This window comes from Durio zibethinus, chromosome 25, assembly GCF_047325235.1.
Source record: "Durio zibethinus cultivar Kanyao isolate XHJ-2024 chromosome 25, ASM4732523v1, whole genome shotgun sequence".
Lineage (NCBI taxonomy): Eukaryota > Viridiplantae > Streptophyta > Magnoliopsida > Malvales > Malvaceae > Durio > Durio zibethinus.
Genome location: NC_143186.1, coordinates 6,584,123 through 6,656,211, shown reverse-complemented (window position 1 = coordinate 6,656,211; position 72,089 = coordinate 6,584,123). Strand labels below are relative to the sequence as shown.

General features: G+C 29.8%; 1 long non-coding RNA gene and 2 pseudogenes across 1 annotated transcript; 2 read left to right on the top strand and 1 right to left on the bottom strand.

Annotated features, from left to right (window-relative positions):
- Positions 1–31,644: 31,644 nt before the first annotated feature.
- Positions 31,645–32,425, bottom strand: LOC149511563 (uncharacterized). The gene is made up of 3 exons (XR_016333793.1): positions 32,270–32,425; positions 31,962–32,180; positions 31,645–31,844 (listed from the first exon to the last, which is right to left on the bottom strand). It is a non-coding gene; the product is annotated as an uncharacterized LOC149511563 (long non-coding RNA).
- Positions 32,426–45,757: 13,332 nt separating this feature from the next.
- LOC149511562 (adenosylhomocysteinase 1 pseudogene) lies at positions 45,758–50,660 on the top strand (annotated as a pseudogene).
- Positions 50,661–54,878: 4,218 nt separating this feature from the next.
- Positions 54,879–57,998, top strand: LOC149511561 (adenosylhomocysteinase 1-like; annotated as a pseudogene).
- The last annotated feature ends 14,091 nt before the right edge of the window (positions 57,999–72,089 follow it).

Sequence of the window (72,089 nt, the reverse complement as noted above, 5' to 3'; positions counted from 1 at the left end):
CAGAGTGACTTTATTAATAGATGGTCTAGAGCTCACCTTCCTAGGCTTCGTCTATGCCTTGATTATGCCATCAATTTTTTGAAATGTTTTATGTTGTCCGTGTAATCAATCAAATTGGTTGAGCCTGTATGTCATTAGAATGAACTGTTCAGCTCCATATTATCTTTTTACCATCAACGATGCATAAGCTATTGACCCCTATAAGCCTAAGAGCAGAACCTCTATCTCATTTCTACATTGATATAGCATAATTTCCCAGTTCATCCATAAAGCTAACCATTTCACTTGACAAACTGTGAGCTTCTGTAGCAAACATTCCTATTCCTTCCAGGTTTTTGCTTCTAGCCATTCACTTTCATAAAATTCCTTAACTGGATTTTAATTGCGAAAATAAAGTTTGGAGAAAACGCTCTTCTTGCATTTTAAATGACTCTTTATCCATAGATACAATAGTGGTATGCAGCCTAGAAAATGTGCTTTATTTGTCATAATGATTTTTTGTCTGAGAGAACTTGATCGTTAGACTTGGTGAAAATTTTCAAAGTCACCACTAATATTTTTTAGGGTGTGATTAGTCACCCAAAAATATAATCTTTTAATAAAAATCTTAAAATTAATTAGGATTTACTAAAAAAAATTTAAGTCTGAGAGTATGGTTACGAGTGAGGAATGATTAGCACCTTTACATTGTCCGTTCGAGGAATAGTACCAATTAAACATGTGTAATATTTTAATTTTAATGATGTGTCTTTTTATTTTTAAATTTAATTTCCTAAAACTTATTTAAAAAAATTCCCTGTTGTGAATTAATATTATTATAATTGTTTCATATTCTATAAATTCTCCAACGCTTTGGTGAAATTTATAGAAAACCATTATTTAAAAAAAATTTTGAGAAAATTGACCATTCACAAAATTCTTGAAATCTCATCATAAGATATTTTATTTATTTAATAAAATGATTTTAAGGATATCTCAACTTTTTAGTGAGGTCCCAAAATTTATTAAATAAATTTTAATATTATCATGACTTTTTGACGAAATCCTAAAAACTTTTAACAAGTTTTGGGATTATCTCAACTTTTTGACGAGATCCTAAATAAAAATAATTTTTTATAATAATTAAGGGATTTAATTAATTAATTAATTCTTATTGTGATTATTTTAAATTATTTATTATTTATTTCTTTTTTTAATTAATTTTATTATATGAAACAATTTAGATTATTTTGATTCATTGGCAAAATTTAAATATTAATCTTTTGCTTGTATTAAAGAAAATCAAACTCTTTCAATTTTCTACATTTTTTAAAAATATTAATTCAAAATATCAATTATTATTTTATTATTTATATTGTTTATATAAACCTTTATTCTAGTAAAAATAATTTTAGATTATTCCAACTCTATGATAAAATCTGAAAAATTATTTTTACTTGCAATAATTAAAGAAAATCAAACTCTTTTAGTTTTCTCTACAAATTACATTTAAAAGATTCATTTAAACAATTTATCATTTCTTTTTTATTTTATTTATTTATTTATTTTTATTTTTTAGCAAAAATTATTTTTTAAATTATCCCAACATTTTGGTGAAATTTAAATAACTTTTTTTTGCTTACAATAAAATTTTATTTTTCTTAAATAGATATTATTATTATTTTTTCCGCTCTCTCTACCCCTAGAGCCTCATTCTCTAAAAATTTATCTACTCATCAGTCGTTGTGGCAACCCAGATTTTAATTGTCATTACCATGCATCGATGGCTAGAATCTTGAACGGTGCCGAGAAATTTAAACCCAACCTAGATTCAGGCCATTTTCCTAAATTTTAGTTGCCAAAAACTTTAAAGGTCATTGAAAAATTCAAAGTCTTACATAATTCAGTGACCCAAAAAAATTTTCCAAAAATTCCTAAAAAATCCTAAATTAATCCTTTTTGTTTTCTAAATACTTTCTAAAAACCAGATTTTTAAAAAAAAATTTCAAACCTCCTAGATCGAGAATTTCATTCTCAAGGGGTCTTTTTTGTTTTTGAATTTCTTTTGGTGTTTGCTAATGGTTCCTCGTTAAGAGGACTGAGGTGTTTTTTTTTAATAGCTTCTATGTTCCTTGTTTCCTTTTTTTTTTTTTTTTTTTTTTGTAGAACACCTAGGCTTCCCCATTTTTCTTTTTGTTCTTCTTCCATTATGCTTGTAAGAATTGGCTCCATTTATAAAACCTTTGGGATTCAAATCCCAAATCTCCTAAGATCTTGTTTGGAAAAATTTGAAGGCTTGTTTGGTCATTTTTGGTTATCGAATTTCAAGCTGCCAAGTTAGGCAGTGTCAGGGGAGAAAAAGAACCACTCTGGCGGTTTAATTTTAACTGCTAGAGTTAAAACCAAACTTTTTTTTGACTTTTTTCTTTTTTTCTTATAGATTAATTAATTAATTAATTAGTAATAATAATAATAATAATAATAATAATAATAATATAAACAAAATTATATTTAAGTTAAAATAGAATCAAAAAAAGTTGGTACCTATAACTGCCCCTCTTTGCTTATTTCTAAGAATCAAGAATAAAGCAAAGATAAAAAAAACACCAATTTTGTTCGAACAAACACATACAAAAGATGAAACATCGAACATAAAATTTTTTTTGAAAGAAAATTTGAAAGGCTCCTCTAAACAGAGGTTATGAAACTTTAAATTCAAAAGGCTCATCTGACCAGAGGTAACGAAACTTTAAATTCAAAAAGCTCTTCTAGCCAAAGGCAATGAAACTTTAAATGATAAAAAGCTTTTTTGATTAGAGGCAAAAACTTTAAATTCAAAAGGCTTTTCTAACCAGAGGCAATGAAATTTTGAATGTTAAAAGACTCCTTTGACCAAAGGCAATGAACTTTAAATTCAAAAGGCTCCTTTAACCAGAGGCAAAAAACTTTTAATTCAAAGGGCTCCTCTAACTAGAGGCAACAAAGCTTTTAATTCAGAGGGCTCCTCTAGCCAGGGGCAATGAAACTTTAAATGTTAAAAGGCTCTTTTGACCAAATGCCATGAACTTTAAATTTAGAGGGCTAACCAGAGGTACAAAAGTTTAAATGTTAAAAGGCTCATCTGACCAGAGGCAATGAAACTTTAAATGTTGAAAAGCCTTTCTGACTAAAGGCAATGAAACTTTAAATTCAAAAGGGCTCTTTTAACTAGAGGCAATAAAACTTTAAATGTTAAAAGGCTTCTATGACTAGAGGTAACGAACTTTAAATTCAAAAGGCTCTTCTAACCAAAGGCAACAAAAGTTTAAATTTAGAAGGCTTCTCTAACTAGAGGCAATGAACTTTAAATGGAAAATTTAAGAAGACTTATAGATTATGCTTTTTTGTCTTACAAATAATGCCTAATTTTGATAGAGTCTTCTGACCATAGGTTCTTAGAATTAAAAAGCTTTTTTGACTAAGGGCAACAAAATTTTAAATGGCTTTTTAACCAAAGGCAAATAAATTTTAAATTAAAATAGCTTCTCTAACTAGAGGCAATGAAACTTTAAATGGCTCCTTTGACTAAAGGCAATGAAACTTTAAATTTAAAAATCTGAAAGGTAAATGGTATTTGAAAGATTATTCTAAATAGAGGGTTCACATATTTTTTTCTTTTGGTTTTTTCTTTTGTTGGTATTGGATTGTCATAAACCCATATATCTATTGTATCAGATGTGTGCATGAATGACATTTTCATGATTTTGCATGTCATGCAATGAATGATGATCATGATGCAAATGCACTTACGATGTAAATGAAGAGACCATCTTCTTTTTTTTTTTTTTGTTTTTGTCATAAAATTTTTCAATGTTTGTTTCCTTTTATCTTCTTTTGATTTCCATGCATTCTAGTAGCTAATTAAGTTTAGATAAAAAGATTTCTTTTCACATTTCCAATATTCAATGTCTACCATTTTTATGACTTATAGGCTTTTATTCTCATTAACTTTTGTTCCCTACTATTTTGCTTATCATTTTAAATCTACTTCAAAATAATGTGTCTTTCATGGTCATAGTTGTTCTTTCATCATCTTTTGAATTTTATGACAATTATAACACGTTGCACATTTCCTTTTTTAATGAGAGGGATAAAGAAAGGATAAACAAAAAGGCATTTTATTTCAATAAAAGGGAGAAATGTTTCATACATTATCCAAAATGATATAAAAAGGAAAACAAATAATCACATAATGAGCATTCATATCATCATGAACTAATTCATAATGGATTCTTTTATGAAAACTCTTGATTGGTGCCCTTGACTTTCTAAAATTGCAATAGACCAATAATATCTTTTGGCACATATTGAGAATTGGCCCACTTCATTCAATACCTTTTTTTTTTTAATCTAAATTGCCCTTTCAAGTTTTCATCTCAGATATTTTTTTAGTTTATTTTTCTTTTTTACCTTTTTTTAAGTATAGTACTTTTTTATTTCATTGGCATTAACTGGGTTTGGTAGATTATCCCCATCCATTCTTGTCAAGATTAGTGCCCCACCAGAAAATGTTTTCTTCACCATATATAGGCCTTTCCAATTAGGAGTCCATTTTCCCTGAGGATCTTGTAGGTTAGATATAATTTTTTTCAATACAATTCTTCCTCTTGAAATTGTTATGGATAAACTTTCTTATCATGAGCTTGCATCATTCTTCTTTGATATAATTGACCATGGCAAAATCTAACTAGTATCTTTTCTTCAATGAGATTCAACTGTTCATATCGAGTGCGAATCCACCTCAACTTCTTTCAGCTCAACTTCTATAAGAATGTACAAAGAAGGAATTTCAACTTCAATGGGCAACAGTACCTCCATCCAGTATACCAACGAAAGTGGTATAGCTCATATAGATGTGGAAATTGAAGTTTGATAAGCATGTAATGTAAATGGTAGCTTTTCATGCCAATTTGTATACATATTTATCATTTTTTCAATAATTCTCTTTATGTTCTTATTGGCTGCTTCAACTGTGCCATTCATTTTTAGACGATAAGGCACTGATTTATGGTGTTTGATTTTGAACTGAGCACAGACCTTGGTCATCATTTTATTATTCAAATTAAGAGTATTACCTAAAATGATCATTTCTAGTAGGCTATATCGACATATGATTTCTTTCTTAATGAACTTGCAAATCACCATTCTTGTCACATTAGCATATAAAGCTGCTTCTACCCACTTTGTGAAGTAGTTAATTACCACTAAAATGAATCGATATCTATTTAAAGCTCTTAGTGTAATGGGTCCCATCACGTCCATTCTCCACATAGAGAAAGGCTAAGGTATTGGCATAACATGTAAGAACGTTAGAGGAACTTGCATCTTGTTTGCATAAAGTTGACACTTGTGGCATTTTTTTAGCATAGTCGATGCAATCTTTTTACATTATCAATTAATAGTATCATGTTTTCATGATCTGCTTTATCATTATGTAACCGTTTGTATGAGTTCCACAAAGACATCTGTGGATTTCTTCTAGCAACTTTTTGGCTTCAATAATATTCATACATCTCAATAGTGTTTGTTCTCGACTTCTCTTATATAAAATTTCTCCATTTAGAAAGAAACCCATTGCCAATCTTCTCAAAGTTCTCTTATCAATCTCTGATATGTACTTTAGGTATTATTGATACTTGACATATTGTAATATGTCAAAATACCATAATTTTTCATCAACTTCTTCCTCAACATTTAAATAGCGAGAAGGTTTCTCGCAAGCTCAACTTGAGGGGTTAGATTTCAGCATTTTCATTTAATTTGAACATTGCTACCAATTTAGCCAAAGCATCAGCCATCTGATTCTCTTTTCGAGGTAAATAATGAAACCAAATATTTTTACATTTTTTTATCAATTTTGATGTGTACTTTTGGTTGAGAACCAACTCTGAATCTCTGATTTTCCATTATCCTCGTAATTGGCATATGACCAAGGTAGAGTCTGCATAAACTTTCAATTTATAAACCTTTCCTTCAAGAGCAGCTTAAAGACCCATAACACATGCTTCATATTCTGCCATATTATTGGTGCAATCAAAGCTTAATTTTGCAGTAATTGAGTAGTAATCTCATTCTAAAGATATCAAAACTACTCCTATACCATGCCCCAAAGCATTTGATGTACCATTAAAATACATTTTCCATGTATCTTTATTAGGCTTTTCTTTATCTATGTGCAATATAGTCATTAGGTCTTTATTTGGGAAATCGAATGTCATAGGCATATGATCTTCATGAGCACGTTCTATAAGAAATTTAGAAATAGCACTTCCTTTGATTACCTTTTAGGACACATACACAATGTCATATTTAAAAAGTAGCACTTGCCATCTTACTATTCTTTTTGACAATGAAGGCTTTTCAAAGATGTATTTGATTGGATCTAATTTCATAATCAGCCAAGTGGTAAGATATAATATATACTATCTGAGCTGACAACCTGTCCAACCTAGTTCATAACACATCTTTTCCAATGGTGAATCCTTGGACTCATAATCAATAAAATTTTTTGCTCATGTAGTAAATGGCATGTTCTTTCCTTTTTTATTTCATCATGTTGACCTAAAACATATCCCATTGACTTTTCATGCATCGTTAAATAGAAGATGAGAGGTTTTCTAAGACATGCAGCATTAATATTGGTGGGTTTGATAAGTATTCTTTATTTTTTTTCAAACGCCATTTGACAATCTTCATCCCATTTTTTCAACCCATGTTTTTTAAGAATCTTGAATATGGGGTCACATTTGGCTGTAAGTTGGAAAATAAAACGAATAATATAATTCAATCTCCTTAAAAATCCTCTTACTTTTTTCGTGTGCATAAAGGTGGCAGTTCTTGGAAGGCACGTATCTTATTTGGATCCACCTCGATTCCTCTTTTACTAGCAATAAATCGTAATAATTTTTTTGAGGTTGCACCAAAAGTGCATTTAGTTTATTTAGCTTGAGTTGAAACTTTCTGAGGTTAGCCATATGATTTTCTTCCTCACGAGATTTGGCTATCATGTTATCTATATACACCTATTTCTTTGTGCATCATATCATGGAATAGAGTTACTATTTTCTTAACCCATGTTTTTAAAGAATCTTGAATATGGGATCACATTTGACTGTAAGTTGGAAAACAAAATGAGCAATATAATTCAATCTCCCTAAAAATCCTTTTACTTTTTTTCACGTGCACAGAAGTGGTAGTTCTTGGATGGCACGTGTCTTATTTGGATCCACCTCAATTCTTCTTTTACTGACAATAAATCCCAATAATTTTTTTGAGGTTGCACCAAAAGGGCATTTAGCTGATTTAGCTTAAGCTGAAACTTTCTAAGCTTAGCCACATGATTTTCTTTCTTACGAGATTTGGCTATCATGTTATCCATATACACCTTTATTTCTTTATGCATCATATCATGGAATAGAGTTATCATTGCTATTTGATAAGTTGCCCCGATATTTTTCAAAATAAAGGGCATGACTTTATGGAAAAATGCTCCCCATAATATCACAAAAATAGTCTTTTCCATATTTTCTTATGCCATATTAATTTGATTGTAGTATGAAAACACATCCATGAATGAAGACAAAGAGTGCCTAGCGATATTGTTCACTAAGGTGTCAATGTGAGGCAATGGAAAATTGTCTTTCAGACTTGCTTTGCTCATATCCCGATAATCAACACACATCCTCACTTTGCCATCTTTCTTGGGTATTGGGACTATATTCGCCACCCATTTAGGATATTTGGCCCCTTTTAAGAATCCCACAACAAATTGCTTTTTTACTTCTTTTTTTATTTTTAACAACATTTCAGGTTTCATCCTTCTCAACTTCTAATTAATTGGTTTGCACTCAGGTTTTAAAGGTAGCTTATGCATTATAATTTTCATATTTAGCCTATACATATCTTGGTAGACCAAGCAAATACATCTACATATTCATGTAGTAACTTTATCAGCTCATGCTTTATTAGTGATAACATCGAAGTACCAATCTTTACCTTTTTTTTATTTTTTTCATCCCATAAATTGTCAACTTCAATAGCTTTTTGATGAGGCATGATTTGCTTTTCTTTTTGTTTTATTATTCTTAATAATTATGGGGATATTGCGTGGTTTTCCATATTCTCTTCATTATTGAGTTCACTAATATAAATAGAATTTTCAAAATCAAATCTCAAAATATTGTCATGATGATCTTCACATTCATTATTTTGATACTTAAAAATAAGTAAAATGGATGAAATGTAGAGGGATGTATAGTAATGCAAGGAATTGAAATGAAAGAGGCAAAAGAAATGGACAAATGTGCTATGATTGTCATTTAGTCAATTGAAAATGAGGAAACAAACACACATTAGACATTTAATGCTTTTAACAAAAGCATTTAAATTAGGTTCAACACATTACTTTAAAGAACATTTTAAAACAACAGGTAGCTCCTCAACATGCCAATTCTTCAGTTCTGTACAAAGAAGAGTAAGATATACCTATGGATAACTTGGATCTTTATTCCTCTTTTCTTCACCTATCATTTGCATTAAAAATTCAGTGAAGATATCTTTTAATGATGGTGTAAGCCTCTTCTCTATATTTTTTGCTACATCTGGATAGTTATAGCCAGTTAAGATGAAAGTCTCATAAAAGAGAGGAAAAAATAGGCCTTTAGTTTCTACCTCTTGCCCCAAAAAACAAGCTAACCTTTTTTTTTTCTTTTTTTCCTCTATAAACTTCATTTTTCTTTTTCAAGTTGGTTTATATTCCAGACCAAACTGATCATCTTTCTTAGGTATCATCCATGGTTGTTGCATCCTTTGTAAGTCAGCCCAACTTATTGTCCTTTTCCTGTCACTTCTCTAAGGGCCATCTTGAAAGTTTTGGATAGACATGAAATAAGCATTTTTTATCTTTCACCCACATAAGTTGCATTAATAAATTCAAAAGATCTAAAAGAATATTCTAGGGCTTTCTTAGCTACTTCAACATATAATGCAGTAAATGGTTTAGTAACCAGCAGATCTTCTTCACCAGTAACAATGACCACTTTTTCATCAATTATAAGCTTTATTTTTTTATGCAAAGTCGAAAGGGACAACTCTTGCAATGTGAATGCATGGTTTTTCTAAAAAGTAACTATAGAAAGGAGTGACATCCATGACCTGGAAGAGTATATCAAAAGTACATGGGTCGATTTGATTTGGCATCTCAATATCACTGATCACTTCATGATGAGTTCATCAAAAGCCCTCATTATCATGTGACTGGTCTTCATGTAAGACATGTCAACTGGTAATCTAGATAGTGTAGTCAAAGGCATGACATTCAAAGAAGATCCATTATCAATAAGCATTTTGGCTAGTGCGTGATCCTTGTATCTTGTGGAGATACCTAAGGCCTTAACATCACCTCTATCACCGAGTGAAATCTTATCATCACTAAACAATATAAAATTTTCCATTATGATGTTTCCCATTATGCGATCAAGTTTCTTCACAGATATATTATGAGCTATATAAGCCTCGTTAAGTGCTTTGAACAAGGTATTTCTGTGAAGCTCAGAATTTAGTAATAATGAAAGCATAAAAATTCAAGCTGGTAAGCGATTTAATTACTCCACCATACTATATTTATTGTGCTTAATAAGTTTTAAGAACTCACAAACCTCTTTTTCTGTAACTGGATTACTATATTCTCGATCTAAGATTGAAGTTGGGTGAGTTTAGTGTTTATGTTCTTTTTCTAAGCTTTTATCCTTTTTTTTTGCTTTTTTTTTTGTACTTTCTCAAGTGCTTTTGGGATATAGCATTACCCACTTCGAGTTATGCCCTTGACACTAGTTATGTTTACGATGCTTATGTCACATGAGCCACATTGAAGGGAATCATTATCCAAACCTTGTGATATGATATCACAATCATATTTTCAAGGGATTGCCTTATCAGTTTTGTATGAAAATGGGTTGGAAACCTCAATTGTCACCTTTGGCATGGTTATACAAACTGGTTTGTCAATTTTAGCACTCATTTTCTTATCATAAAAGATCATGATAGGCTCAAATTTTGTATGAATTGGCTTATCAACCTTAACACTTGGTTTGTCTTCATAAAAGATGATAACAAGACCAAAATTCATTCAATAAGACCTAATTTTGGATGAGTCTCCCATCATAACATTCACTAAACTTTTTTTATATTCCTCATAAAATTTGACCAAGAAAAATTCCATTATTCTTTGTAATTCTTGTCAAAATGCTTCACAATCTTGAAATGAATGACCAATCACCCGATATGGAATTCACAAGTGCGATCAAAATTATATGTGAAATTCCCATTTTTTGTGTTTATAGGTATTAGGCGAATCATATTGACTTTCAATAAAATAGCAAATATTTGGTCCATAAAGGTTCTGATCTCACTTACTTCTTTTTTAATGTTTCGAGTTATCTTGTTACTTAAAGCATTTACTGATCCCCCACCATGATTAGGTAATAGGTTGCTTTCTACATTTGGTCTGGCTTTGGTTATGAAATTTAAAATTTTGTTATCAATCAAGTTTTTCACCCTAAATTTGAAAGCTATATAATTTTGCAAAGAATGGCTATGAATCCCATAATGATAATCACATGAAGCTTCAAGATCATACTATTTCAGATATAGAGGCCTTAAAGGCTTTTATGGGTTATTGGGCTACCAAATGTTTCTAGAATAAATGAGGGAACAATTTCATATAAGTCATAGGTATCAGATTAAATCATTGTTGCTCTTAATTATTTTAAGGTCCCTTTCGATTAAAATCTATGGTGTTTGATTGACAAAAAGGTCGTGGTGAAGGTGCTTGTTTACGAACATTGGTTTGAAAAGTAGGTGTCTGGATTTGCATTGGTTGGTAATGGTATGGGTTTTGGGAAATGATGAAAATATTTGGGTAAGAAGGTTAGCGTACATGATATAAATGGTATAGGGTAAAAAATCTCAATTTTGGTTTTTCAGTGGTGATAGCTTGCACTTCTACTTCTTTCTTCTTAAGTGGTCCTTATTTCTTTGATCTAGAACCATCACCCCTTTTGATTTTTTCATTTTTAATGGTATTTTCCATTATCTCACCATTAATCACCATATTAATAAAGTTTTTTATGGCATGACCAATGAGCCTGTCATAGTACGAAGCTCAAAGGGTATTGATGAATATAATAGCCATTTCTTTCTCGATGAGAGGAGGCTAAACTTGGGCGGTAATATCTCACCATCTTTAGGCATATTCTTTAAAATTTCATTAGCTTTCTTTTTCATGTTTTGAAAGACAGTTTATCTGGAGCCATGTTTGTGACATGCTTGCATTGAGTAATAAATTACTTGGCCAAATTTTTCCATGAATGAATATGACTTCTATCTAATTGAATATACCATCTGACAGTTGATTCGATAAGACTATCCTAAAAATAATGGATAAGCAACTTATCATTGTCTGTATACCTAATCATTTTTTGACAAAACATGGTGATATGTGCCTGGGAGCATTTGGTTCCATCGTATTTTTTAAATTTTGGTACTTTAAACTTTGGTGAGACTACTAGATCTTAAACCAAGTTGAGTTCACTAGCATTAATTGTGCAAAAAATATTTACACTTTCAACAACTCATAGCCTTTCTTCCAAGAGATCTAACTTCTACTGTCTCTTTGTATTTTTAGATTGTTCAAACATGTCTTTATTTAGTCTCTCTTATTCTCTTGGGTCATCTAAATCTAGGACCATAATAGGCTCAACATGACTTGCCCCAATGTTTAGACCAATGTTTCTTTGACTCCGTGGTTAAACCATGAAAAGAGGTAAATTAAGCTAAGTATGTGGTTGTCTTTTAGGTTGTGTTATTTGTGGATGCACTTGACAAAAAGTTTGAGCATAAAGTGGGTTAAAACCCTATGATACAATGGATTTTCTTTGTCACTGGTATTTTCTTAGACTTGAGACTCTTTCTCAGTAGTCACTTCTTCAGCTACCCCCTTTCTCTTAGTCATTTTCCTTATCATGTCCATCATTGCAGTCATTTCTTTTTTAGTCTCTTCTTTGAGATCTAGTCATTTGTTTTATCAACTCTTGTTGAGACCTAATCATTTGTTCTTGCATATCAAATTAAGCTTTTTCCATCCTTTCATTTTAGATGCTTGCTTACTTTCCATGATTCTGACTTGTGAGCAAGTGTTGTAACGATGATGAGTGGTTTGATCTATGTTTTTTGATGGCCTAAATATCCTTACACCTGATTGAGTTAAGAGAAACTCTTTGAGATTTATTATTTTGAGGCCTCTTTCTTTTAGTCATGTTGCATTTTTTAAATGAAACACACATATGATGCATGAATGCAAGAATGCAAAGATATGCTTATTATATATCCAATATTTACAAAAAATTTTAAGTCTAAACTTGAACTACCATATCATAACGTCACATTATTCTTATTGAATATTTTTTTTTGTTACATTATTAAAATTTTCAAAAGAAGTGCCCTACATACTTGTACTACTCATAAGTACTATCTAGAAAATTGGTCAAACATTGGCTGTGCTATCATGGGTAAACTTCTTCCTTTACTTGTCTAGCTTTTTGGGCCATATCTCTTACTTTGAAGCTAACTTTTCTTATTTGTTCTACTAGGTGAGCAGCTTGAGATTCCTTCAGCTAACATTTTTCCTTTTAATACTGTGCTCTATATTCAAATTAATCTTGTTCCTCTCTTAAAACTAGAATGGCTTTACATCAATAGTGCATTTGTTGTTTCAAGTCATCTATGAGACCTTGTAGTATCTTTTTTTCTTCCACAGACTGACTAAGCTCTTCTTCTTTAGACAATAAATTAGATCGAAGCTGTTCTGCATTCTTTTTGGATTTTTCAAGCTATGTGGTTTTAAAGTGACCGACCTATGCTAGTTTTTAGAAATCTTTTTTTATTCTTTTTCAAGCCTTTAGGAATTTGCTTCACTCTTATCAGTCTTATCATTTCACTCATTAATCTCATGCTGAAGCCTCTTTTTTTCAAGCTACTATATATTTTTTTCTTTTTTCAAACTTACGCTTCATAATCTTCATATCCTCAAGGATCTTTTCACAATGGGCATTTTCTTAGTGGCATGGTTTATCTTCTTTGGGACTAAATTTGTTTGTGATGCATTAACTCTTTCATGTCAGATATTCAAGTGTGGTTTTGTCCTTATACCCCCCATGATCTACTTTTCGAGTCTGCTTCCATTCTTTGATAATTTTTTTCATCTTTTTAAGAAATCTTGGCTGCTCGAAAAAGAATTCTAATTTCCAAAGCCCATGAGTCATCGAAACGAATTTCTCTGATGCCAATTGTTAATAAACCATTACTGTAGTATAGCTTATACTTCTCTACAATCCTAAAAGTGGAACCCATGGCTTGTCACCACACTTGTACAACATGGCTTCTTGTGGCATCCATGGAGTTCCCTATATAACCTGAGCACTGATGAGATTTTGTAACATTGATACCCATTCTTCTTTGAACTTTGATTCTGGTCACTTAACATTATAGAATTCTTCAATTTGCCTACTTTTATTATTATAAGTATGATGAAATTTATCCACAGGATGGTGAAGATGACATTTTACCCAAATATAGAGTAATTGTGCACACCTTATAAAGTGTCTTCCTTTTCTTCGATAGTGATTTAATGATCTAAAAGTTTTTGCCAATATAGAAGGAACATGATTGATTTTGTTGTTCACCTACTCAAGGAAGTCAATTATTGATAACTTAATATGTCTCAAGACCTTCAGGAAAATGTTCAAGCCATAAATTGCTAAAGCAATTATTCTCATGCATCGTTCATCCTCTAAGTATTTGATGATGTAATCATGCAAGATTTTCCACGAGATGCAATCACTTTTGCCTTTTGTTTGGATATATGAATTCACATTCTGAGTGGGGTCCTCCATCACAAGCAAGTTTCTTTTAAGATTTAAGTTTTTGACCTTGCCAATAAATTTTGTTTGGATTAGAAAGATGCAACCATAACAATGTAGTATGCTTTTCGATCGTCAGGGTCATATCTATCTTGTTAACATGAAACATTTGTATACAGGGTCCCAAAACTGAGCTAGAGCTCTTATCAACTAATTTTTTGTAGACACCTCAAGGAGTGAAGCAATATAATCGTATTTTTCCTCGAAAGCTATCTTTCTAAGAGTTGTTACACGGTGTTAGACCTCGACCAACTCAAAGATGTCATTTTGTTGAAGCCCCAATTTGATTTCTTTAGGCAAAATTTCCTATTCAGATTCTTCTAGACAGTTTCACTTTTTGCTTTGGGTTTTTAATGATAGAGTTATCACCACATTACTCTCTTCATACACAGTGGGCTTTAAAACTAAGAACATTATGATGGTGTTTTCGTAGCAAGACCAAAAATCTTCTGACTGATATTAGCACAATGACAAGCACATCCCACATGCAAGTGTTTATGATGATGCATAATCATGAAACAAAAGGAAAGCAAAAAAAAATAGGGTTAGTAATCATATTAAAATAAATATTCCCTCATTTGCCCTAACATAGGGTATAATATATAAAAATGATATGGCCCTATCTAAGGTTGGTTTCTTAAAGTTCACTATATGTATGGTTTGGTAATTAACACAAGCTAAAAAGGTTTTCAAATTGATCCTCACTGCAGTCTATTCTAGACTGGTAAGGCCCCTCATCCTCACCTATAATGGGCTACCAATAGAAAGGGTTTAACTTGAGTGAAAGTATTTTGCTAGCTAAAGCGGATGCATTATAACCTCACAAAAGCATAAGTACTCTACTCCCTCCTAAAAAGAGATAGATTTGAGAGCCCAACTATGGATCTCATGCATGAATGCAAATGTGCATATGTGTGAAAGAATGTAACAATTATTAATCAAAATAAAATCAATAATATAGTTAGCAACAATATAAGATAAATAAAATAACATAATAAAACTAGATGAATCCATCAAATTTTTACCTTTTTTTCTTTATTTTTCTTCTAAGATGAGATAAGAAATTAAAATTAAATATAAAAAAGCCCAAAAAATCAAAGTTTGGATGACATTTGTTTAATTTTGGCTTGACTCTCTAGCCTTCCCAACGAAGCCACTAAGCTGTCATAATGATTTTTCGTTCGGGGGAACCCAATTGCTAGACTTGATGAAAATTTTTGGAGAGACCACCAATCTTTTTTAAGGTGTGATTGGTCACCAAAAAATATAATACATTAATAAAAATCTTAAAATTAATTAAGATTTATTAAAATAAGTTTAGGTCTACGAAATCAAGGTTAAGTCCGAGAGTATGATTACAAGTGAGAAATGTATTAACACTCTCACTCACTCGTTCAAAGAACAGTACCAATTAAACATGCGTAATCTTTTAATTTTGATGATGTGATCTTTTTTATATTTAAATTTAATTTCTTAAAACTTATTTAAAAAAATTTCCCTATTGTTAAATTAATATTATTATAATTGTTTCGTATTCTATAAATTCTCCAACACTTTGGCGAAATTTATAAAAAATCATTATTTAGAAAATATTTTGAAAAAATTGGCCATTCATAAAATTCTCGAAATCTCATTATAAGATATTTTATTTATTTAATAAAATGATTTTAGGGACATCAGTGAGATCCCAAAATTTATTTAACAAATTTTAAGATTATCCAACTTTTCGGTGAAATCCTAAAAATTTTGAACAAGTTTTAGGATTATCTCAACTTTTTGATGATATCCTAAATAAAAATTATTTTTTATAATAATTAAGGCATTTAATTAATTAATTAATTAATTAATTCTTATTGTGATTATTTTAAATTTATTATTATTATTTATTTATATTTTAAATTATTTTTATTATATAAAAAATTTAAATTATCTTAACTCATCGGTGAAATCTAAATATTAATCTTTTACTTGTATTAAAGAAAATTAAACTCTTTCAATTTTCTATTTTTTTAAAAAAATATTAATTCAAAACATCAATTATTATTATAATAATAATTATTATTATTATAATATTTTTTATATTTTTTACATAAATCTTTATTCTAGTAAAAATAATTTTGGATTATTTCAACTCTATATAAAATATGAAAAATTATTTTTACTTGTAATAATTAAAGAAAACTGAACTCTTTTAGTTTTCTCTAAAAATTACATTTAAAATATTCATTTAAACAATTTATCATTTTATTTATCTTTCTATTTATTTAGTAAAAATTATTTTTTAAATTATCCTAACACTTTTGAGAAATTTAAATAACCTTTTTTGCTTGCAATAAAATTTTAATTTTCTTAAATAGTTATTATTATTATTAGTTTTTTTTTCTTTCCCTTCTCTTTACCCCTGAAGCCTTTCTGTTTAAAAATTTATCTTTTTTGTCAACCATCGTGACAACCCAATTTCGACCAATTGTTACCATGTACTGGTGGCCAGAATCTTTAATGGCTTCGAGAAATTTAAAGCCAACCTAAATTTCAGCCACTTCTTCAGATTTCGATCACTAAAAATTTCAAAAGTCGTTAGAAAGTTCAAAATTTTCTAAAATCCAACTACCCAAAAAAATTTTTATACTTTCAAAAAAATCCCAAATTGATCCCGTGTTTTCTAAACACTCACTTAAAACTAGATTTTTCAAAAAACAAATTTCAAACCTCTTAGATCAAGAATTTCATTCCCGAGGGGTTTTTTTTGTGTTTGTTGTTGGTTCCTCATTAAAAGAATTGAGGTGTTTTTTTTATAGCTTCTGTGTTCCTTGTTTCCCTTTTTTTTTTTTTAACAGAACACTTAGGCTTCCTTGTTTCTCTTGTTCTCCTTCCATTCTACTTGTAAGAATTTGGCTCCATTTATAGAGCCTTTGGGATTCAAATCCTAGATTTTCTGGGATCTTTCATGAAAAATTTTAAAGGCTTATCCGATGACTTTTGGTCATCGAATTTCAAGCTGTTAAGTTAGGTAGTGTCAGGGGAGAAAAAGAACCACTCTAGCAGCTTGAATTCAACTGCCATAGTTGAAACCAAATCTTTTTTTTTTTACTTTTTTCTTTTTTTTTTCTTAAAGATTAATTAGTTAATTAATTAATAATAATAATAATAATAACATAAACATAATTATATTTAAGTTAAAATAGAATCAGACAAAATTGGTGTCTACATTGTCATTTTGTCTGTAAAAATTCAGAGATCTGATGGTTTTTGCTAATATCACCAGTGAAGGATTGCATCCCCTTTTAATTTATTCAAATAAATCCACTACCTCTATCTCAATATGGCCTAAGACCTTAAGGAAAATGACCATCCCATATGTCATTAAAGCAAACACATTCCTTCTTTAGTTATCATCAAGGTGTTTGACATTGAAATCTTGGAAGAAATTTTTATGGAATACCTTTATGCTCTCCCTTTTCTTGGATATGTGAATCTATGAACTTCTTTTCTATCCTTAGAATGTGAGCCAACTTTTTATGATATCCCAATTTTTGTTTCTTTATATATACTTTGTCTAGATACTGAAGATGCAAACCCACCAAAATCAAATATTCCTCTATTATTGGTAATAAAACGACTTCATTAAAGATGAAACAAAGATATGAAGGATTTTAAAATTGGACTATAGCTTTAATGAGTGAATTTTCAACCTCCACTGACAAAAGATGTGCAACATGCTTAAACTTCTAACAAAAAGCTTGCTACCTTGAAGGAACCATGTTATTCCATATTTCTAATAGGTCTTTCAAATCATTTTGTTTGAAAAGCAGCCAAACTTTCTTAGGTATGGTAGAGACATAACTAGGCAGTAAACAATCTTTTTCTTCTCGTTACCTCTTTTCTAACTGTATCTTCATATCCATAGGTGAATCACATTTGAAGAATACAGACAAGGCATAAACTTGATGTTTCATGGGTTCCATGAAAGCTTTTGTTGAAAATATCTTTAGGGCAAGAATAATATTCAATCTGCATGTATGTTCATAAATATGCATAAGAAGAAAAGATAAAAAAAAAAGACAAGAAAATTGGTTAGTCACTTCAATATAAAATAATGAATAAACACTATAAAGCAAGTAAAATAACAACATGACTCTAAATTTTGGATTAACTACAAAGGGTGGAGGGATATGGCTTTACCAATGGGTTAAGCGCTTAAGGTTAACTATAAATGGCTTGGATTATTTCTAAAGGGTTCCCAAATTGTTCCTTACATCATTGTCTATCACAGACTAGTAAGGCACCTCAATTCTTGCCCATTATAGGCTACAAGCGAAAAATGTTCAATTTGAGTGAAAGTATTTCATTAGCCCATGTAGAGACATAAAATCTCATGAAGGCGTGGTTACTTTACTTTCTCCTAAGGGATAGAACTCGGGTGTAAAGCTCATGTTATGCATATGCAAATGAATGACAAATATATGAAAATGAATAAATAAATAACTAAATAAAATATAAACAAGGAAAAAGAAAGAAAGAAAAAAAGTCTTAAATTTATTAGGTTAGAAGAAATAAAAAAAGTCTTAAATTTATTAGGTTAGGCTTGGATAATAAGAAATCATTTGTTGGCCTAACTCTTAAAATCCTTAGTGGAGTTGTCAAACTGTCACAACGTATAGATCCATAGACCTATTGCTAGACATAAATTAAATGAGTTGCCACCAATCTTTTTTGTTTGACCATTTGATTGAATCTGTCCTATTTAATGAGGAATCCCAAGATTGGTTTAGTTATATTTAAATAATATATTTTAATTCATGAAACCAGATTTTAGATTCAAAAGTGTAATTACATGTAAGAAAGGTTATAACACCCTCACAACGCCTATCCAGAGGATGGTACCAGTTTGATTTCAAATTATCCAAGCCTTACCATATTTGTAATTTACCAAAATATTAACTATTGAAAATTGATCTTAAGATTACTCTAATAGTTTGGTAGCAATTTAAGATAATTTTATTATCTTAGGATTATTAATGAAGACTAGTGTCTTACCCTGAAAAGGCTTGGTATCAGATTTATTAATGTATTTTACTCAAGAAAATAATTAGTAAAGTCCTCCAATAGATTGGTATGATTTACTTTAATGTAGATCTCCTAATAATTTGATGAGATTTTGTTGTAAAATATTTATAAAATTTTACTTTTGAGAAAATTTATTAAATCTTCCAATGGTTTGGTAAGTTTTAACTTAAAATGCAATCCTCTAATAATTTGGTAGAATAAAATACAAAATATTTTATTGATTACCTAATTTATGAAATTCTTTAATAGTTTGGTAGAATCTATAAAATTTAAATTCATGAAAAATCTTCTAATAGTTTGGTAGGATTCATGAATTTATTTGAAAAGAGAAATTTATTTTAGATTGTTTTTCAAAAATAAAATAATAAAAAGGAATTTTACAAAAGTATTTAAAGAGTAATAAATTGTTTAATTTAAAATAGTATAATAATGATGATAATAATAAATAAATAAAGAAAAAAAATAAAGAAAAAATAAAATAAAATAAGAAAAAGCTAAAGAAATGGAAATTACAAAAATAAAAACAGAAAATGAAAATAAAAAAGAAAAAGAAAAACTTGCGATCGGTCAGGTTTGCTCCACCGACGATGTGCAAGTCGAATATGGGTTTACGCGGATCCTGGATTGACTAAAATGGTGTTATTTGGTGCAAGTATGAAGCCAAAATTCTCAACCTTTCTTTAAAAGCCTTTAGTTCTTTCTCTTTTTAACTTTGCTTTTCTCTCGTCTCTTTGTAGAAATCACATAACAAGCCATCAAAAATTGGGTTTGATCACCAATTTTCGAAAAACTAACCAAAATCCGACTGAAAATTTCAAATTCCGTTAGAAACTTCAATTGAAAAAATCAAATATTCAAACCAAACCCATAATTTTTTTAGCTTTCCTAGAAATTCAACTCCAAACCTAAAAATTAAACCAAAACCTATAAATTCAAACCTAAACCCAAAAACTCGAACTCTCAATCCCAAAACTTCAAACCAAAACCCAGAAATTCAAACCACTTTCAATTACCAAAAACCTTTAATCCCAAAATCTTCAAACCCAAATAGGTTTCTCCAAAAATCAACCCTACTCTCTTTTGCGATTTTACACTCAATTTATAGCCAGTTCTTAGTAGAGAATTTAGGGCTCAAACAGAATAATCTAGGCTTGAATCCTGGGATTGGATTCTGTCCAACATGATTTAGGCCTAGGTTTTGCAAGTTTGCCTAATTTGATTTAGTTCTGAATTAGAAATCTTTTGATTATGCATATTGATTTCCTTGTTTCAACATAGATTAAGAAAAAGGAAAGAAAATAATAATAATAATAATAATAATAATAATAATAATAATAATAATAATAATAATAATAATAATAATAATAATAAACACTACTTGACCCGGACATAGATGGATATCTATAACATTGATAGTACATAAAATATAAAATCTTAATTAATCACTTATTTCCCACTAATTATTATAATTAATTTTTCTTTAAAGCTCCTTACTATTGATTCAATGCATGATCAAATAAGATATTTTGAATCCAAAGCTTAATTTAGTTGGTACATATAACCATTTATAAGAGATGATATCCAACAAATTTGAGTTCGAATCCTAATACTTATAATCTTTTATTCTTAAACTGCAGCCAACATCTTATATAAACAAATAGAAAGTATTTTGAATTACATTAAGCATGCATGAAGGGACATTATTCTTAGTCCAATTGTTCCTTTATATAAACAAAAAGTATTTGGAATTGCACAAGTGTGGCTAGCATAAAGAGACATTATTCTTAATCCAAATTTTCTTTTTTCATTAAATTTGGTTTTTTAGTCATCTTTGATAGGGAAAAACTTAGATGAATTTTTTAGATGAAATTTATAAAATTCTCTAAAAGGATAAAAAAATTAAAATTGAAAATAAAAACTTATAAATTGAAAGTTTTTGTTATATAGATCAAGTGCAAATTTTGAAAAATAAATTTAATGAATTTTAATATATTTTTTAAATAGGGATTATTAGTAAAAATTTTGATAGAATTTTTATCGTTAAATAAATAAGTATCAAATTTAAATTATAAATGACATTTTTAATATTTTTTACTCATTATTGATTTTTATATTGAATTTTATCAATTTATCAATTTAAAAATTTTATTGAAGTTTTTATTAAATCACTTAAAAAAAATTCATAAATTTTACTTTAATTAAATATTCAAATTTTAGTGATAGAAAATAATACATGAATGCATGTAGACAATTCATAAAAATAATTATTTGATTAAAATATGATTTGAGATGTTTTCAAAAATTTATTCTAATTATTTTTGTTGTATATACCTTACTATTTTTTTTTTTGGCATTATAATTACAAATATATATATATATATATATATATATATATATAAGATTGAATTGTGAAACCATAATTTTTCTTACCATAGCAGATCTAGATAACTTAGTAATAGATATATTATTTTGTTTTTAACAACAAATTACTTTAGTTACATTATTGAACATAAACTTATTATTTTCTTAAATTATACCAACTTTTGTTTGCTATATTACTTATTCGAACATAATATACATGATATAAATTTATAAATTACAAATAGTTTTTTTATTGCATATCTTGTTTCATTCCAAACTATTAACAAAATACTATAAAGCAATAATATTAAAATCTCACAGCAACATACGGAATGAATGTGGCACTAATTATTTATACTAATACTTTCATAAATGGTTAAACAAGAATTTGTCTTCGCTAACAATACTTTCAAATTGAGTATATTTTATTTAAGCTTAAAAAAAAGAGAGTTATAATTAAGAATGTTAATTTTATTCATACTTAATGAGAAACTTAACCTTTTATTTGGAAACTCAAATTTTTATTTTAATAGGGATAAAGATGGATATTACATTATGAATATGAGGATAATTTTAAATTTTTATTGGTAGAAAAATGAAGACGGGTAATATAATACTCGTCTCATATCTGTACTCTATAAATATATTTATATATATATAGTAAATAGATTTTTTATTAAATAATATAAATTATTATTTTAGATTAAATAGAATTAATATATTTTTATTGAAAAAATATATATTTATAAAAAATTACCTAAATATATAATATAAAAATAAAAAATAGAAAAATAAAATTTTATTTTTATTTTTATTTTTTAAAAATTTATGAGTATAAAAATTATTTATATATATATTAAATATCTAAGAGAATGGGGATGAAAATAAATTTAAAATATTTATTAAATATAAATATAAAACTAAATCTAAAATAAAAATCTAAAGCTAAAAAAAAAAAAAAACTCCTACGTTTCTAGTATTTTACCAAACGACATCTCTAATCATAAGAGGTTAGGCTCGAGGATAAAGGTGTTACTAGGGGTATAAATGATATAGTAATATTTGTAAGCTACTTTGGTTCAATTCAAATAAAATTTGAATTTGACTTAATTATTATCAAGTCGAGCTCGAGAACGAGTAGTTCAACTCATCAATCGAGCCAAGTTTGAACATTTTTATACTAAACTTGAGTAGCTTATGAACCTAATCGAACTTTTATATTTAAATATGTTTTTATTATTTTAATTAATAAAATATCTCGAATTCGAGCTCGAGCTCGAATTCAAGCACAAATAATCGAGCTTTTGTCAAATATAAAAATTAAGTTAATTTTTACATGTTAATCGAGTCTAATCGAATAAGCTCGAGTAACTCGATTTTTATTTTGAGTCGAGTTCGAACTAAAAAAATAAAACTTGATCGACTTTGAGTTAAATTTTGAATCTCAAAATTTGAATCAAGCTCAAGCTCGAACTTAATACTATATCGATCAAACTTAATACTATATCAATTTAAACTTAATCAATTACACCTTTAAATGTTACTAGCCGCGCTAAAAACGTCTTGGCACTTTTAAAGCCTTATTCTGTGTCAAGGCTTACTTACCCAATTAAAGTCAAATAGGTTCAGTTATTATTAAAAAACTAGAATAATGCCTTCGCTATTTGTAAGATTTTTTAAACAATTATTTATTAAAAATATTATTAAATTAAAAAAAATTATAAATAATAGTAATAATATTCATTAAAAATACTAATAACAATAATAATAAATCAAGATATTTTTTTAAAATATTAATTTTAAAATTTTAAAAAATAATATTTAAGTTATTCAATTATTAATTTTGTATTCTTAACCCTTTTCATTGAGATTTAACGATCTTAATTCACGCATAAAATTTAAAATTAAATAAATAAAAATAAAAATATTCTCTTAATTTATTGTGTATATATATATATATATATATATATATATATATACTTTTGATTGCTAATCATAAATGTCAAGTATGGAGTCTATGCTTATTTTTTATTTAAATTGAGTGAAATATATAATATTATTTTTTAAAGTTAACTTATTATATTAATTATTCTTATTTAAAAAATTTTGTTTAATAACATGTCATAAATTGTCTTAAATTTATTTTGTTGAAAAACTTTCAAAATTTATTTTTATTAGTATTATTATTTAAAAAATAAAAAATTAATTTAACTTGCAAGGAACAATAAAAACGTAATAAATGATAATCAAAATATTATTTGGTGTAGCCCATTTTCTTTTTTAATTTCCTTCCCAAAAACAAAATTGAAAAAACAAAATCCTACTCTCTTTTTCCTCATTTTGGCTCACCAGTTTTCTCACCATCGCCTCTTTTCTAAGAACTAATCCCTTCACTTTCTTGCAGATTCTCCTTTCTTTTGTTGACTTGGCATTTGTATGAACAGGGAAATTAGTGATTTGGCAACAAATTAAAGTTTAGGGGTAAAATGCTTGAGTTATCCTTATAATTGTTTTTATGACATATGATTTAAAGCTGGCGCAACTTTAATTATTTTTATAGATAGTAAAATTTATTATATTAATATTTTATTAATTTTAAAATATATTTTAAATTAAATTTACATAAAAATAATTTATATTAATAAAATAATAATACGGGTCATGTCAGGTGGTGTTAGGATTTAAAATTTTGTATCAAATGCCCAATTCATTGGACAAGTCGTGTTGAAAGTTTACGTCATAATCTAGGCAACCACAAATCTCTCTCTATCTCTCTCTCTCTCTCTCTCTCTCTCTCTCTTCTATTATTATTATTGAGGAACAGAGATTCTAAGTCAACCATTTAATCTTTCGAATATCGAAAACGTGCATCTTTCATTGAATTAAATATTTAAGATTATGCACAAGATAAAGACATGGTAGGAGAATATAAAATTATATATAAAATTAAATTAGATAATATTATCATATTTTATATTTAATGTGTATAAAAATTAAAATATAATAATAAGATGATTTTTACCTTTTTATCATATTTACTATGTGTAAAATTAAAAGTAAAATAAAATAAATTTTATTAGTGAAAATGACTCTTCTTTAAATTAAAAATAATTCTTAATTTATAATTTTTTATATAGATGTAATTAAAAAGTTTTAACTAAAATTAGATATTCTATGTTAATTTCTATTGATAAGAGTTAAATTTATTTTTTAAAAATTTATCTTTTAATAAAATAATTAATCCTTTTAAAAAAAATTAATTTTTTCCCAAAAAATTAATTTTAGAATCTAATTTTTATCAAAAATATTTTTCCACTATTTTTTCTTTTTGTTCTCTTTCTTTTCCATTTCTTTTCTTTCTTTTTATAATTTAAATTTAAAATCATTAATATGATTAAGAACAAAAATTGTTTTTCTTAAAAAGTGGTTTTTTCAACAAAATAATTGAATTGCTTCAAAAAAGTTATCAAAAAATAATTTTTATCTATTTTCTTTATTTTATTTCTTTTTACTTTTCTTTTATTCCCCTCTTGTCGAGAGGGATAAAATAAAAAAAGAAAAGAAAAACAAAAAAAAAGACAAAAGACAAAAAGGAAAAATAAAAAAAATAAAACAACTTAAATTTAATAATTAAAACTTATTAACTCAAAAATATTTAATTTAGTATAATTAAAATATAAACATGAAGTGTATCAATAGACATAACCAAAGCCAAAACAAAATTTACAATTAATTTATTAAAAATGCATAGTTATTTTTTTGGATAAAATATAAAATTTAACTGATACACATATATTATAAAATAAAATGTTACCAATTGATACGGCATAAATATAATATTGAATTGAAAATTTACATGTACTATAAGAATAGAGATATTATTAAATTCAATGATTAATTTTTTTTTTCAAAATATTATTCCTCTAAAAAAATTATAAAAGAATGTAAAGCTGATAAGCCCTTTTTTGGTGTAAATTAATCCCTCTCTTACTATAAGTATCATGTTAAGTCATCAAAGTTTAGGCAATTTTTTTATTTTGATTATTCAGTTAGAAAAATTATGATTTAGTTGCTAAGGTTTATGGGCTTTTTTTTTTTTTTTTGTTATCTAGCTATTAGTTTTTAACGATATGTTGACATAGCATTATCATGTTATTTGTTAGATGACGTGTGATATTATCACCTTATTTGACATATTATTAGGCACTACTAATATGTCATTATAAATAAATAAATGAAAAATAAAAAAATTTATATTTTTTATCATTATTTTTTTAAAATTTTTATTTTTGTCACTAATTTTAAAATTTTCACAATTTGAAAATTCTTACTCTCCATCAAAACCCTCATCCTCAATGGAGTCTTCATCGTTAGAAGACTTAGACTCTTGAGTAAGAGCAAGATTCCAAGTATAAGCAATGAAGGAGATCACCACGATGTTAAAGGAAGAAGAGGGGTAGGGAAACTTCTCTTACAGAAAAGAGAAATGAAGGATGTTTATTGGAGCTGGCTCATTAGAAGAAAGGATGGAGAAAAAAAATAGAAGGTTCAACTTTAAAAAGATAAACAATAGATGAAAAAAAAAGGTTAGCCGAAAAAACCAAGCTAACCTTAGACTCTGAAATTGAAAAGTTTTTAAGTTCAAAGTCAATAACAGCTATAAGTTCATCTATGCTATAATAGACTTATTCTCCTTTAACAAAAGCACTATCTTCAACCCTATTATGCTCTTCTTCAGTCATCGAGTTTAGCCAAAAAGCAACCTTAGAGTAGTCTTTTTTTGCAATAATAGAAAAGACCATATTACTATTATCTCCATTACTAAGTTGACTTTCCTTAGGAACCACCTTGTAACTTACCAAACCCCCGGAGCTTGTACTAGAAGACCTTATCAAAAAGGAAAAAGAAAAAAAAAATACTAAAGTAAACAAAAGCAAGAAGGTCAATTACAAGAAAGTAAGAACTTTAAGGTCAGTTTGAAAGCAAAAATATAGCAAGGTGAAAAATAAAGGCCTTAAGGGGCCCTTTATATAGCCAATGTTTAGATTAAATGAATGCTTCAGATTGTGCCATGTGTCCAGACAGTTACCTAGGATAACCTTTTGCCTTTCTAGGTTTGTGTTTTTACCACTTAATTACTCTCTCCTCATTAAATGCCATTTTTAAATAGTAAAAAAGCAAAATGGTCATTCCACCTACTCATACCAATTAGACTAACCATAAGACCGAGGGTAAAACTCTAAATGGACTAATGGCCAAGTCAATCTTGTATTAGACCTGAAAATCAAACTCTAACACCAAAAAAAAAAAAAAACATAAGTTTCATGTTAAATGTTTAAGTCACATCAATAGTTACTCATAAGCTTGCTTAACCTAACCTTAGATTACTTTGACATAAGATCACTCAATTAGACAACCCTAGAATGAACTAGTTAAGCGTATAACCTAAAACCCACGTTTAAGATCAAGCTCAGCACCCACGATCACATGTCAGATTGACATACTCTAGAACGGCCAAGCCTACACTTAACAGCTTACAATTGATCATAAACCTCTCTTAACTGACCTTCAAATCAGCCTCAAGAACATTCAACCTTGATAACATAAGGTTGGGTCCAAAGCATAAATTTTTAAAACCCACACTAAAAAAACTCAAGGTCGAACTAGTGAACATGTATACTAGAATGGCTCAATCAAGCACCTATTAGTTTGATACTTAAATTGCTTCGTAAGGGGACAGAATGTTAAGAGTATTTTTAGGTTCAAAGAGCAAATTGGTCTTTTCCCTCATTAGAGACTGTCAACAGACAACCAGAGGTATTTTCAAATTTTGGGCCAACCTGATATGTATAATGCCATGTCAGCTCAGTTATATCACTATTTTATCCCACTGACCCTTCACTTTTTGCCTATAAATATAGCCATCCAAGTAATATCTATCTAATCTAACTTTTTATTTTCCTTTCCTTTTGACCTCTATTGTCTAGACCTTTGACTTAAGCGTCAGAATGCAAACGTAAAGAACATTTCATGCTTTTTCTTTAAACCATTTTGTTTCTTTCTTGTAGTTTCAAGGTCCTAACCATTAGCTTAGAGCTTGGTACAAACAGATGACATAAATTAAGATTGTAAATGTTTTTTTGGTGACCTTTCCTTGTATGGAAGATGGCATTGCTATCTCTATTCAAATCTCTATAGCATTCATTTACAACAAGCCATGAGGGATAATATTATTTTAGAACAGTTCATTCAAATTTTTACAAGTTTTTAGTCCCTATGGCTAGAAAGGATTAAGAATGCCTTTGAACAAAATTTATCAATTGTGAAGATATTTCTGGTTGCAGAGTTGGTGGGGAGTTAAGCAATGAGAATGGTTTTGTTATAACTTTGTTCTTAGGGCTTGTAGGTGTACAAGAGTCAAATATTATGGAACTTTTGGCTATTAGAAGTTTAGAATGACTTTTGAGGTGTCAAAAAATAGTTTGAAAGTATAAAATGCATTAATCATTGAGTTGGATTCTAAAATTACACTTAATTGGTGTCAAAAGGTTGATGCAAGACCATAGAGGTTGTGGGAGATCTTCCAATCAATTATTTCTATGATTCAAGAGATGGGCGAAGTAAAGCAGATTAGCATTTTTTTAGAAACAAATGAAATCATAGATTCATTGGCAAAAGTTGGGGTTGAATGATAAAAATTATATTATGGCTTGGTAGTTGTCTATTTAGAGTGGTCTAAAGAATGTATGTATTGTGCTCTTCTATATCTGGTTCATTTTTTAATGGTTTTTTTTTGCTCCTGTAATGGTTGTGAGTAGGGGTGTAAATGATACATTAGTACTCGTAAGCTATTCGGGCTCGATTCGAAGAAAACTCGAATTCGGTTCTATTATTTTCGAGTCGAGCTCGAGCTCGAGTAGCTCGACTTATCGATCGAGCCAATTCGAGTATTCTTATATCCGACTCGAGTAGCTCGCGAGCCTAATCGAGTTTTTATATTTAAATATATTTTTATTATTTTAATTAATAAAATATTTCGAGTCTGAGTTCAACTTTGAGCATGAAATCGAACTCTTGTCGAGTATACGAATTGAGCTTATTTTGACATATTAATCGAGCTTAATCGAGCGAGCTCGAGTAGCTCGAATTCGATCACGAATCGAGCTCAAGCTTGAAAAATAAAACTCGATCGAGCTCGAGCTAAGTATCGAGCCCCGAATTGTGAGTCGAGCTCGAGCTCGAACTTCTCACTATTCGGCTCGACTTGGCTCGTTTACACCCCTAGTTGTGAGTATGCTAATCTCATATCCAACTTTTTAATAATCCTAACTCTGATTAAGCCAAAAAAATATATTGACAAATATAAAAATAATTAAACTAATTTATTTTATTTAACATTAATAATTAATGATTCATGTTTATATGGATGGTTTTAGGTTGGACCAATAAAGGAATTTTAATGGAATTTGAAAACTCCATGGGCATTTGGTTAGGTGGAAAGTAAGATTTTTAGTTGGATTCTTAATTTTTGTAATTTGATTTTTTATTTTGGTTCATGGAATGTGATTCTTGAGATTTTTTAAGATTTCAACATTGTCAAAAAAGAGAAAAATAAGGAGAATTAGAACTCTCCTCCCTAAGGTTTGTTTACATTACAGAGGAAAAGTGAAAACTTTGACTCCTTTACCATCACTTAATTAGTTGCATTTTCAATCTATATTATCCATTCTAGTCTCTTATAATTACAAATAAATATGATTTTTTTAATTTATAATTTCAATAAGTATTGCATTTTTAAGGTAAAAAACATAATGGATATTGAAATTTTATTTTTGAAATTATAAAATTTTAACATAAATCACGTTTTTAAGATAAAAAAAGTGTAGATGTTGAAACTTTATTTTTGAAATTATGAAATTTGAACAAAATCAAGTTTTTAGATGAAAAAAATATAATGAATGTTGCTACTCATAACAAAATTAAAATAAAACGTAAAATATCTTTACTTAATATTATTGCATATAAAATCTAAAATATATTTACATATAAGGTCAATTAGCGTATTTTCTCTGCATAGGGACAATCAACGTAAGGATACTAATTATGATTGTAAAATTATATCCGTTAAAAATATGGAAAAAAAATTTAAATTCTTTAATTTTAACGAAAACATGTTATTCATGTGTAACGTATTATGAATATCATGTGTTATTCACGTGTGATCAAAGATAATATAGTAAAAGATTTTATTAGGTAATTTTACATTTTTCTAAACTAAAAACAAAAATTTTACATTAAATAAGTCAATAAAACTTGAGAACCATATATTCTTCTTCAACAACACTTTACCTTGAAATCATTTTCCTTTCAGATTCTAAGAATTTGTGAACGAAATGTCCCATATCAATTTTCCCTTTTAGCTTTGAATTTTAATTATACTTCACCATATATAATAAAAATAAAAAAGAGATTTTTATTTTTATTTTGTACCAAAAGTTTTATTTTTATAAAAATCCCCTTAAATTTGTTCAAGAAGTGTGACAAAATTTTGAAAAAGAAAATGTCCCTTAAACGGAGAGTATCCACAATCCATAACATAATTTCCAACTCAATATTCAATCACAATTTGCAAGTCCATTCACAACATGTATTCATTTAAGCACATATATTCATTCACAACATATATTTATTTACGCACATATATCAATGTAAATTTATCCATAAAATATTTTCTTTTTGCCTTAGCAAAAAACAGATTAATTCAAGCCATTGAACAATTATCATATATTGTAAGAGTAAACAGTTTTAAGTATAAGAGCAAGTGCACACATCAATCTAATTTAAGAATTTTAGCACAATCAGCTCAAAGTTACAATATGATATTTATGAGCAAACTGATATAAAATTGAGATGTATATATCTCATAAATTATGACTTAGATGTAATGTGTTTTAAATGTAAAATTTTTCGACGAAGTATTTCATTGAAACATTTATCCATATCATTTTATTACATATATCCAAGAATCATTTTAATTTAAGACTTTTCCCCTCTTTATAAAAGAAATGATCGATTTAAGACACAAACAATTTTCGCATGAAGGGCACACACTATATCAAGTATAGGCGCAAGCATAATTTATATGAAGCATGTATAAATTTTTTACGTCTATAGGCATTTTTGTCCAATAAATTCAAGAAACAATCATATCTTAAGTATATGGAAGGTTCTGAATTATACCTTAATGAATAATTCTTAAGTGACAAGAGCTACCTTTCATAAGCATATTCATTTCAAAGAAATATTCAATAAGAACTATAATCTCATATATCATTTAACATGACATGAGTACCCATGAGCAAATAATGTTCAAATCACCATATTATATATGAATCATAATAACATTTTTGACTAAATGTTAAATACACTAAAAAAACAGAATTGAATTTAATTAGTTCATATAATTACTTTTAAAAAATAGCATTTAAGAAGTTTGAAACTCGAATTTCAATACTTATAATTTTTTTACTATTTCCAAATTACAGCTTTTATTATTAAAAAAAAAAAAAATTATGGATACATATTCCTTCTTTTGAGAATTGAGTCTTGCAAACCTGCCCAACATAAAGGTGAATATAAAATTAATCACTTTGTGGGTGGTTTTATTTTTTAATCGTTGGTCTAGTGCCTTCATTTCTTTTATTGAATATATGTTAGTAGTTTAGTTATTTTTAACTCATGACCTAAAGGGGATTTTTTAGGTTATTCCTAATATTAATTTTATTACTTTGTCTCAAGGTTTATTGATAATAACCGACTGATCTATGGATCAGCTTATATGTCCTTGAAATTGGTGTTTAGAGATTGTGGATTTGAGAGAGTTCAAGAGCAGAATGTCCTCTTCAACCAAGTAAATATATTATAAGGTAGGAGGTTTGAATGAACGATTAAGAACTTAAAAGAAAGTTTATTGATAATAATTAGTATTTTTAATTTATTGTAATTTATGTTTTTATGCCTAAATTGATGTTAGACCAAGTATGAGTGTAACCATGGGAGAAATTTTTTTTATCAAAACATTTTTACCCGTTATCCAAAATAATGGGTTATGAGGCAAAATTTTGATTATTAGTAAATAGGATTGTTAGTAGAATGATGAATTCTTAGTATCAATTATTATGATTCAAAACCCCGAAAATCTTAAATATAAAGAAATACATAAGACAAGGAAATTTCATCCTATTAAATTAAAAACTTAATACAAGCATCTTCCAATTCTACACCAGAAATATATGCTGCAAAAAGTTACACAAACAAAATAACCCTATAACATGACAAAGAAAAGAAAAGGGATAAAGGATGATTGAGGAACCATGAGAAAATTAAGCCTTGCAGTGCTCCACAACCAACCAATCGAGCTAACTACATAAGATAAATAGAAAAAATAATAATATAATCAATCGTAGGTTAAAAAATTCAAATTGAAACTAAAATATCTATAATGGTTCAAGAAACAAGAAATTCTTGGGGGAAATCCACCTGAAACTGTCGGAAATGTTATCAATCGCCATGATTTCCAGCCAGCAAAACCCCAATGAGTGCAGCATCCAGCGAGTCAGCTGGCAGCAGCGGACGAATTACTTCTCTAATTTGGATAATTGATAGGTGAAGCTCTTCCAAGGCACTCAAAGAGTTCCTTGTCTCTACCTTCACATTTGCTAACTCTGCTTTCAGCCTCTTCACTTTCTTTTCCTCTTTCTTTTGATCGTTAAAGGGTAACAAGTTCAATTTATCAGAAAAGAATGAATGAAAAGATAGACTAACAGAAACAAAAAAAACGTTTGTACCTTGATCCTCTTCCACGAATTATTCTTCCTTGCTTCCATTTCATTTCTTGGGACCATAATATATTTCTCTCTGCTTTTTTTTTTTTTTCAGGTAAAGAGATGTACTGAGAGAGAAGAGAGGAAGATGAAGTACTAAGCTGCCAATCTCAGCCTTTTACCCTTTTATAAGAAGATTCTTTATTTTTGGTTGGTTTAGATACGTATCTTTCAAAGATACAATAAAGCATTATTATATTCTTGGTCGGTGGTCTACATTCTACAGTACGTAATATAATATGTGGTTAGACAAGGAGAGTTTCATGCCAACGCCGCTTCTCAACTCTTTGACTGCGGTAGTTCTCCAAAATATGACCTGAAAATTACCTTTGATCGCCCGATCCCATTTATCTACTTGCTCAATGATCAACATATCGTTCGATTATGAAACTTTTTGCAACTTGGATGTCGAACGTTTTGAAAGTTCAGCTCGATTTGCCCCGCAGGTCATCTAACAACGTTGAAAATTTTGACACTCTTTCTTACCTTGGACCACTTGCTTGATCAGGCGGTCTTGGAGATGCCTATTATAATGACATGAAACTCAGATAATCTACGTTGAACGTCATACACCTGAAATTCAAAATGACCTTCGATCGATCTTTCCATTTATCTACTTGCTCCATGACGAACGCATTTGAAAAATTCTGGTCAATTTGCCTCTCTAGGCAGATTGTTTCACAATGTTGAAAATTTTAACACTTTCTTGCCTCTTATCCACTTGCTTGATCAGGTTATCGAGGAGATGCTGATAACAGATAACTTATTCTTGAGTAAAAGTCAATGGAAATATGCAATATCTTATAAAATTTATGATCTGAAATTTTTAAAATTTTCATTCACAATCTCTAAAAAAATTTAATCAATCTTTTTGAAATGTTCATGCGAGTGTTATTTGTTACCACCCATGACCTAATGCAGTCAAGTCACTCGGCTCATGGACACGGTGAAAGTGTGGACTAGAAATATTGTGCCTTATAAGGCCCAGCTTGAATTCAAACGCGATCATGGTGCACTATGAATGGGTCACTTTTGTCCTCCAAGGGCTCCTGGCACTTCATTTGGGTACCAAGGGTGTAGCACGGTGGGAGCATTCCCATCTTGCTTCATCTCATTTTGCCTTCATTAGGCAGTTGGTTTCATTTTACCTATATGATATTCGACTGTCCATTAGATAATCGACTATACTCTTGGACAGTGATGCGCACAATTAAAGATAAGCATAGGACTTTCGATTATTTTTCATTAGAAATTCAACAGTCTTCACTTGGAAGTCTAAATATATTATATGTAAAAAAACTCAAAATATCTTAATTTAATATTATTATATATAAAATTTTGTTAGGCTTTGCCACCTACACTACTCTAGGAGGGAGTTTATTACTCTTTCCAACCCCAACATCATCCTTGTATTTGCTTTACAGAAGAACAATTAATATTAAGATAGTAATTAGATTGCAGACAATTTAACAAAATAGACATACAAATATTTTTAAATATTTATTTACAAAAGTATTATTTGAATACATAAATAGATTTAGTATTTTTCAGTTATTTACTAATTTCACAAATATCAAATAAATACTCTAAATTTTACTATATACAAATTTTAATATAATATTCTTAACTATAATTTTTTATTCTTATTACACTTCACATAACCACCATTGTTACATTTACATTTAAATACACATCTTATCATTGATTTTAATCTCATTATTACAATACAGAATTGTCATAATATTCAAGTCTATGAACAAGATAATTCAATATTAGCTAACAGTTGTCACCAATAGTTTTTAATTAGGTATAATTAACTACCTAATGAATATATTCTTTTAAAAAATTTCTAAACTTGACTAAAGTTGTCTAAAAAGAATAGATACAAAATTGGATTTGAAAGTTCAATTATATATAAAGAAAGTTATAATGCTCCTAAAAAACCCATCCTAAAATGGTACTACTTAACTTTAATTTATCTTTTCTAAACTTTTATTAAAATGGTCTTTTTTCCCTAACTTATTTTTTTATTATTTTTGTTAATTATTTATTAAAATTGATATTTAAATGTTGAAAATATTTTTAAGTTTTCTACAATGCCTTGGTCAAACCACTAAAAATATTCTTTACCTTAAAAGTATTCAAGTAATATGATCGTTTCCTTGAAGATGCTCTATAGTCAGATATATTAAATATTTTATGAAAATTAAGTAAAAATACATGATAAAATAAAAATAAACATATTCAGAACATATAATAATCACAATTTATTCAATAATTAATCATGAATGAAAATTAAATAAACCACAATTTATTCATTAATCCTTATTTTTATTTTAAATTAGAAATAAGTAAAAAAACTCTTATATTGAGATCATTTTTCAAATCCTTCAACACCTTGATCAAATTTAGAAAAGTTCTCCGTCTTAGAAATTTTCAAAAAAATTACACACAGAACTTTCTTAAAATTTTATCAGTGGACGATTTAACATTTAATTTCAAAATTTTATAAAAATTAAATTTGCAAATTATTATTATTTTGGCTAATCCATATGTTTTAATCTTTATTTTTTTTTATTTTATCAAATGATTAACAAGTTATTAATCTAAAACAAAAATTAAATATACGAATAATTAAATAAATTATTAAATTAAAAAAAAAAATAACAACAACAACAAGAATGAAGAGGACAAATGGCATGACATAACCTGTTAAGAGTTAAGTAACTCATTGGTGAATGATTGATAATAGGAAGAAATCCACTCATGTCATCTACAAGTATCCAAGTATCATTAGCATAACGGCACACTCGTTATCATCACCAAATTCATATATGCCGTTGGTGTTGAAGAATCTGGAGTACAAATCACCTAAAATGCCATGGGATGTAATTGCTAGGATTGACAGGAATGGCTTGGCGAGTGAGAATAGGGAACAAGGGTAGTGTTCATTAGCTTGGCAGATGGCTCGAAAGTAGTCCATTGTTTCCTAGAATTCCTCCTTATCGGCTATTCGGACTACTAGATTATGACCATCATCTAGGGAGAGAGAGGTCACGTCACACCTTTTAGCCCTTCTACTCAATAGCTACCCATCATCTTCATCTAATTCCATTTTCGGTATCAGCTTACTGCTTACTGTTAGACTGGACTGGTTTAGATCTTATCAATATTATCACCTTAAACTCACACACGTGCCTTTCTTTCTTTTGATGGAAACCTCAAACACAGGAAGAATATACGTGCACTACCTGTCGCCAAGAATTTCCTTCATGGGACGTTTAGTTTCTGGATTTTTGAATTTTGGAAGAAAGTGTAATTTTTGAAAAAATGTGATATTAGAAAAAAATAGTTATTTTTAGGGCATCTCATTTTTAGATTTTTTTCTATGATTATTGAGAATCTGTATTTATTAAATCATGTATTTTTATCATATTATTCTTGATAACCTTGAAACAAAACTTTTGATTTTGTTTAAAAAAAATAAACATGACAAATGATGCTTTTATCATCAATCAAAGGACTTTCTATTTTTTTTATAAAATTGAAATTGTACCATTTATAAAAATCTACATAGTTGGTTTGCATATAAAAAATATTTAATAATCATTTATGGCATTTAAATGAAAAAAAATGCCGTAATAGCTAGTGATCTTGATGTTTTGAAATTACTCAATTATGGAATTTTGTTAAAAGAAACGTTGTAATTACTTGCATTTAAAAATTTTAAAAATAATTACAATGTTTAAATAAAAGAAATGCCATAATTACTTGAAAAATTTTAATGTATAATATATGTTAATGTATCTAATGTATGTTAGATATATTGAATTTTTGGATTTAATTAAATAATAAAACATAGTAGTTGTTTGGAAAAATCTCGTTAAAGGAGAACTTTTAGGAAAGGTAATAAGTGATATTTAAAAAAATTAACGTGAGATATAATTGTCAAGTTATTACATTATAGGGGTTTTACTTTTTAGTGATATTTTTTTTTTACATTTAGCGGTGTTTATAAATGTCACTAAAAGATTAACGGTATTTGTGAAAAACATCAGTTAGAGTGTCGGCTATACACGCATCGCAAAAAATAATAGCATTTTTTATAAAACCCCACTACATTAGCGGCGTTTGTATCTGAAAAATATCGTTATATTAGCGATGTTTGTACTTTTGACACGCCTCTAATTTAGTGACGTTTTTATAAAAAAAAATAACATTACTTTAGTGGCGTTTGTATCACAAAAACGTCGCTAATTTAGCTCGTTTACTAGTAAGAGCATTGCTACTTTTAGTGGCATTTTATGGTACAAGCGCCACTAAATTATTCATTTAGCGACATTCTTAAACACAAACACCTCGAAAATGAGAAATACATTTTTTTTAAATAAAAAAAATTTGTTAATATTTATTATTTTCATAAATGAGCTTAAATTCATATATTGAAATTAACATAAACTTAATTTACATTCAAATATGCATTTAATTAACACAAAATTTAATAATTAGTATAATAACATTCAAATTTTTTAATACATTAACAAATAAAAATTAAAATATATGAAATCGATAACTGCATATATTTTGAAGCTGTCAATTGATGAAAGAATTTTTTCACCTTGATCACTAGTGTGCTCAAGAATCTACTGAATAATAGCATACAATTTTTAACACTTCATTGTAAGCTTTTTTTATATTAAAAAATATAAATATCTACTAAATATAATACCTAAGTTGGAGGACCACCGAAATCAGTTCCTAAAAATTGTTGTTGCACAAAATTCATAAGATGATTAAATCGATCATGCAACTGCTAAAATTTTACATGCTTTTGCTTTATTCTAGCATGTTCTTCCTCAATTTTGGCACGCTTTCATTCTCTTTCTGCTTTCGTTTGTTGAAAAAGCTGTTGCATAGTTTGTAACTCCTCTCTCAATATCAAAATGTCTCACAAAGATCAACTTATTGAGAATGTAAATTGCTGAAAGCTAGTCCATAGTAGGTAATGATGTTGGACCCAATCTAAGGCCTCAGACCATCCATGCATTTCTTTTCTAGCAATTTCTATGAATATCTAATTTTTCAATTCTTGCATGTTGAGAGAACCATCAAATGCTACTTCAATCTCAGCAGCCATTTTTTCTTTCGCTTTCTCCTATAAATTTATACAACTATCAAGTTTAATGATTAATTGATAATATGTTTAAAAGAGTAAATATTTACTTTCTATTAAAATAGATATTACAAATTATCACAATTTTTTGTGTTTCGACACTCATGTAAGATCCATCTTTTTTAATATGTGTTACGCGAAAAAGTTCTACATGTTCAATTTAACCACCCATCTTAATCTCTTATACAAAAACATATGTTATTTGATAGGATACATATCAACCGTAACTTATTCATGCATATCATGCCTGTCAATTAAGTTAAAAAATTTTAAATAATTTTAATATCATGTATTTATATTTTAGTCCCTTTACAACACAATAATCTTAAACAAATGCAAACAATAAAAGCATTTTGGCCTTTCACACATATCGATCATGGCAACCAAATTCAATTATTTGGACAAATTTAATATCATGGATTGAAGCCATTCAAACTATTGAAAGCCATCCAAAAGTTTAATTTGTATTTTTGCCTTTTAAAGGCAAAAATAGTCCCAAATAGACATAAACGATAACTTTTTCACCCATATCAATGGTAGAAATCAAGTTCAATTAATCAGACAAGTTTAACACCAAGTATTGAAACTATCCAAATTATTTAAATTGAACAATAACAAAAAAATTTGTAATTTTACCTAAATAGACGTAAACAATAACTTTTTCATACATATCATTTGTCTCAACTAAGTTCAAAACTTTTGATAAGTTTAATATCATGTATTAAAACTATCAAAACTATTAAAATAGTACAATAACTATTAATTTGCATATTTACCTTTTAACGGCATAAAAAGTTCATTCATTGAAATAAGTTTAAAATCATAAACTTACTATTTCTTTTTGCTTTCTTGCAAAACTTTTTGATCCACTTGTGTGGCTATATTTCTGTTGCTTTCTGTTGTCAATCCCAATCTGTTTTTTTTTCCTATCATAAAAAATAATTGGGTATATTGTAGAAATATAAATATTACCAACTTAAAGCATAAAACACTTTCATTATTTCATTCTACTATACAAAGTTATAAATTAGTACCTCTCATTCTCTTAAGAATCAAAATCTAACTAATTGTTCATATTGCCACCTAATCACATTACGAGATAGATTTTTCATCGTCACCTCTAAAGTTGTATTTCTATTAAAATACTTATTCTTCAAATTATCCTTATAATCTTTCTATTTCTTTTCTAATGACTTAAGCACAAATGAAGTTGGTATTTCAAGTGCAAATCTTGACTGTAATAAAACAAAAAAAAAGTTTTAATCAAAAAACCAAATTTAAAATAATTAATTTTTTTATATGTAATTAATTATACTAATACCTTAATAAAGTTTAAAGCATCAGCCTTTACTTCTACTGGAACTTTATGCCATGTTTCATAATGAACAGGCAATTTCATTCCATTACGGGCAAGCAAGCCTAGAAATCCAACCAACGGTTGAGCCTCTTCACTAATTGGTTCCCTATCAGAGTTTGCAAATACTATAATATGCTCGTTCGGAGGTAGTGCAAACAATTCCTTTAAAGTTGTTCGGCCTCTGGTCCTCTGTTGACGATTATTATCAACTGCAAAAATTAAAAAATATATTTGCAAAATGGCAATACTTTTATCATTATAATCAATTTGTAAATATGGGGTATATGATACCTGCATTCAAATTTAAAGCATAATCAATTGACAGGATATTATCTAAACCTAGATCTCCCGTATTGTTAGATCCAATATCAGTTGAAGGGTTAGAAATGACTGAGTTAGATCCAACAGTATGTTTATTCCCCTTCGAAGGATTTAGTCCATTGCCAATATCAATAGGTGCTACAGACGGTTCTGAACTAATATCTTTGATATGTATTCTTTTCAATCTACTCCTTCACATTGTAGTTTATTTGCATCATAAAAGTGAATATATAAAAAATATTAGTTTAGAACAAATATAAAGACATTGAGAAGTTAAGAAATCATAACCTCCAATATAAAAAGAACATATCGATTTAATTAAATCAAAAGATAATGTATGATTTACAATAAAATAAATATACAATAATGAATGTGACATTAATTACATACAATCATTTACTATATTATGTTTTAAACACTCAAATTACAAACTATAGATGATCCATCATAATTCATAAATGTCTTCATTAACATCTTCGCAGACCCACTGAGCATAGGTACTGGAGATATTTTCATCCAAGTTTTTTTTAGCAAAAGGATAACATTCAGTTCCATGTTCAACATCATGTCTTGTATCTAACTCCAAATCATATAAGTCTCTAGGTGTGTTTTGAACAACAACAAACCAACCCAATTCTTTAGGATCTTCAGAATAAAAACCTTGTTTGACTTGAGATAAAAAAACATAATGTTCATTGATGAGTTGTTGTCTAGTGTGAGTTAATTGAGAAAAATTCACAAGTATAAATCCATACTGATCTTTTTTAATACCCTTCGTACTATTTAAATCAGCCCAATCACATCGAAATAAGATAACTTTCACTTGCTATAATAATCTAACTTAATGATGTCAGTAATCATGCCATAATAGTCAACATTTCCCTCTAAAGGTTTGTGTCCCTAGCACTAGCATAGCTAGTAGTTGATGAAGTAACACTAACTCTTGAATTTTGTGTACTACTAAATCTCTCACGAGATTTAGTGTGAAATCTAAATCCATTGATGATGAAACCTTGTATCATTTCACAATCTTGTTCGGACCTTGTGAAAGGCACTTCACCTCTTCACTAACAAGCCTTCCACTCCAAACCTATAAAAGTGGAATAAATATATATATGCTATTAATGTTAATTATACCATAAGCATTCTATGTAGATTTCTCATAAAATGAAGTATGACATTACTTATAATTGCTCTTAACCATTCATGAAAGTTTTTTTAACTAGAGTGGAATGATCATTAGTCATATATCTTTTTAACTAGAGTGGAATGATCATCAATAAAACCTTAATCAATGTATTAATACCTTCTGATAGGATACACCCATCGATAATAAACTAGCCCACCAACTTTTGCTTCATATGGAAGGTGGATAACCAAATGTATCATAATAGTGAAAAAGTTTACAGGGAATATCTTCTCTAAATGGTATAAAGTAATCATGGTTCAATTTTCAAGTTTGTCAAGCTTTTCCATATTCATACATTTCTCACATAGAGATTTAAATATGATCTCAATTCAATTACCACAAAAATGACTTGCTTTGACATTGATGAACATAAAGCAATTGAAAGTAAGTCTTGCATCAAAATGTGATAATCATGTGACTTCATTGAAGAAAGTTTTCACTATTTTAGATTCACACATCTCAATATATTTGATGCATAGTCATCCGAAACTTTGACATTTTTTATAACTTTGTAAAACACATCTTTTTCAAATTTAGAAATCCCAAAACAAGTAATAGGTAATCAATATTTTCCATTAAAAAACAACTTTAAATGAAGGTCAGGGTGAATCCCCATATCAACTAGGTCAAATCGACTCTTTATGTCATCATTTGATCTTCATTCACATTGAGAATTGTCTTAATAAAATTTTTACAAACATTCTTCTCTATATGCATCAAATCAAAGTTGTGGCATAATAAATTATATTCCTAATAAGGTAACTCAAAATAGATACTTTTTTTTGCACAACTCAAACTCATTGAGGTTATCTTTTTTATCATTCTCTTTATCACTTTAAACATTAAGATCACCAACATCAATATCAGTATCACTAACATGCATAATATGAGGCCATACACCTTTAAAGATGTCCCTCACTCTTTTCCTTGATGGAGTCATTTTTTTTAAGTGAAATTGATATCTTTTAACTTTGACAAGATATTGACCCACTAATGGGTAAAAATGATCTCCTCAACTTTTTAGTTCCTTCAAAAAGATGTTTTTGGAATTTAAATCAATGATTATCATCCAACCATCGATGATGTCCCATATAACAAAACTTCCTACCATTAGGTAACTACTTCGAACATGTTTATATAGCACAACATGGATAACCATAATGACCTTTTGTACTCCAACCAGATAAATTTGCATAAGTAAAAAAATTGTTAATAGTCCATAATAAAGCAACACACATATTGAAGTTATCTTTTTTTTTATGCATCATAGGTCTTATCTCTTTCCTATAATTACTTTAACTCTTTAATAAGAGATTGTAAGTAAATGTCTATATCATTATTTAGACCTTTTTTACCAAAAATTATCATAGACAACATAAATGATTGTTGCTTCATAGCAATCCATGGTGGTAAATTGTAAATAATCAATACAATTGGCCAAGTACTATAAGAAGTACTCTTCATTTTGAACGGGTTGAATCCATCAAATGTTAGTTCAAACATAACATTTTGAAGATTAGATACAAAGTTTGAAAACCTATAATAAAATGATTTTTGTGCCAAAGAATCTGCAGGATGCTTCAATGATCCATTTATCCACTTTTCATGATGCCATCTCATTGAATCTACAATTTTGAAAGATATGAAAAGTTGTTGAAGTCTTGGTATTAATGAAAAATAGCGTAAAATTTTAACAAGCTTCTTTTTAACATCGATCTCATCACCATCCTCATTGAACCTTTCATCGAGGTTTTTATCCACCTAACGAGAAATACCACACACATGACAAGATTCTTGATTTTTTCTATCACCTTATTACAACATGCAATCATTGGGATAACTGTGAATTTTTTTATATTCAAAACCTAAATCTTTGATCATCTTTTTTGATTCCTTACAAGATTTAGGGATTTTTGCAAAAGGAAACATTTCTTTCATAAACTTTAATAATAAACTCAGAAAGTTTTCTATCCATCCATATAAGCATTTCAAGTGAAAAAGACGAACACAAAAGGATAGCCTTGAATGCTTCAAGCCCTCATAAAGTTCTTCATTCATATTCTCAAGCAACCTATAAAACTTTGATGCTTCTCCTCTAGGTTATTGGTTACCTACACTTATCCAAGTTCACCAAATTTATTCATTTCAACATTAAACTGATTAAATCCATCATTTTGGGGAGAAAGATTATGAAAATATTGCTGATGAATGTTAAAAGCATTTTGCAACATGCTTTCAATGTTATCTACTATAAAATGATCATATTAATGTTGAAGAGCCCTTGAAGTTGAAAAAACTTTAGGAAAAGACCTTCACGATATAGACTCTCCATGAAAATATCAATTAACATATCCCATGAGAAATCCAATACAAATTAAATGTTCAAAAACAACATGATGCATTTGCCAATCTATATTAGCACACTTCACACATGGTCATAATATCATATTATCTTCACTTGTATTCTCAAATGTAAAATTAAGAAAATTTTTCACTCTATCTTTGTACTCTTGACTTAATCTTGACTTTTGCATCCAACTCTTATCCATTTAGTACTTACTACATTATCAGACCAAATGTATATAAATAATTTATATGAAAACGAACATGTTAAATACTTAAGTTTACTATGTTTTAAACAAAAGATAATAACAAGACCAGTACTTATAAAAAATGAGAACTCCTTGTTGTGAAGTATTTTATCAAGTACCTAATATTATGAATGTTAAAATCTGCTGCTAACGTAAACAGTACCCAAGAGTTTTTGTAGTTGGGATTGAAATAAGGTAAAATAGATATAGAGAAAACCCAAAAATGAAAGAAAATGAAAGGGAAAGGGAAGTGGATGATGGGTTACAAATGGGTATTTGAAGAAAGTGGGTTTTAGAGAAATTTGTTTAAATCAAAATAAAAATCACTAATTGCAAAAGCTAAAGTAATAGTCAAATTAAGTAAAAATATCAGTAAATAACAAATGAATACTTAAAATAGGGTTGTAAAAAACAATGCTCAAATAGTAAAAGCTGAAGGAAAGGGAAAGTAAATTGTAGTTGGTCTGAAAAAAAATAGTAAAATAATAAAGATGAAGCTTCAAGTTGGTAATTGGATGCGCTAAGTTTGAGGATAATTTTATTGGATCGAATTATTGAAGGCGTTCAGTAAGAAAAATGCCTTCAAAAATTTTCTCTTATATATTTTTTGAATATATTATAGGCACGATTAATATAGTCGCAATAGAATTGTTTAGGACTATTAAAGGCGTTTACACCCTAAAAATGCCTTCAAAATTTTCATCTAATTTTTATGGTGTATTTATTGAAGGTGTTTTTTGTATAATATGCCTTCAATAATTTTTTCTTTTTTTTGTGAATATTAGTAAAGGTAATTTTTTTATTAAAAATACCTTCAATAATTTTCTTTTAAAAATTATTGGGATTATTAAAGGTGTCTTCTATACAAAATGCCTTTAGTATTATACTTCTAAAATTTTAAAGCATCATTGAAAGCATTTTTTCCATAAAAACACCTTGACTAATTTTTTTTTTTATTGAAAGAATTTATTGAAGGTGTCTTCTAGTGAAAAACGCATTCAATGTTCCACTACTCAAACTTTAGGATAGTTAGTGAATGTGTTTTTTTAGAACAAATACACTCAATAATTTTTTTAAAAAAATTTTGGGATTATTAAAGGCTCTTCTAGTGAAAAACGTCTTTAATATTCCACAACTTAAATTTTAAGATGATTAGTGAAGTTGTTTATTCTAGAAAAATACCTTCACTAATTCTTTCTAATTTACGTACATAATAATTAAAGGTATTTTTGGGAACAAATGTCTTCAATAATTTCCTCTTAAAATTTTTGAGATTATTGAAGGTGTTTTTTTAGAAATGCCTTCAATAATTTTTTCTTAAAATTTTTAGGATTATTGAAGGCATCTTCCAATGAAAAACGCCTTCAATTTTTTACAACTTAAATTTTAAGATAGTTAGTGAAGGCATTTATTCTAGAAAAATGCATTCACTAATTTTTTTAAAAATTTTTTAGGATTATTAAAAGTGTCATCTAGTGAAAAACGCCTTTAATTTTTCACAACTCAAATTTTAAGATGGTTAGTGAAGGTGTTTATTCTAAAAAAATACATTCACTAATTCCTTCTAATTTACGTATATAATTATTGAAGGCATTTTTTAAGAACAAATGCCTTCACTAATTCCTTTTAATTTTTGTACATAATTATTGAAGACGATTTTCTACTACAAATACCTTCAATAATTTTTGTTCAGAATTATCAAAGGCATTTTTTTGAGGAAAAACGCCTTTAATAATAAATTTTATATTCATTCCCTGTCTTGGACATCGAAATCACAAACTGTTAGTATATAGAACAATTAAAAGCTATATTAATCAATCAAACCAAACCCACAAACACATTTCTATCAAACTTTTGATTTTTTTATCCCTATCGTCGCCACCGACTTTCAACAAATTAACAATGTGCACCTCTTTATTTACCAATATGTCTTTATAATTTTTATTTACTGTTTATTTATATTATTTGATAGAGCTATTTTTATTTTGGTTCCTTACTATTTACATATGGATATATATTTTTATTAATTAAACTGTAAGCATAGTCATCCAAGCACCTATCATTGTATATATGCTATTTCTATGTAGTTTTTTGTTAATAATATGGTTTGCTGAACCTTGTTGTGTGATATTATTTTGCTGAATGGTATTGTATGATATTGGTATGCTGAATCGTATGCTGAATGGTTTGCCAAATGGTGTTTCTGAGTGGTTTGTTATAGACAACCCATTTTATCCGGGATTCTTTGTTAATTGAGACTAATCCTAGCTCAGTTGCAAGGATTTTTATTCATTTTTGTTTTAGATTTTTTTTTATCAATTTTATTTTTATGATTTTTTTTCTTTTTTTCTTTTGATTATCTGATTAAAAAAAAGGGTTGAAAGCTTGGTGATTATGATGATTGTTATCTAGATGCTAATCTTTAGCATTGGGTGACTAATTGGAATTGAATTGAAACTCTATTAGCATGGGTCTATATATCAATAATGAATATACAAGCTGGAAAAGGAGGGGTTCACAGTTTGAGGGGAAGAAGGAAAAAAGAGAGAAGAAGAATCCGAATAAAAGGGGGAGAAACATAAAAAACATAGGCAACAAGCCAAAACCCCAAGAAAACTGAAAATCCTTTAATCTTGGGTTTAGGGTTTTACCCCCCACCAGTACCGCCACTACTATTCCATCATGGCATGATTCCCAAGATCCACAGTTCGTCCCCTCCTTTACACCTTTTACTCAACCAAACCGACGCCATTATCTTCCTCCTCGCCACTCCGCCACTCTCTCATCGTTATCACTTCGTTCGGAGACTGTTTTTTGTGTTTCCTCGTTACTTCGTTTCTTGATAGCTATGGCTCTTTTAGTCGAGAAAACTTCTAGCGACCGTGAGTACAAGGTCAAGGACATGTCCCAGGCCGACTTCGGTTGTCTCGAGATTGAGTTGTCTGAGGTGAAAATGCCCGGTCTTATGGCATGCAGAGCCGAGTTCGACCCTGTCCAGCCGTTCAAAGGAGCCAAAATCACTGGTTCTCTCCACAAGACGATCCAAACCGCCGTTCTTATCGAAACACTAACTGCCCTTGGAGTCGAAGTCCGTTGGTGCTCTTGCAACACTTTCTCAACCCAAGACCACGTCGCCGTCGCCATTGCTCGTGAATCTGCTTCTGTATTTACCTGGAAAAGTGAGACTCTCCAGGAATATTGGTGGTGTACTGAGAGAGCTCTCGACTGGGGTCCCACTGGTGGACCTGATCTGATCGTGGATGATGGTGGGGATGCTACTTTGTTGATCCATGAAGGAGTTAAAGCCGATGAGGTTTATGAGAAAACTGGGCAGTTCCCAAATCCGTATTCTACCGATAACGTTGAGTTTCAGATTGTTTTGACGATGATTAGAGATGGGTTGAAGATAGATCCTAAGAAGTACATGAAGATGAAGGAGAGATTGGTTGGTGTTTCTGAGGAAACTATAACTGGCGTTAAGAGGCTTTATCAGATGCAGGCGAATGGAACCTTGTTGTTTCCTGCTATTAATGTCAATGACCCTATCACCAAGAGCAAGTTTGATAACTTGTACTGGTGCCGTCACTCTCTTCCTGATGGTTTGATGAAAGCTACCGATGTCATGATTGCTGGTAAGATTGCTGTTGTATGTGATTATGGTGATGTTGGTAAGAGCTGTGCTGCTGCCTTGAAGCAAGCTGGTGCTCGTGTCGTTGTCACTGAGATTGATCCCATCTGTACCCTTCAGGCTCTTATGGAAGGACTTTAGGTTCTGACACTTGAGGATGTTGTCTCTCAGGCTGATATCTTTGTAACTACAACCGGTAACAAGGACATCGTCATGGTTGATCACATGAAGAAGATGAAGAATAATGCCATTGTTTACAACATTGTTCATTTCGACAATGAAATTGACGTGTTAAGTCTTGAGAACTATCCCGGTGCAAGAGCATCACTATCAAGACTCGAACTGATAAGTGTTTTTTTTCCTGAAACCAACTTAGGCATCATTTTGTTTTCTAATGGGCGTCGACTGGTGGGAAAAAGCAGGAAAAAAAGTGCCCTGACTGCAGGTCCAAGAACAAGAGAAGCAAACGAGAAAAAAAAAACAAATAGTTTAGGGAAAGTTGAAAGCATCAATTTCCCTTAAAAAATTTTTTTTTCAAATGTTTTGAGGAAAAGTTGAAAGTATCAATTTTCCTTAAAAATAAATTTTTTAGAAGGTTTTTGAGGAAAAGTTGAAAGTATCAATTTTCCTCGAAATTAAGGTTTTCAAAAAATATTTTTGGGGAAAAGTTAAAAGTATCAATTTTTCTTAAAAATAAATTTTTTAAAAAAGATTTTTAAGGAAAAGTTGAAAGTATCAATGTTTCTTAAAAATAAAATTTTTAAAAAAAGGTTTTTGAGGAAAAGTTGAAAGTATCAATTTTCCCTGCACAAAAACAATCATTCTTTTCTTTCTTTTTTTTATTTTTTTTAATGTTAAATAATTCGACGACGGAGCCTCTACAAGTGAAACAATAGTTTTTCTTGCATACTCTTGAGGTGAGGTAATTTTTTCAATTTTCTGCTAAAAGTATTAGAGTTAATTGAGAATAATTTCCAATAATTAATTACTTGGTAAAATTTTAAGGCTTTTGGATAACACAAATTTAAGCTGGTACCATCTTTTGATAGGCATTGTGAGGGTGCTATAACCTTCCTCACATGTAACCGAACTCTCGAACCCTGTTCTGGTTAGTAGACCTGAACCTATTCTTTTAGGGGCCCTTAAACTTAGGTGTTCCCTGAAAGGATAGATTCTTTAGGTGACCAATCTCACCTAGATAAAAAAGATTGGTGGTTACTCCTAAAAGTCAATGTCTAGCGATGGATCTCCAGATCTAGACGTTATGACAGCTTGGCGACTGGACTGGGGACTTTGAGAGTCAGGCCAGCAAATAATTTGTGTTATCCAAAAGCCTAATAAAATTGAACCTTTTTGTATATATGTGTTATTATTCATTCATGTTTATTTACCTTATTAATTATGTCATTCATATGCATATGCATAACATGAGCTCTACACCCGAGCTCCATCCCTCTAGGAGGAAGTAAAGTACCTATTTCTTTCGTGAGGTCTAATGCCTCCGTAGTGGCTAGCGAAATACTCCCACTCAAATTGAACCTTTTTCCGCTTATAGGCTGTAATGGGTGAGGATTAGGGTGTCTTACTAGTCTATGATGGACAAGGATGTAAGGAACAATTTGAGGACCTTTAGACTTTGACCTTAAAATCGCATATAGTGAACCTTAAGAGTGCCTAAACCTAGGATAGAGCCATTTCTACCCAATGATAGATATACCCTGAAATTAAGACACGAAAAGGGTGTTTATCATTTTGATTGTTTAACTTTGTGTATCATTTTCATTATCATATGTAACATTATGCATCAGCATCACTTTCATTTCATCCATGAAACTAACTATGTTGTTTTTCTGATTGTATGCATCTGTATTATTTTCATGATCATGTTTTAACACAATTATTTGCATCCATTTCATATTAGATTTCATTCAGGAAATGTACATTTCATTCATGCATCAAAGCATCATACATAAAAGCATAGCATAGCATAGCATTTTTAATCATAATTGTGGTGCTAAAGGTTCAAGGATAGCTCCACCAAGCAACTTCACTCCCCAATACAACACAAGAGCTCGAGCCAGGCAAATAGAACAAGAAAATTCCAATCATTTTGAGAGATTAGAGAAAGCTCAAGAGAAGTTAGAAGAAGAGTTGAATAAGATATTAGAGGCTTTGAACAAGCTAACCAAAGGGAAGGCAATAGAGGGGAATGCTAGCCAATAGGAAGAGGATGACCCATTGTGCCCTCCTGGTTTTGAGCCACATCAAGCCTAATCTGTACAAGGTCTACCACCACAGCGGTTCACCTATCTTGTACCCAAAATGCCATTAGCTTCAAATCAAGGACAATTCTTATCTTTATTGAAAAAGTAATAGAACCAATATCAGTCCCTAATTTGGATGATCTAGAAAAAAAGTTGAGACCTAAGGAGAAGGGGACTTTAGAAGCCTCAAAAGCCGAATAGAAGATGAACATGTTAGAGAAAATGCTGCGAGCAGTGGAGGGAGTTAGTTTTTATAACTCAGTTGATGCTGCTGGGCCCTGTTTAGTTCCTGATGTGGTTATTCTTCCAAAATTCAAGATGCTGAAGTTCAAAAAATACGATGGTACAAAGTGTCCAAAAATTCATATTATTATGTATTGTCAAAAAATGACTGCCCATGCCAATAATGAAAAGCTCTTGATACATGCATTCTAAGATAGCCTCACTGGCTCTACTGCTAGGTGGTATGTCCAGTTTGATAGGAATCGTATTGGTTCTTAGAGCGATATGGCTTATACTTTCATTAGTCAATACCAGTATATAATAGACTTGGCCCTTGATCATCTTTCTTTACAGAATATGAATAAGAAAGCAACTAAATCATTCAAAGAATATGCTTAACGGTGGAGGGATATTGCTTCTCAAGTGAAACCTCTTTTGACTGAAAAGAAAACCACCGTATTGTCTGTCAGTACTTTGAAATCTTTCTATTATGAAGAGATGATAGGGAATGCCACAAAGAATTTCGCTGACATGGTGATCTCAGGCAAAATCATTGAGAATGGTAAGCTAAAAGGAGAAAAAACTAAGAAGGCACCCAAGAAAAAGAGATTGAAGCTCAAGCTATAGGCTTTGACAGATAGTTCAGGGGATATCAACCCTATTCACCCTCAGATTACTCTCCATACTATCCTACTATGAACAATACTTCATCTTATCCATACCAACCAGCCCCACAACCACCTAATTCATCCATATACCAACCTATTTTTATCCTCCAAGCTCTTATATACAGCCTTAACAGTCAAACCCTTGTAAGACCCTAAATTCATCCTATTAGCCTGAAAAGTGGTTCACGAGAGCAATGAACTATTCGAGAAAAACTTGTATCTGATCCAATCCTCATGACTTATACGGAGCTATACTGAGAGCTTTATCATAGCCACTTGATTGTCCCCAAGCCATGTGGACCCTCTTAAACCACCTCATCCTAAGTGGTATGATCCTACAGCTCATTATGACTACCGCTATAAAATTGCTGGCCATTGCACTGAAAATTACACTACTTTAAAGCATGAGGCACAACGATTAATCAAGGATGGAATGAGCTTCAGCTTCTGGCACTGTTCATGCCAAGTATTTAAGGGCCATTGTTCCCAAGATAATAGAGAGAAAATCTGAATTAGCAAAGCTTGAGTAATTGATTACGAGAAACTACTTGATGAAGCAACTTGGGATATTGATGATGTTGCTGGATGTTTTGAGTACTATACGTACCTTGCTGAAGGTTTAGATGCAAAGTAAAAGATTATGCTGCAATACTGAAGCCTTTCGGGTTAGTACCTATCACCTGTTTGGAGTTGGCTAACGTATGTAGAAAGGTTGGTTTTCTTCCAGATTTCTTGAATATTTTGACTGGATTGGGCCTAAAAGTTATGATTCATTTGGCATATCATCCCAATATTGACAAGATTGCCTTTACCAAAAGCAATACAATAGGAAGCATGATAATGAAAGCAACCGCTCAAATGGTCAAGCCTTTATCTTTAGAACTCAGTAGGAAAAGCCTAATCATTTTGTTTGAGGATCAAGAATATAAAGAGTCACAATGAATCAATGGGGCGAGATAAAAATCCTTCACATGGTTACCCAGTGGCATGATTTTAAAGAAGATGTTAAAACTGGTTGAATGCCACTTATCATTCTAAGAGTTCTTTTAAAGTAATGTTAGGATTTCTTTTCTGCAATATGATTTCACTTGTTATCATCTTAATAAGGGCAAGTTAATGCATTTCATTACATTTTCTCTTTCACTCGACCATTATTCCATGCCTTGTTACCTTTCATAACTTCACATTCCCATTCTCAAATTTTGAATGATGAATATTTAGACAATGATAACAATAATTTTGGAATTTAATTTTGAGAACTTATCCACATTGATATGAAAAGATTATTTAAGCAAAAAAGTAAGCTGTTACCGGAGGTGAAATAGATATGTCTTGAAGATATGTAATCTTTTATACAGGATCATGAGCTTTATTCAATAGATGATGTTCAAGAAAAGTATTCACAATTGAGATGAAAAATAGCCATCTTTCTTTTACCATTCGAAAAACCATTTATTGCTACCCCTTTGAGCCTATTATGATTTCTTTTTCGGAAGAACCCCAATCAAGGATCACCCTCTACACTGAGGGGTAATTTTTGAAAAAAAACACAAAAAATCTCAAAAATAAAAAAAAGAAAAAAAGAAAAAAAAATAAATGCCACACATGACTTGGGGCAAAGTAATGAGAATCCTTTGTGTGAGGAAAGAAAAGTAGTGAAACAATGTGGGGCAAAATGCCAAGTTATATTAAATGATCCTTTGGTTTTGAACCATTTTTAATATATGTTTTGAGCCTATTATATCCTTTTTTTTATGATCCTTCACCTTGACCTACGTTACAACCTTGAAAAGTCCATTTGGATCAAGTGTGAATACTCAACTTGAATGGTCATATGTTGAGCAAAGGTATGCTCATGATGAAGCAATGGAATCATGCTATGTATAGAAGATATCAATAATGGATGAAAATTGAAAAAAAGAAAAGAAGATGATGAAAAAATAAAAAAAATAAAAAAAAGAAGAGAAGAAATGAGAAAATGAAAAAAAAGATTCAAATTGAAAACCTGAAAGGGTGATTTTGGTAGAAAATGATCCAGGTTAAATGGTTCACATGAATAGAAGATCAAAAACATTTGAAGATCCCTCAAAGACTGGGGTAAAGTTTGCCAAGCTCAAGATGACTTCAACAGTAAATGGAATGAGTTTTTGAAAAAGAATCCTAGATTAATGTTGAAAATTGTCTGAATATTCATCATTTGGACATACCATCCATCCCAATGACATGTATTCAATTTATTTCCTTTCCCATTTGTTTTGTACAAAAATAGATCTTCATTGATTATCTTTACCATAATTCACCTTGTGTTCTCTTATTGTTACACCCCTAGATTGAATTAAGAAAATGCTTGATTGCATTGTATTTGTCAAGATTTAAAATGATAATGAATGAATGAATATGTGCTTAAAAGAGTCTTGCATTCATTTGAAAAAAAATCTAAGATGATGGTGGTGACAAAATGAAGAAATGGTAAAAACCTAAACGAGATGATTTGGAAGGATATATGATGTGACCAAATGGAGAATATGATGGGGCAAATCTTGAAAAGTGGTATAACCAAGTGATGAGTACAAGGATGAATTGGTCGATATGACTTGCAAGTTATTATTGAATGATGAAAATAATCAGTGGACAAAGTTTTGTTTTGGAATAGTTAATGCTGAGACACCTATGAGTAATGACTCAGTGATGGTGGATGAAACTTGTTCTGAAATTTTTTAGTGCTGAGAAGTCTATGAATGGTGGTCATCGATTGATGAAACTTATTCCAAAGTATTAAGAAACTGAACAAGCAAGACATGCGAAATGGTGGAGTTTTGAGAGCCATATTACCATAATTATTTAGGATTTCATGACATTATTAACATTGGCATTACATACATCATGGTGGCATTGTCGCTTGAATAGTACATACGCATAATTTGATGAATTAAACTTTGTTTAGACATGCATGGCACTATGAGAATATAAGTTGTCGCGTTTGCATCATTAAGAAGGCATTTGCATCTTTGGTCATAACATCCATTCATGCAAATTGTTGAGTCACTTGAAAAAAAAATTATGAATATTTTGATGAGAATTTTTGAGAACTCAAATGAGAATCTTTGAGTTTCAAAATGAAAATCTTTGAGGAGTGAAACCCTAAAATTCATCGAATGTGAATATTCGAACAAATGAAAAGTTTTGAACTTTTGGATGTAAATCTTCAAAATACAAAGCTTTAACCTTTTGGATATGAATTTCTAATGTTTTAAACGAGAACCTTTGAACTTAGATGTGAAACTCTAAGTTTATTGCATGTGAGCCTTTGAACTCAAATGAGAAGCTTTGAATTTTTGGATGTGAATCTCCAAAATTCAAATGAAAAGCTTTAGATTTTTGGATATGAATTCCAAGTTTGCCAAATGAAAATCTTTGAAAAAAAAACCTTGAACTTTTGGATGTGAATCTCCAAAATTCAAATGAGGAACTTTAATGCGAGTCTTGCAAGTTGCAAATGCAAATCTTGAGATCTTGCAAATTTGAATGAAACTAAAATTTTGAGAATCAAATTTCAGTAAATTCTTACGAAGTTGAAAGGTTCTTGTGAATCTGAACCTATGAATGTGAACTCAAATTGTGAATCTTTCAGTTCCCATTACAAAACTTCTTCAATCACGATCTATAACTCTTTTGGACATGATTGTCAAGGAGCCATTTACTTTCCAAAAGTTGTGGTGCCTCTGTTTAGAGGAGCAATTTACTTTCCAAAAGTTGTGGTGCCTCTGTTTAGAGGAGCAATTTACTTTTTAAAGTCGTGGTGCCTCTGTTTAGATGAGCAATTTACTTTTCCAAAGTCGTGGTGCCTCTGTTTAGAGGAGCAATTTACTTTTCCAAAGTCGTGGTGCCTCTGTTTAGAGGAGCAATTTATTTTCCAAAGTCGTGGTGCCTCTGTTTAGAGGAGCAATTTATTTTTCAAAAGTCGTGGTACCTTTGTTTAGAGGAGCAATTTACTTTCCAAAGTCGTTGAGCCTTTGTTTAGAGGAGCTTTGATAAAAAAAACAAAAATAAAAACAAAAATAAAAAAAAAAACAAAAAACAAAAAACAAAAAAAAAAGGTTGCCTCTATTTAGAGGAGCTTTGTTTATGTTTCTCAAAGTCATTGAACCTCTGCTTAGAGAAGCTTTGATCAAAATAAAAATAAAAAATAAAAAAATGGACAAAAAAAAAGAGTTGCCTCTATTTAGAGGAGCTTTGTTTATGTTTCTCAAAATCATTGAGCTTCTGCTTAGAGGAGCTTTGATCAAAATAAAAAAAAAGTAAAAAAATGAAAAAAAAAACAAAAAAAAGTTGCTTCTATTTAGGGGAGCTTTGTTTATGTTTCTCAAAGTCATTGAGCCTCTGCTTAGAGGAGCTTTGATCAAGTTTAAAAAAAAAAAAAAACAAAGCAAAAAAGTGGGCAAAAAAAAAATCTAGTTGAGTCTTGAATGGGTGTCTACGTCTTTGCACAATTTTTGTTTCACAAAAAAATGTGCAAAGAGGGGCAGCTGTAGACACCCCATTTTATCCGGGATTCTTTGTTAATTGAGACTAATCCTAGCTCAGTTGCAGAGATTTTTATTCATTTTTGTTTTAGATTTTTTTTTATCAATTTTATTTTTATGATTTATTTTCTTTTTTTCTTTTGATTATCTGATAAAAAAAAAGGGCTGAAAGCTTGGTGATTATGATGATTGTTATCTAGATGCTAATCTTTAGCATTGGATGACTAATTGGAATTGAATTGAAACTCTATCAGCATAGGTCTATATATCAATAATGAATATACAAGCTAGAAAAGGGGGGATTCACAGTTTGAGGGGAAGAAGGAAAAAAGAGAGAAGAAGAATCTGAATAAAAGGGGGAAAAACACAGAAAACATAGGCAACAAGTCAAAACCCCAAGAAAACTGAAAATCCTCTAATCTTGGGTTTAGGGTTTTACCCCCTACCAGCTACCGCCACCACTATTCCATCATGGCGTGATTCCCAAGATCCATAGTTTGTCACCTCCTTTACACCTTTTACTCAACCAAACCGACGCCATTATCTTCCTCCTCGCCACTTCGCCACTCTCTCCTCGTTATCACTTCGTTCGGAGACTATTTTTTGTGTTTCCTCGTTACTTCGTTTCTTGATAGCTATGGCTCTTTTAGTCGAGAAAACTTCTAGCGACCGTGAGTACAAGGTCAAGGACATGTCTCAGGCCGACTTCGATTTTCCCGAGATTGAGTTGGCTGAGGTGAAAATGCCCGGTCTCATGGCATGCAGAGCCTAGTTCGACCCTGCCCAGCCTTTCAAAGGAGCCAAAATCACTGGTTCTCTCCACATGATGATCCAAACTGTCGTTCTTATCGAAACACTAACTGCCCTTAGAGCCAAAGTCCGTTGGTGCTCTTGCAACATTTTCTCAACCCAAGACCATGCCGCCGTCACCATTACTGGTGAACCTGATCTGATCGTGGATGATGGTGGGGATGCTACTTTGTTGATCCATGAAGGAGTTAAAACCGATTAGGTTTATGAAAAAACTGGGCAGTTCCCAAATTCGCATTCTACCGATAACATTGAGTTTCAGATTGTTTTGACGATGATTAGAGATGGGTTGAAGATAGATCCTAAGAAGTACATGAAGATGAAGGAGAGATTGGTTGGTGTTTCTGAGGAAACTACAACTGGCGTTAAAAGGCTTTATCAGATGCAGGTGAATGGAACCTTGTTGTTCCTTGCTGTTAATGTCAATGACCCTGTCACTAAAAGCAAGTTTAATAACTTGTACAGGTGCTGTCACTCTCTTCTTGATGGTTTGATGAAAGCTATCGATGTCATGATTGCTGGCAAGATTGCTGTTGTATGTGATTATGATGATGTTGGTAAGAGCTGTGCTACTGCCTTGAAGCAAGCTGGTGCTCGTGTCGTTGTCACTGAGATTAATCCCATCTGTACCCTTCAGGCTCTTATGGAAAGACTTCAGGTTCTGACACTTGAAGATGTTGTCTCTCAGGCTGATATCTTTGTAACTACAACCGATAACAAGAATATCGTCATGGTTGATCACATGAAGAAGATGAAGAATAATGCCATTGTTTACAACATTGTTCATTTCGACAATGAAATTGACGTGTTAAGTCTTGAGAACTATCCGGTGCAAGAGCATCACTATCAAGACTCGAACTGATAAGTGTTTTTTTTCCTGAAACCAACTTAGGCATCATTGTGTTTTCTAATGGGCGTCGGCTGGTGGGAAAAAGCAGGAAAAAAAGTGCCCTGACTGCAAGTCCAAGAAAGAGAGAAGCAAACGAGAAAAAAAAAAACAAACAGTTTAGGGAAAGTTGAAAGTATCAATTTCCCTTAAAAAAATTTTTTTTCAAATGTTTTGAAGAAAAGTTGAAAGTATCAATTTTCCTCGAAATTAAGGTTTCCAAAAAATATTTTTGGGGAAAAGTTGAAAGTATCAATTTTCCTCGAAATTAAAGTTTCCAAAAACTATTTTTGGGAAAAAGTTGAAAGTATCAATGTTCCTTAAAAATAAATTTTTTAAAAAAAGGTTTTTGAGGAAAAGTTGAAAGTATTAATTTTCCTCGAGATTAAAATTTCTAAAAAATATTTTGGGGAAAAGTTGAAAGTATCAATTTTCCCTGCACAAAAACAATCATTCTTTTTTTCTTTTTTTTATTTTTTTTTAATGTTAAATAATCCGACGACGAAGCCTCTGCAAGTGAAATAGTAGTTTTTCTTGCATACTCTTGAGGTGAGGTAATTTTCTCAATTTTTTGCTAAAAGTATTAGAGTTAATTGAGAATAATTTCCAATAATTAATTACTTGGTAAAATTTTAAGGCTTTTGGATAACACAAACTTAAGCTGGTACCATCTTTTGATGGGCATTGTGAGGGTGCTATAACCTTCCTCACATGTAACCGAACTCCCGAACCCTGTTCTGGTTAGTAGACCTGAACCTATTCTTTTAGGAGCCCTTAAACTTAGGTGTTCCCTGAAAGGACAGATTCTTTAGGTGGCCAATCGCACCTAGATAAAAAATATTGGTGGCGACTCCTAAAAGTCAATGTCTAGCGATAGATCCCTGGATCTAGACGTTATGACATTTGTTGAATGATGTTTTTAAATGGTTTGCTGAAGAACACATTGCTAAATGGTTTGCTGAAGGGTGTGTCTGAACACATTGCTAATTGGTTTGTTGAATGGTGTTTCTGTACGTAGTATATATAGTATTGGTTGTATTTAATTACATATAATATTAAATTTAGATGATCATTTTGTGTAATTCATATAATTATGATCAAAATTGTAGGTATTATGGACTTGGAACAACATCATTCTCTTTCTATTGAACATGTAAACGAACACCTGTAGGCCAAAAAAGAAAAAGAAGGGGCCCAAATAAACAAATTAAAGTAAGTGACACAAAAATTCACGTTGACTTTAATCAAAGTAAACAGCTTGTGTCTGAAGGAGCTACCAAAATGGCTACTCATATTGGAGTTATCATTCATCATAGGATTTCAATTACATACACCGATTGGCGATGAGTTCTTGATCATCTAAAGGATAATATATGGTAGTTAGTTGTGGTGTGTTTATTCAACTATTTCATAAAATTTGCTAAATGATCATTTAATTGAAATTCAATGTGTTCTTACTAATTGTGTTAAATAATTTATGAACGGTTTGATGTCCTAATTGACTGTAAAAAAATTGTGTTACAATCTACTGGAAAAGTATTTAGAGACTTTAAAAGTATATTAACAACCCAATATATTTTACCGTAGGCTAATCAAGGTGATGTATTAGCTGTTCCACCTATGGCATATGCAGATGTGATAAGTGTTGAAAATTAGACAAATTTTATTCGATATTAGCTTTTAGAAGATTTCTCAGTATGCAAACCCATTAGCAAAAATATTGTTTATAAGTTTTTATGCAATATAGCCTTTGATCTTCATATGTGATTGATGTAATTTCTTTATTTTGTAAAAAATTAAAGAAAACCAATGGAACATTCAAGCCAAACAACAATATCACCATCGGACAGCGAGAAACAGATATACAAATATAAAGTATGAGCTTATATGTATTCGCACACTTGTTTTAGACTTATTAATGAATATTTATGAACATTCATTTCATACATTCTGATTCTTTTATTGTGATAATTTAATAGGAATCAGCGAGCTCTGGCATTGAAGTTTCCAGATTGGATGTCTGGAAACAAGGACATCTATGAAAAGATGGATCCTTTATAGATGAAGCAACTGAAGAAATGACAAAAAAGATTGTATGTATAACTATTTTTTAATATAATGTATGATTGGTATTGTGGTTGTATGCATGACTGTATACTAACTTTTATAGATTTGTTGTTACAGCCCATCTTATTATTGTCTTTCAGGTTGATTATGCTGCCAAAGTCAAATCTGGTGAACTGATAACCCAATATGGCGAATATCCTTTGTCTTTAGCGTTAGGCACTAAAGAAAGTCTTGGTCGGGTTCGTAGGATTGGTAAATTTATCTTGCCATCAAAGTTTTTAAGTAATCAACACAAAATCTCATGAACGAGAAATACACAATATGAAGTAATCATTAAGCAATAACAGCAATGAATTGATGACCAGGAGCAACGCTTCAATAAGCAACAGTAAAGACTCATTGCTTTGGAGCCTATGTTGATAGCAATGCAGCATAACATGCTAGTAAGTCGGTCTAATAGCATCGTCCACGTAGGAAAAGCTTCTGTTGCAAGTAAAGAAGTGAACCCATCCTCCTCGACCACCCAAGAAGTATGATTGTATTTATAATTTTAATATTAATTTGTTTATTATATTTATTGATTTAGTTTTAATGCTTATATTTCATTAAATATTATAGGAGGATGTTGGGACTCACAATATGACCCTTGCTTAGGCTACTATGGATGAGTTATCCAAATATTCGCTGGAGCATTTATCCAAAGGAAACTTCATAACCATTGAGTTTGAGGAAGGGTTATTTGATAAACCATCATTTTTTTTCATTGGTGTGGAGGAGGTTAAAGAATTTTGTGAACTGAATGAATTATTAGCTGTTGATATTGTTGCTTATATGAAGTTAGCTTATAAATACAAATATGCACATTCAATATGTAGTAATCTATATTAGGGTGTAATACTAACTAGCATTGTTGATTGTTATCATGTAGCTTCCTATATAGAGAGCTCAAATGGAGCAATTGACCAATGGATTTAGATTCATTGACCCCAACTTCATTAGTGAATAGAGTGGCACAGTCATTTATTGTGCTAATCATGTGATCCAAAGCATAAAAAGACCGGCTGATTATTATTTGCTCTTGTATAATGTGCAATAAGTTATATTCCAACCTTAACTATTTCAACCTTACCCAAATCTAATCTGATGTGTAATCTGAGTATATCATTGTTATTATTTTACAGTCGCCATTGGGTGCTTATTGTGATTGACATCAAATCCTTAATGCCATACTTACTTAGTTCAATTAATCTAACGGCGATGCCTGACCCTAATATTCAAACTTTTATAAAAAGGTATTACACTTTGTTATATTATATATCTTCTGTTTCTTCATAAGTAATGTATTAAGTAATTTTTTCTTTTCAATTTAGATAATATTTGCATTCGATAACAAGATAAAAAAACCAAAATGGGTGTCATTATCAGTAAATGTGAAATTTAGTCTTTTATGCTGAGTTTGTGTAGATAAATGTTTTCTAAATCCATTCAATTTAATTTTCAAGTACCTCATCAACCCGATAATATTGAATATGGATATTATGTCCTTCATTTTATACGGGAGGTAGTGTTACATGATTTTATGATCACACCATTCAAGGTTAGTATAAATTTCATAAACTCGTTATATCTTTAAAAAAATAAAAAGGTACATTATGTTCTCATTTATTAACATTTACTTCTGATTTTTTTTGTAGTGGGAAAGTAAAAAAAGCTTCATGAAAGAGGAACTGGATGAAGTTCATAAAGAATGGTGTGAGTATGTATTATCATTTATCAATGTTGATAAACCTTGAGGTTAGACATTGTTGGTTGAATGTAAATATATGAGGAACAAATTGTTATAATGTTTTTAACATGCCATGTTGAATGGAAACTTTAAGTTTGTACATTGGGGTATTGGTTTAATATTATTGGTATACTTAATATGAACACACTATGTGTACTTAATATATTATTGAGTATGATTATGTCAGAAAAGTATATTAATATGGCAACGTTATCAATTTTAGGATGTGTGGTCAATTTATTGAAATACAACAATGTTCATTATCTAAATTTCAAAATATAATTCGTAGTATCACATATATAAACTAAGTATTTTCTGAGCATAAACATAAAAACTGACTTCAAATGTTTTTTAGGCATAAACCTACAACTAACTTGACATATATAATATCAAATATATTTTTTTAATGGGATTAATGAAGGCCTTTTTAGTAAGAAAACGCATTGAATCGTCCTTAAGAAAATGTTATTGAAGGCGTTTTAAACCAAAATTACCTTCAATAATCCCAACTACAAATGTATTGTGTGGAATATTAAATATATTGTGGGAAAAAAACACCTTCAAGAATCGTACCAAATATTGTATATGAATTATTGAAGGCATTTTTGAAAAAAATCACCTTCAATAATTTCTGTTAAAATTTTATTTATTGGATTATTGAAGGCGTTTTCACCCAAAAATGCCTTTAAAAATCCGTTCAATATTTTTCCTATGGATTATTAAGGGCATATTTAGCAAGAAAATACCTTGAATAATCCCTAACAAAATGTTATTGAAAGCATTTTTTACCAAAATCACCTTCAATAATCCCACCTAAAATTTTGTTGTGTGGAAGATTAAAGGCATTTTGGGCAAAAAACGCCTTTCAGAATCCGTTTCCAACTTTTTTGTATGGATTATTGAAGGCATTTAAAAAAAAAACTACTTTCAATAATACCAACTGAAAATTAATTAAATGGATTATTAAGGGCGTTTTTCTACCAATAACGTCTTGAATAATCCTTAACAAAATATTATTGAAGGCATATTTTGAAAAAGCCACCTTCAATAATTCGACCATTCATATTTATCGTCTAGAATATTAAAGGTGTTTTAAGCCAAAAATATCTTCAAGAATCCATTTCAACTTTTGTCTATGGATTATTGAAGGCGTTTTTGACAAAAACTACCTTTAATAATCCTAACTAAAAATTTATTGATTGGATTATAAAAGGCGAGTTCGGCCAAAAACGCCTTCAAAAATTGGTTTCATATGTTTCCTATGGATTATAAAGGGCATTTCTCTGTGAAAAACGCCTTTAATGTTCTCTCTAAAATTTTTTAAAGCAATTGGTGAAGGCTTTTTTGTCAAGAAAACACCTGGAATAATCAATTATAAATAATCTCTGCAAAAACCCAAAAAAGGCTAAAAGGAGTGATTGAACCTACCACATTATGGTTAACATCTATACGATCCTAAAATTTTGATATGATATTTATTAAAGGCATTTTTGACAAAAACGCCTTCAATAAGCCTGTGAATTTTTTTTGTGGAATTATTAAAGGCATTTTTTCTAGAAAACGCCTTCAATAATCGCATACATTTTTTTATGAAGGGATTATTTAAGGCATTGTCTACCAAAAATGCTTTCAGTAATTCCCTATCAATTTTTTTAACAGGATTATTCAAGGCATTTTTTTGTCAAAAATGTCTTTAGTATTTACTCAAATTTTTAAGGCAAGATTATTCAAGGCGTTTTAGTCAAGAAACGCCGGTAATATCAAGTCTTAAGTGGTGTTTATAAGTAACAACGCTGCTATTAGAATATTTAGTGGCGTTTTGATAATAAACACTTAAAGTTTTATAAAAGCATGGAAGCTAGCGACGTTTGTAAGTGAAATGCCATTACAAAACTGTCACTAATCTTCTATTTTCTTGTAGTATTATTATTTTTATTTCTTTAATTTAATTAAAATTAAAAAATTATTTAAGTTATTAGATGAATGAATCAATTGTCTATATAGCTTACTAGAGCATTTGTAAAGCCACACTACCCTGGTTCCAATGCATAAAAAGAAATGAAATAATGGGGGATTGCTTGATTTCTATTTACGTCAGACTGTATTCAATATGGACCTAAATATGGAAAGAAATATTATAATGCATGTGAAAAAGCTACTGCTTTTGTTATCTGCATAGCCCACTTTTTTTTTCTTATTGTTATTACGCATTTCAATTTCAATTACGATTTTTCTACGTTAAAATGCCGTAATAATCATATTTCATATACTTGATGCCTTATAACTCAAATACAGCGTATGTTTAAAAAAAACACTGTAATAGTCAATTATAAAATATATTGTAAACCCATAAATCAATTACAACATTTTGTTAAAAAAAACGGTTGTAATTAACTTAAAATAAAATTTAATTTAAACTACAAACTTGCTTTTAAAAAAGATAATATAGATAGAATAAATTTTTTATTCAAGTCAATTTTGGAACATCCAGCAACTTTACTACAAAGAGATATGAGTTTTTTATTCTAAGACTTTGGATATTATTGAAAATCTGATATTTTTCTTAAGAATCAGATAATCCTGAACCAAATGTAAAAATTAAATATCCACAATCAAAGTTTCAAGAAAAAAATTTTTAGATTCTCTCAAACTAAACACATTCTTATTATTTCTAAACACTATTAAAGTGCTTTCAAAATCCAAATAAAACCTTCACTGACCAAATTTTTTTAATTTATGTATATCCCCTATTATTGTGTCTTCATGTTGTTTTATAGGGAATTAATCCTAAATCGAATAAGTCTTAATCAGAAGAAAGTTTTAGTTTAAAATCCATTTTGTAGTTCCATTAGAATTTCAATACCTTAACCCAAATCAATTTCAACTTCTTCAATTTGTTTATGTTTTGATTTTGTTTTGAAAATAAAAAAATAAAATAAATGAAATATCATCAAGGATTTTCAAGACTATATGATGTATGATCATGGAAAATATGTCACATGCTCATAATTTAAAGAGAGACTTAAAATGCCTAAAGGTATTGAGGAATATACTGAGCAAATCTCTTATAAACAAAGACTCAATAACTTTAAAATATAAAAAGCTTAGAGGTTCAACAACTTTAGAAATTTAAAAAGCTTCTCTAAATATATGAAAATGAATGAGTAGTCAAGAGAGGATCCATCACCCTAAGTGATACAAGGGGATACATCTCATTTGTTCTTAGCTTTAGTTGACTTATAAAGTCTTTGGTTGAAGCATGATAATGAATTTAGATGAAATAGTTTCATGTAGAATTCAACATGTTAACTAGAAGCTGTAGGAACTAATATCAGAGGTCTTATTATAAAGCTAATGAAGTTTATGAAAATGGTTGTGTTATTCATCCTGTACACTGTATATTAACACATCAATAGTTGTTGAGAATAAATACAAATAGAGAGTGATTGTAGGAACTATATTTGGTGAATAATTTTCTTGTAATTGGTTTAATGATCTCATAAAATGCTGTCAAAAGTCTTGCAAAGATTGTGGAGAGATCTTAAGAGAAATCTTAGGTATTATGAGCTGTTATCTTATCATGCCTCTGCAAGATAGGCGTGGCATCAACAATGCCAATCTTAAGTCAATGTTTTTCATGTTGTTGATGGTTAAGAGCTTTGGTAAGTGAATTTGAAAGTTGATTAGTAGAGTGAACATGGACAACACGAAATAACTTGTTTTGAACTTGAGTATGAATGAAATGGAAGTCCACTTTGATATGCTTCATTCTACTATGAAAGACTAGGTTTTGAGATAGATAAGTACCACCGACGTTATCATAATAGACCATGGAAAGAAAGAATGCAGATAGGTGCAACTCTTAAAGTAAGTTTTGAATCTAATTTACCTCAACAACCATGGTAGCAATAGCCCGATACTCTATTTCAGTAGACGAGCAAGCTATTGTATGTTGTTGTTTAAATGACCAGCTAAATTGCACCAAGAAAGAAACATAAGCTGAGGTGGAAGTGTTGTCATCTCCATCAATGGTCCAATCTAGATCAGAGAAAGCATGTAGAGCCATAACCGATGAAGCATGAAGATGAAAGCTATAGTTTAAGGTGTTTTTAAAGTAACGAAGAACTCACTTTGTAACAGACCAATGGATAGCTTTGGGGCAGTGCATGAACTGAGATAAATGATTGACAACAATGAAATGTCAGGTCTGGTCAAGGAAAGGTATTGAAAGGCACTAATGACATGATGATGCTGAGTATAGTCAACGGATGGGGAATCATTATGAATGGACAACTTTTCAATTATGGACAGAGTACTGTGAACACCCTTAGCATCAAGCATGTTGTTTTACTGAAGAAGATCTAAGACGTATTTTGCTGAGAAAGTAAAAGCCCTTATTTCGTCCGTAGAACTTTTAGCCTAAGAAAAAAGTTGAGGGCCTTAAGATCTTTAATGGAAAACTGAGAGGCAAAAGCATCAATAACCTTGTCGATGGCAGCTTGTTGGTTGCTGGTAATAATGATATCATCGACGTAAACTAGCAAGAAGATGATAACAGAACCTTGAGAGAGAACGAACAAGGAAGTATCCAAGTGAAAGTTGGTGAGGCTCTACGATATTAAAAATTTCAGAGTTCATGGTACCAAGCTTGAGGGGCTTGTCGAATACTATAAATGGCTTTCTAAGTTTACAGATGTGACTAGGATTGAGGGTGAATAAAGCCTAGAGGTTGATGCATAAACACCTATTCTACAAGTTAGCCTTTAAGGAAGGTGTTGTTTACATCAAGTTGACAAAAAGGCCAATAAAACTAGACAGCAATGGAAAAAACAAGTTTAACAATGGCTAGTTTAATGACCGAGCTAAAGGTAGCATGAAAATCAACTCCGGGTCGTTGAGTGAAGCACTTGGAATTTTATAAATTTGAATGCAGGTATGATATACTTCAATTTTAGAATTCGAGTATAATGATAAAAGTATTATGATTTTATAAATTTATTTTTTATTTGTTACAGTTGATAATAATGGTTAATGGAGGATCAGAGGCCAGACAACTTTGAAGGAATTGTTTGCACTACCTCCTAATGAACGTATTGTAATGTCTGCAAACTCTAATAGGCACTCAATTGGTGAAGAAGCTCAATTGTTGGCTGGATTTCTAGGCATGCTAGCCCATAATAAAATGAAATTGCCTATTCATTATGAAACATGGCATAAAGTTCCAAAAGAAGTTAAGGCCGATGCTTTAAACTTTATTGAGGTATTAGTATAATTAATTAGAAATAAAAAAATTTTGTATTTTACATTTTGTTTACTTATTCAAACTTTTCTTATTGTATTATTACAGTCAAGATTTGTACTTGAAATACCAACTTCATTTGTGCTTAAGTCATTGGGAAAAAAATGGAAAGATTATAAGCATAGTTTGAAGAATAAGTATTTCAATCGAAGTACTTCTGTAGAGGCGATGATGAAAAATCTACCCTATAATGTGATTAGGTGGCAATATAAACAATTAGTTAGATTTTAGTTCTCAAGAAAAATAGAGGTACTAGTTTATAACTTTGTATAGTATAATGAAATGATGAAAGTGTTTTATGGTTTAAGTTGGTAATATTTGTATTTCTATCATATATGCAATTATTTTTTATGAAAAGAAAGAGAACAGATTGGGATTGGTAGCAAAAAACAACGAAATATTCCCACACAAGTGGATCAAAAAGTTTTGCAAGAAAGCAAAAAGAAATAGTAAGTTTATGATAATAAACTTATTCCAATTAATGAACTTTTTCTGCCATTAAAAGGTAAATATGCAAATTAACAGTTATTGTTTTGTTTTAATAGTTTTGATGGTTTCAATACATGATATTAACTTATCAAAAGTTTTGAACTTAGTTGACACAGATGATATGTATTAAAAAGTTATTGTTTACGTATATTTAGGTAAAAATACAAATTTGTTGTTATTGTTGTATTTTAACAGTTTGGATAGCTTCAATACTTGATATTAAACTTGTTCGATTGATTGAACTTGGTTTCTACAGTTGATATGGGAGAAAAAGTTATCGTTTATGTTTATTTGGGACTATTTTTGCATAAAAAGGGCAAATATACAAATTAAACTTTTGGATGGCTTTCAACATATTGAATGGCTTCAATCCATGATATTACACCGGGAGAAAATAATTGAATTTGGTTTTCATGATCTATATGTGTGAAAGCCCAAAATGCTTTTAGGTGAGATTATGTTTAAGACTATTGTGTTGTTACAGGGCCAAAATATAAATATATTAGATTAAAATTATTCGAAATGTTAATACTTGATTGACATGCTTGATATACATGAATAAGTTACAGTTGATATGTATCCTATCAAATAACATATGTTTTTGTATAGAAGAATGAGATGGGCAGCATAAGTGGATATGTGAAACTTTTTCGCATGACACACACAAAAAAAGATGAATCTTATATGAATATCGAAACACAAGAAATTGTGATAATTTGTATCATTTATTTTAACAAAAAGTAAATACTTACTCTTTTTAACATATTATTTATTAATCATTAAACTTGATAGTTGTATATGACAAATTTACAAGAAAAAGTGAAAGAAAAAATGGCTGTTGAGATTGAAGTAGCATCTGATGATTCTCTCAACATACAAAAAATGAAAAATCGGATATTCATAGAAGTTACTGAAAAAGAAAGGTATGGACAGGTCTGAGGCCTTGAATTGGGTCCAACACTATCTACCTACTATGGACATAGCTCTCAACAATTTACATCCTCAGGAAGTCAGTCTTTGCAAGATATTTCAATATTGAGAGGGGAGTTGCAAACTATGCAACAACGTTTTTCAGTAAATGAAAGTAGAAAAAGAATAAGAGCATGCCAAAATTCAGGAAGAACGTGCTAGAATAGAGCAAGAGCGTGCAAAATTTTAGCAGTTGCATGATCGATTCGATCATCTTATAAATTTTATGCAACAATAATTTTTAGGAAATGTTCTTGGTGCTCCACCAACTCAGGTATTATATTTAGTAAATAGTTAAATTTTTAAATGTAAAAAAAGCTTACAATGAAGTGTTAAAAATTATATGGTATTATTCAGTAAGTTCTTGAGCACACTAGTGATCAAGGTGAAAAATTTTTTTCATTAATTGGCAGCCAGCAAAATGTATGCAATCATCCATTTCATACATATTAATTTTTATTTTCTTAATGTATTAAAAATATTTTAATGTTATTATACTAATTATTAAACTTTGTATTAATTAGATGCATATTTAAATGTGAATTAAGTTTATATTAATTTCAGTTTTTTAATTTAAGCTCTTTAATGAAATTAAAATTTATTAACAGAAATTAAAACAAAAAATACATTTTTACATAATGGCGGCGTTTGTGTCCAATAATGTCACTAAATGAATAATTTAGTGGCGTTTGTATCGTAAAATGCCACTAAATGTAGCAACACTTTTACCAGTAAATGCCATTAGTAAGTGGCATCTTTTATACAAACTTCACTAAAGCAATGACATTTTTCTCATAAAAACGTCACTAAACTAGTGGCATCTCAAAGAGGAAAATGCCGTTAATATGGAGGCATTTTCAGATACAAACACCTCTAAAGTAGCGGTATTTTCATTTACAAAATACCATCAAAACAACGGCATTTTTCTCATAAAAATGTCTCTAAATTAGTGACATTTCAAAAATACAAATGCTACTAATATAGAGGCATTTTCATATACAAACGCCTCTAAAGTAGCGACATTTTTAGTTACAAACACCACTAAAGTAGTGGCATTTTCAATTACCAATGTCACCAAAGCAATGGCGTTTTTCTCATAAAAATACCACTTAATTAGCGGCGTCTCAAAGATACAAACGCCGTTAATATAGAGACATTTTCAGATACAAAAGTCTCTAAAGTAATGGCGTTTTCAGTTACAAACGCTACTAAAGCAATGATCTTTTTCTCATAAAAATGTAATTAATTTAGCGACGTTTCAAAGATAGAAACGCTGCTAAAATTGTGGCATTTTTTTAAAAACGAATATATTTTTCGTGACACATGTATAGTTGACACTCTGAGTTACGTTTTTCGCAAACGTCGTCAATCTTTTAGTGGTATTTATAAACGCCGCTAAAAGTTAAAAAAAGTGCTACTAAAAACCTAAACCCTTGTAGTACTTTTTTCTTTTTCAAGGAGCAATCTTTAGTCATTGGATCAAGATTCAACAAGAGATCAATGGTCCATAGTATTAATTGAAAAGATTGAATTTTTATAGCCTTTAAACTAAATGAAAAGACCATTTTACCTTTAGTACAAAATTTTTGGTATTGAGGCCTTTTTCTTATAAATCAATGTTTCCATACTTATTTTCAGGATTTTAAAGCATAAAAAATCATGAGATATTATAAAATTGAGATCTGCAAATTTTTGTGAAAATCTAAGCTTGAGAAGGTCAACTTACAAAAATACCCCTCATGGGTATTTTGATAATTTCATACCTCCCGAAGTACTGCTATGATTTCAAATGCACCAAAAATCATGAAATATTATGAAATTAAGATCTAAAAAGTTTCATGAAAATTTGAGCTCAAGTTATGAAAATACCCTAAAATGCCAAAATCATAAAATCTTACTGTGATTTCAAATGCACCAAAAATCATAAAATATTAAGAAATTAAGATTTCAAAAATTTCATGAAAATCCAAGCTTGGAAAGGCCAAATTACAAAAAATACCCTTAAGGGTATTTGGTAATTTCACACCTCTTAATGTATTGCTATGATTTCAACACACCAAAAATTATGAAATATTATGAAATTGAGATCTAAAAATTTTTATGAAAATCTAAGCTTGGATGGGCAAATTATGAAAATATCCCTAAAGGCCATTTTAGTGCTTTTGTAATTCCCTAAGTGTAATAAAAGTTTTAGTGTTTTAAAAATCATCAATTTTAACTTTTGAACTACATTAATTCCAATTAGGTTGTGAATTTTGAGACTGAACCCAGGTTCTATCCATTTTGACTTTGTTTGACTAATTTTAACGTTATTGACAAAGTTTGATTGGATTTGACCAGAGTTGACTTTGAGTCTCCAAATGGGCCAATTTGTGGGCACTTTATGGGTTGTAAATGATCCTCCTAAATAGTTTACATAATGGTTCTATATTAATGGTTCTAGCCCATGTTTGCAAATGAACTTAAGTTAGTCATGTTGAAAATGTTCTGGATAAAATTTCGTGTCTACAACCATTGAATGCCAAACACTTTGATGGCTTAAGTTTTTATTTCTTTTCGGTTTTTAGACATAACCAAGGGTTGTTTTAACTCTTGATTACAATATCTTAATTTTAGATATGATTCTACACATATCCATCTTTCAAAGTTTGAACTACATGCATAAAGACAAATATGATCCTGTAGTTATCTTGATTTTGATTGTTTTCTTTATTTCACTACATTATCTGGTACATATGATGATGCTAACGTTTTTTGTGATCCATGACACTAAAACAAGAATCCCAACATTAAAAAAAGGCATCATTAACCTTGGTGAGTTACCTAAATAAGTTATCTTGTAAAACTACCCATTTATTAATTGCCTCAAATAGGTGTAAACTTACCTAAGTAAAATCAATATTTTCACTTATTTTTAAGAATTTATCTTGACATAAGTGTACACACAAATATCATGTCAAAAATATGACAAGGAAAATTAGAGATAAATAATAAATTTATTTATCAGACTTGTAAAGTGCAATCTCTGGGAATTTATATTACAAAGAAAATCATTTGATTCTTTTTTTCAACAAAAATTTGCTTCAAGGTCAAGCAGAGTTATTCTTGAATATTTCAAGGGTTTTGTTGGCTTGATCTTGAACAAACGGAATTGCTCTCATTCTTTTAGAGGGAATAAGATCAAAGATCAATTTCTTGACAATTGTTGGAACCCAAATGCTTTGTTTTTTAGATTCTTCAAAATTTCTTCAATTCTTCAAAGCTTGGCTCTTGAGACTTTAGAGAGACTTTGGATATTCAAAATCTTCTTCTTCTCTTCCAAATTGTGAATTATCAATTGTGACTGAGAAGCAGTGTATTTATAATGTTAGTCTACCAGATAAGAATGAGAATTGCAAGGGAACTCAACATTTTTTATTTTGTCTCTAAACAACGATAGTTTAATTAGAGATAAAAATTGATTGGTCAAACTAAGTGTTTTATCTTTAATAGATAAATGACGTATTTAATTAATGATAAAATTAATTAATTAATTATATAATTAAATTAAATAATATCATTAATCTATATTATGGTAATTGATTTGTCACTTGAAAATTCTTTAATTAATTAATTAATAAAATTTATTGGACATGTGGCACTTCGTGATTAGATAAAAAATTTTCTCCTTCTACAATAAATTAACTAAATGTTATTTTCACTGGAACTAGGTAACCTCAAAATAATCCTTCCTAACTTAATCACCAATTTAGATATGCCTTTCCAAATTTACCTATTCAAAAAGAGATATCTATCAATTTGAACCTACCATTGAATCCAGACTTGATTTAATTGTTGGGGATAGAATAATATAAACATTTTATACTTCAAAGGCAAAATAATCTTTTATTTGAACCGGAGATATTTTCAGACTTAAGGGATATTATCGTCTTTTAATGGGTCCAACGTGGACAAAACTGTTAAAGGACCTAAATTCTCGGAGGTGCACTTTCGAAGACATTAACGTGGACAACTACGTACATCTTACCGATTCCAACTAACCATGTATGCATGTCTTTCAGGTATTGGATGCCTTAAAGTCACGTCAGACGGAACCTATTCCACGTCAGGTCAGAAATGACCAATCGGTTCAAGTATAAAATCTCTCCCTCTTCAGCTAATACTAAAACCAATCATTGTTACTCATTTCCTGAATTCCTTGACCTATTCCTGCTTTCCATCTCCTACTTCAATCCTCTAACTTGAAGGTATGGGCACAAAGGCCGAAATTAGTTACAGCCTTCGTTCTTGATCGTGGTTTACTCATTTCATATGCTTACACCGTATCTGCTTTAAGAACAAACGTTAATGTATTTGAATTATTCAAAAAGTCATATCCAAACATATATAGCTCCCATTTAAAGTTTTTAAGTCTTGTTACAAAACTTTTGTGCATTCACTTTTGGTCAAGTTTCAACTTCGACTATTACTATCCTTTTAAGAAATGAGTCTTACAAGGATGTAGAGTTGTAGATGTATATTTTCTTCTTTCACTTGGTAATTTTAGAGTTTAAAAGGTTTTATAAGTGAAGTTATAAAATTTCAGATTTAAGTTTTGTAATTTTAAGCAAATTAGTAAAATTGTCTCTCGAAGTTCATCAAAGGATAAACAATAAAATGAATAGTAAAGATTTTAGAATTTCTAATTTTGAGGTATCAAACTTAAATATATCATAGGAATAGAACAGATTTTTATGAAATAAGATAGAATTCCACTTTTTTTTTCTTACTAAATCAAGATTGATTTTATTAATACTGAAAAGAGATGATACAAGCATTAGGACATAAAGTCCGAAGCTTACTCTATAGAAAACACCCAACAACAAAACACAGTTCCTCTACCACCAGGCCATAAACATGTCTGACCGATTCACTCCTTTTGCCAGAGAATATGCCATTTCATGAGCTTCACGAAAGACATTCACAATACTCATATCCGCTAATTCACCAACCAAAGAGTTAATTATTGAAAAAATATCTCAAAGAGGCCAAGGCGTTTCAGCCTTTGCACACCAGCTGACCACTGCCCTTGAATAAGATTCAGTAACAGTTCCACTTGTTATATGATTCAATACTTAGAAAGGATTAAAGCAATATCTATAATTCAACTAATAATTAAGTTATTAAATTATCAACAACTCTACATGATTAATATTTTTTAGTTTTGACAAAAAGAAATTATCAAACTTAAAATATAATTAATATCGTTAGATTTTTTTTCCTCCAACGTTGTGGAGGGTTGTTGTTAACGTGGAATGTATATATTTATATTTTTGAAGAAAAAATTGATTGAAGACGTATTTTTGTAGTCAAATGCCACACTGGTGTGGCTAATCTTGGTTGTGTGGTGTTAGTCAAACATGGAAGCTCCTACAATGCTGGCTGCACTTCAGTTAGGCTAAAAGAATTAATAAAAGTTACAATTTAGTTTTTCCTACTTAAGTCATTCGGGTGAGTTTAATCTCATGAAATAGTATGCTAGTAATTGATATGAGATTCAAAA